We start from the raw sequence: 72,089 nt of genomic DNA, 5'->3' as shown, positions 1-72,089 counted from the left end.
CATATATAATATTACATGTCAAGTACATATTAATAAAGCTGGAAAATAAAATACAATAAAAATCTCTAGGTGGTAGCCTCTAGGTGTGCCCCCCTGGGACCTGCAGGTTGCCACTAGTCCCTCCCTGAGGTCTGAGTAGCCACGGACACAGGCCCCTTGGAGATACCTGATGCTCTTTGATGTCTGCCAGTCTGCCAACCTGAGATCACTCAATATATTTAAAAGCTCATGTCTGTTTGACACCTGCAAGCTAAGCGGACGCAGAAGAGCTAAATAATAGATCCAGCCTTAGGGATAACAAGTGTTTACCTAAAAAGTTACACCTTAGAAAGTTCTTACCATGAACCTTCTCTGGGGGTGGATGAGATCTCTTTAAGCAGTATCCCAGGGGCCACTACAACACTGGGCACTTAGTTCCTGCTTCTTGGAGGCACACAAGAGAGAACACACGAACTGCAAACCATTTCTTTGGGACTGGATTTCCAGACGCCAGGGCCAAGCTTCCCAGCAAGGCCTCTGCCAGCCATTCTCACGCTTACCAGCTTCGTTCTGATGGGACCACCAGCCGGAAGACGCAGGCTCAGAGAGTAGGGGCTCTAGACTTCCCATTTTTATTAAAGTCCATGTGTTCCCACATCCTTATGATAGTCTGAAATCGACCTTCTAAGCATTTGGACTTGCCCATTTCAAGGAATGTAGTGAAATCAGTGCCACATTCCATCCAGATGGCCTAGAAGATGGTGAGTCATGGGCATCATGGCACTGAGCCCTTCTAAATGGTTCTCTCAGCCACTGGCTTGCTGACATTTCAAACAAATTATATCCACTAAATGGATCTGAACCCAGGCCTTTCCTTCCCAGGGTCAGAGGGTTGATTGAGCAAAAGAAGCCAGGGAAGTGAATACAGAAAAGGAGGCGAGATGACACACATACACGTTTGAGTCTCAGCCTCTTGGTGGTTCACGGGACAGTCGGACCACTGGATGGACGTGCCTGGCTCCCCGGTGCGTGGCCCGGGCTCCCTCCCACTCCCTGCCCTGAGCTGTGGAGGCACCGCTTCTCTGAGTGCTGCACCCACAGACCAGCCCCCACCACCTCCCCGTCCACCCCCTTGCTTAAAATGTCCTATTCTGCACAACAGTGTGGATGTGCTTAATGTCACAGATCATTAGGCTTACACATGCTTGAGATGGTCAATTTTATGCTATGAATATTCTGCCATATATTTTTTAAATGAAAAAAGAAATGTACTTATTACCAGTTGAAGAGCAAACCTAGCAGATATAATACATTCAAGGACAAGTTAGCCTTTATCATGATAATAAGAGGTAAATGTTCACTGAGCCCTCAACTCGGCTCTCTGTTAAATACGACATAGGTGGCAGAGGCAGAAACTACCGCCATTTCATAACTGAGGAAACTGAGGCCCTGAGCGGCGCAGTCACTCGCTGGCAGCCGCGTAGCAGTAACAGATGCACCAAGAGACCCCAAAGACAGAGATAAGCGATCAGTGTAATTTAATTAAAAGGCAATTAAAAAGCTGATTTTGTCTATTAACAGTCTACAAAAATATTTGCTCCTGGTAAGGGCCCTGTAATGCGAAATGCGGGTCGGGGGAGCCGCATCAGCTGGAGGTCTAAGTCAGCATCACCCAGAAACTCTGCAGCATTTCTGGAGCAGTTGCAGCACCCCAAGAGCAGTTTCCAAGCGCCAACTCCCTCCGACCCACACATTAGAACATTTCTGTTTAAATGCCTCCTGTGGCTCACATGGTGTCTGACGGATGCTTTTAGCAGCTGACTGGCCATCCTTTCCTCCCCTCTCCCAGTTCTGTTTCCTGAAAATACCTTAGGCTGCTGTTTCTCGGCCACATGAATTGACTGTTTTCACCAACACAAAGTCCAGTGGGTTCCCCGGAATTTTAGCAAGGCAAGAATGACACCATGAGACAGAAAGATTACGAGAGATGACGGGGCAAATCCCAGAGTACTCATAAGGACAAAAAAAGTGAACTACCATTATTTCCCAAATCAGAGAGACAGCACAGGACTTGGTGCCAAGTTTAAATTCTGATTTAACAACTTACTCACCCTTACCCTCCTGTGCCTCATGTTGGCTTCTGTAAAATGGAAGCAGACCTGTATTTACTTCATAAAATTGTTATGAGAATAAAGAGAAAATGTATCTTAAGAGTGCTTGCTGAACTACCAAACAACATGTAAATAGAGCTCTAGGTATCTCTCTTACAAATCTATATTTTAAAAATCATAAATTCATAAGCATCAACACATTTCAAATATAAAAACAGATGTTGCCTTAGAAAAACATCCTACTCATGTAAATTATTTTAAAAACTGACGTGAAAGAAAGGCTCTTCCCAAATAGGATTTTTATTACTAGCCTACTTGATGCAATTTCTATTTAATGAAAGACCTCAGCTAAAATGATCAAGGGAGCTTAGGTATTTATCACAAATATCTTAGGATTAAGTCAGAAAGAATAAATGTTTACTCTTTGTTGATGTCATAGAGAATGGATGGTCCCAACAAGAGATTTTTACACTTTAAAATCTCCTCTGTAAAGTTTATCCTCCATGGGAACCTCAAATATTAAACTGTAGAAACAGTCAAGGAGTTCCAGTCCCATGGCCCCAAGTCACTGAAGGATTATACCTGAGGTGTGTGTGTGTCACTCCTTTGTCTATAGCCCTGAATTTAACTTGGCCAGAGACTCGAAATGCTCCACGCTGTGTTGATCAGGTGTACAGCGCCCCAGTCAAGGTTCAGGAGCAGAATCCCCGGCACTTTTCCAAACATGGGTGAAAGCTCAGCATCACCCCTTTCTGGTGAAGACTCCTTCCTTAGTGGTCTTCCCAGGAGGCGCCACTCTTTTCTAGCACGGGTTCTACCTCCCAGAGCAGCTACTCACATCTTCCAGTTACTAACACCTGAGGAACACAACAGTTCACACCTGCCAAGCCCCAGCAGCGCTCCCTGCTCTCTGTGGCGCAGGTAAAGGCAAAGCCCTCGCCTGGAGGGCTCATGATGTAAGTAGGACCAGAAATAATATTTAGATAAAGACATCAGATCCAAAGGCTGTTAAGATTCAAATGCGTGTTGTTCCCCTACCCTCTCCAGCCCTCTGAGGGCAGATCTTCAAAGAGGAGCTGAGACTGCAAAGATGGGTCACTCCAATGAGCTCTTCCAGGGATGGGGAGAGAGCTGTGCAGGTGGAGGCCGAGGGGTGGATTCAGGCTGAGGAGAGAGGAGTGAGAAGAGGAAGGGAGGAAATGAAGGCAGAAGCCTAAGTAGAAACCGAGGACACCGAGGAAGGATATGTCAAAGGGACTGAGAAAGCCCTTCAAAGAGCAGCCCCTGTGAGATGGTATGAAAGCATGTGCGTCTCCCTCCAGTGGGGAAAGAAGCAGAGGACCGGCCCCATCTCTTCTGTTCTCTGTATTCAGTTGTCACTGCTAATTACTTCCTTAAGAAAGCAATTTCAAAGGAGATAAAAAACATCTACACGCCAAAATGTTCCTGGCCACATCAGTAACAGAAAATCTAGACACGATTAAAACGTCCTTCAAAGAGTTTGTGAATGTGATGAATATGGGACAGACCCTGAAAACAATCATTATGAAGACAGTGTGTCAACGTGGCAAAACATGTACGATGCAATATGAGGGAATAAGCACAAAACAGACATGTTGCATGAGCTTGCCACAGTGCCAAATACTGTGTATGTAGTCAAAGACTAGAAAAAATTTAAATATAAAAAAAACTGCAATCACATTAGGATGCTAGTGTTACAGGTTTTAAAATATTTTTCAAACTTTTTTAGCATTCTTCTTACATACATCTGTTTAGTTTATAGTCTTGATTGCTACAGTGGTCTCATTAATGGAGACTCCTTCCAGCATTAATCGAGGTTCACCTAGATGGGGGGAAGGAGGTTATATGCCCACCTATGAGCAAGGCTGCTTTAGTGGGGCAGAGGGGTGCTAATTAGTAATTTCTCACATTTGCTAATGAATGAGCCACCTCCAGGGACACTGCTGAGGTGTGGAACATAGGTCGCTTGGGGGCCCCCAAATGAGTTATTGGCTTGGAATGACAGCTGTGAAACTCAAAGATGCTAAACAGCCACTTGGACCATTTGTCTCAAATTCTGATAACCCATCTCCTTGGCAGCAGCGCGGCCTCCAAGGGCCTGGTGGTTTCCCGCCGGTCCTGCTGTTCGGGGAGGCCTGGGCTTGGCATCCCCTAAGCCAAGCCAAACCATTTCACTCAGTCCTGTTTTCCTGGCTATTTTGTTTCTTTTAGCACCATGGATGAAAATAAGAAAGGGGAATTTAAGGGCTTGGCCACAACAGCACAGCCAAGTCAGGGGAGGGGGTTGGGGAGGAAGAGGGACTGGGTGGGGAGCCCCTTTAAAGAGTGGCTTTGCTTGTTTTCCACCCTGATCTCGCTTCTCCTGTGAAAGTGCTAGCTTTAAGAAAGTCTCACAAAAACAAACACACACAGGGGTAATTTTCTCCCTCAATGGCTAACAAGAGTCACCTGTTTTGCTGACCTAGTTAGTATTTAAGCTACACAAGGAAGATACTAGGGCTTAGAAGGTCAGAAATCTCAGGATGGGTGGGCAGAGTCCCAGCCCCATGGCCCATGTTGCCCACATCACCCACGTCGCCACGGGCACAGGGCTGAGGCAAGTCTCTTCACGCACTGAAATTCTGCTACTTCATTATCTGGAGGATAAGTACCTGGCCTCTCTAATACTATCATTCACCATCCATTTACCAAACACTGCCGTGACAATCAAATGAGATACAGGAATAAACAGTTTCAAAAGCTTTATACATATATTAGTAATATTATTAAATAAACCAAAAAGCCAAGCCAAACACAAACGAGGGTGTGTTTCAGGCATGTAAAGTGCCCCCAGGAATTGACTGTGAGGGCACAGCCTAGGAACTAGTCTATAAACCAAGGCCCAGGGCTGCCCAGTGCCAGCAGAGCCCTTGAAAGAGCCACCACAGGTCACAATCACCTGGTGAAGAACAAAGGGGAAAACACAGCCCACAAAACCAGAGAAGCAAAAGCCAGCACCTGGCCCTGCTGAGCAGGCAGGAGCCCGGAGCCAGCCTCCAGGCTCTCATTGCTGATCGGCAGGGCCCGCAAGAGCCCCGCCCCTCCCACCACCTCCGGACCAGGGGCTGCTCATTGTCAACGGTGTGGGCCCGAGTCACCCACACGTCAACGCCCTGGGTTTCCCTTGGATCCTCTCCCACCAGTATTGCCAGATGATGAGATCATGGCACTTGACAAAATCCTTTCTTTCAAAAGCACCTTGTATCCAAGTGGATAAAAAAAGAATTTAACAACCTTTATCTTACTGGCTATCCCATCTTTGGCAAGGCCCACGGCTTTAATTGTTGTTTTTGTTTTAATATATAATTTTAGAGCAGTTATAGGCTCACAGAAAAATTGAGTAGAAAGTACAGAGAGTTCCCATGAACCCCCTCTCCCCCACCCCCACAGCCTCCCCCACTGCGAACATCACCCCAGGGTGGCACATTGGTTACAGGCAATGAATTTCTTCTTTACCTTAGGGTTCACTTGGTGGAGTGCATTCTATGACTTACTCTGTTTTCAAGGAAGGAAACAGACAAGAGGGGACTGGAAATTCACGAGCCAGTCAGTTGGCAAGGACTCCATTCTCCACAACCAGAACATCCCTCTCTCTCACCCTTAGTGTGATGTTTTACTTCTTAACCATCAAACATGGAAACACTTGCTAGATATCAACATGTGGGACAAGTTTAAATGAATAAATAAACAAACCGGTGTTTCTCAAATTTTCATGTGAATACGTGTCCCCTGAGAGTCTTGTTAAATCTAGATTTTGCTAGAGTTAAGTTTGAGGTGGGGCCCTAGATGCTCCAACAAGCTCATAGGTGACATCAGATCACACTTTGAGAAGCAAAACTCTGACTTCAAGGTCTGTTTGCATGAGCAGGAGCTTTTAAGTGAAGTGGATTTGGGTTCAGATCATAGCTATGCCACTTGCTGCCCAGCTGCTGACAGCATCTCTGAAAATGGACTGCTCAAACTTACCATGCAAGGTGTAATGAGTGCTGGAAAGCTCACTGCAGAGCCTGCACTCAATGAGCTGAGCATCACTGTTTTTCATTGCTACTATCATTGTTTTATCTGACTTAGATCTGTTTCTCCTTTACCCATTTTTATATAAAAGTATTTAACTACTTTTAGACAAAAGCCATATGATTTTGCAAATATTTTACATTTAACCTCACAAACACCACCTCATAATTTAGATTAGCAACTAAATTAAAAGAATCATGTAACCTGGAATTTTAAATACATTCCAAATTTTTTTCTTCCACTCTGGTTTTTGTGAAAACTCAGGAGAGAGGTTTGTCTCTCTGCCCTTGATCTTCTCCCTCAAAGCCCTGGTCTTCAGCCTTTCCAACCTGGCCTCACACACATTCATCTGAGCTTTACATACAATGTAAGATTTGGACAGAGCTTTGAGAGGTCCCAGCCCAACCCTCTGATTTTAAAATGAAAATTAAGCCCAGGAAGATTAGGTGATTAGCCCAAAGTAATAGCAGCATTTTCTGGGAACCAGGAGAATTTGGATTAATTAAATTATATCTGTTAAATTAATTAAACAAGAGGGACATTAGGTTGGGGTCGTTGTAGCCTATATAAGCAAACCAAAACCTAAGCCGGTAGTGCTTCAGGGTAATGAAGGCTAAACCTACAGATAACCAATCACAGAGAGCCAACTACGATTCCCAAATAAGGCAATGGCTCAAACTATAGCCAATCAAGTAATTTCCTTGCTTTACTTCTGCCATTCTTTTTTAACAAAAATCTTATCCTAAGACTCCTCACTACTTCCAGTTTGGTGTTGCCTGATTCCAGCTGATTTTTGCTCTAATAAAGTCTTAAACATTTAATACAAGTTTTAATGCTTTAAGACAGCTTTGCACATGATAAAAGACGACCCTCACATGCAGGGACAGTTGAGGGAGAGTGATGCAATCAGCACACTCCAAAATCATGTACAAGTACAAAGGCAAGGCTCTAGATTAGTGGTTCCCAGGATATGGGACTTCACAGGGCAGGAAAAAAGAAAAAGAAAAAGAGATTTTAATTGGGTGCATCGTCAACTTTTGACTTTGTCAAGTAAGAGCTTTTTTCTGTAATTAACATTCACTGTCCCCATCAGGCCATAAAATGTTTTAATGCCAAAAAAAAACTGAAGGGAAATAATCCAGAATAAGGACATTCTTACAATTTTAGGTTTATGAACAACTCAGTATATCTCCTTACATTTCCTCATTTTCTTGCAAACCAGCAATCATGAGCCATCACTGGTTCTTAATCTACTCTGAGTCACAAGTACCCTTGAGAATCTGATGAAAGCAACAGACCTTTCCCCAGGATAAAAAAGGTACATATCTGCAGATGTACAAAATTTTGCAGATAAGCCCAGATATTTGCAGGCCTCAGGTCAGGATCACCTGCTCTTAGCTGATAATTTAACTCCACCCAACTCCCTAGTGACCTCATCCTCTGGCCATCATTCATTGGATCTGAGGTCCTCTGCAGGTTGTGGACACTCAGGGCAAGATCCTACACCCAGGCCCTGAGGCTCTCAAGACTAGCCTTCTACACAGAGGCATGAATTTAGATGAGCAGAATAAAAAGGAGCTTTCTCCTTTTGCCCAGACCCTGCCCATCAATGATACTGCCAAATCCAAAAAGATCTGAAAAACCCAAGCCCAGAATTTCATCTGGGTCTGGGACCAGAAAGTTCCATCTGATGGAGTCAGGTCGTGGAATCTGGGAAATAGACTGGCAAGAGGGAGGATGACTCCGAAACAAGATCAAGGAATCTAGACTTAGGTCCACCTGGATCTCCCATCCAGATCATTCTCAAAGCACTGTGCAGGAGGCTGCAAAAGGTAGGAGAGCTAAAGGTCAGTCCATGTTCATTCAGCCCAGTGGGCAATGGTACAGGATTGGAGTGGAGGGCACCTAAAAATCCTAGAAACAGCCTTTGGTGACACCTAAAAAGTGATGGATTGGTAGGTACCATGTACTGTGATGTGTGTGGGCGATGATATCATCACAGCCTGCTTTTGAGTGATGAGCAATAGGACACTTCTTGACCTTCGGTGGCAGATGCACACTTGGAACTGCTCAGAATGGCTTCTCAGCAGTGTGTATCTGAACGTGTTCTAATGTACCTGTGCAACCCAACCACCCGGCTTGTAGTTCCCAACGCGGCCCACACAGAACACACAAGATCATTCCACTGTATAAAAAGTCCAGACAAGGAAGAGAGATCTTTGTTGTGAGCCTTAATGTCTGCATATTAAAAAGAGGAAAATCATACTTGCAACCTTCTGTCCCCCCTCCCTGAAAGCCCTGAAAATACATAGTGTACCTTGTCTCTGCTGCAGAGGGAAGCATTTTCTGCTTCCTTAAGTCTGTAAGGATTCCTGGCTCTAAAATCCATAGAATTTGGGAAGAATCAGGTAGCTGAATGGATGTTATTCACAGGAATAGGCCTCCCTATATGTATCATCAACCTATGTTTTGCAAACAAAAGTTGGGGAAAATCCTTAATGGTGGCTGGGGTAGGGGGAGAGGCTAATGAGAAGGCTTTGGGAAGCAAGGAATCCTTCAAATCATTAAAACCAGTTCTTATCTGGTGACTGCCAAGATAGGTGATAATTTGACATATTTAAATGGAAATGTATGGTGGGTTCAGACATTTGGTTGTGGATTAAGCAGCCACAGGTAACTGAAAACTGCCCCCTCAAGTTCCACAAGGGGTTCAAAGGTACAGCTAATGCTCTGTTTCTTACCTGGGTGGTAGTACTTGAGTATTTGCATTATTATTCTTTAAACTGAATATATGTGATCTATATACCCTCTTATTTGTAGATTTCATTAAAATAAAAATATTTAATTAAAAATGGCTTCCCTGTTCCCTTTGCCATTAGAGCCAATTACTAGATCAGATTTGAGAGCATATCTTTTCTTATCTCTATCCTTTGAGTCTCTCCCTCTGCACTTCTCTCCTCCATCTGGCTTCCTGTTTCCTGACCCTGCTGGAATGTGAGCAGCAAACCTTTAAGATGAGAAGCTGAGAACAGGACTCAGGCCATGCTCAGCCTTTGTGTGGTCAGGCGTGAGGCTGGGAAGGCGGCAAGGCAGGGACAGATCAGGCGGCCGAACAGAGGACTCCCTCTGGAGGGCCCACCTACCGCCGCCTCTGCCCGGTGAGAGTCTCGCAGCTGTAGGACACACAACTGTGGCCTGCGGGAGCCCAGCCCTCCCTGGGAGGGTGCAGAGGCCACAGGCTCGCTGGAGGGCTCCAGCACTCTCTCCTTTCTCAGCCCCCCTCTCACCACACAGATGTCAGCCGATGTCATCCCTTGGTTGTGAAAGAGCTGCTTAGGCTTGGGGAGCAGGAAGCAGCCGCTGCAGGGAAAGACCCTGAGTCGGTGAAAAAGGAGCTTGCTTTCCACTTTAGAAAAGAATAGGGGGCCCCAAAACCTTGGCCCTGGTTTACATCAGTGCTGTCAGGGGCAGCTGCGTTGCTCCCAAAGAAAGTGGCATTGAGACGGTGGCTGTGTTTACCTAGTTTGCAGTGATCAACCAGAAGAGATCCGCATCTACAGGCACACATGACACAAAGTCCCAACTGCAGCCATTTCTGAAGAGATGTTTGAACTCACATTCAAAATGCACTAAAGTGACCCACAATTAAAAGGAAGAATCATGTAGAACCTATCTTCTTTGAAAAGCAGAACAGTTGAAAGAAATTGGTGAATTAACAGCAATTTAGGACTTGCATGAAACCAGGTGGAGAGAGAAAGAGAGGGTGGTTACACCCGGGTCCCTCAGTAATGATTCTGTGAAAGGGTAGTGGCCCTGGGCTCAGCCCTGTCAGCAGGCAAGGTAGGCAGCCTCAGCCCCCCAGCACACCTTTCCCCACAGGGTACCTTCTGCAGCAGAAAACAGCCTTTCTCAAGCAAGGGCAGAGGCCGATTTTTAGTTATTCAGAACACTGCTTACCATTATTCCACTGCTAAATCTCTTGATGTAAAGTAGTGTCTTACCAATGGGTTTCAGCCCCAGGCAAGTTCACTATGGATTTAATGTGACCAAAGAAAATGACAGTAAAATGTTCTTGGGGTGAAAGCATTATACCCAACTTTATTCCCATGGTGGCAGGTCAGTCACAAAAATCCCATTCACTCAGAGCAAGTCTGCACACAGCAAGCCGGTCTCTGCCTCTGGGCCCCTCTGTCCACACAGCTGTCCTCTAGGCCTCTGTCCTCGGGGCTGCCACCACTACAGCCTCTGCTCTGCTCTCCTGCAGCCTTGCAGCTGTGCCACTGTGTCACCCAGAGCACTGGGCAGGGCTCTTTTTATAGAGTCAACAACAATGTATTGCCCACCGTGTGCAGTGAGCTAGCCAGCCAGGGCCAGGTGAGAATCCTGGCCACAGGAACCTTCATTTTATCCACACTCCACCCCTCCAGGATTCTTGCCTCTCAATCTATGTGCCCTCAATCCTCTGCAATGGTCCCTGTGCAAGGAAACTGGAACATTGTAATCAAATTCAACCAAAAGGACCATGGGTGGGCCTTACAATACCCACCTTCTCCAGCAGACACACAGGCCGGTCTTGTTGCCTTCTGCTTTGTCCTCAGCAGCCGCAACTGCTGCTCTGGGCCACAGCTCTAGTTACCTTTTGTGCTTGAGCCTGAGGATAGAAGCAGAGCATGGAGCGCTCCACAACCTGAGGAGGGGGCTGCACCTCTCCTGGAAGAACCCACGGTTGCCGAGTCCTTCTGGCTCTCCTCCAGCTTTCAACCAGGTGGGGTTTCAACCGAGGAGGGGCTAATGCCTCCGGCACTGGCAGGGCCTCCACCCCCACCTGTTCGTCAGACCTCCACTCCTCCATTTCTGGGGCTGACGGTTCCACTACATCCTTCACCTGCCCCACAGCACCTGGCAGCCTGCGCTCCCATACTGCTGCTTCTCAGGCCGCTCCTTCTCATGCTGCTTCCTCTCGGGCCACAGCACTTCGTAGTGACACCATTTCAGTCAGCTTTCTCTTGGCGTGGACCCCGGTGCTCCACCCCTTCACAGTACCACATGTCCACTGGGGACCCTTGAATGTCTCCCCATTAGTAGGTGCAGCTGCTGAAACAGTCCTTCCATGACGGCAGCCTGTTCTTTCTCCTTAGTCACCAATGAACTCTGCTGACTGTCACCAATTGTCTTGCCAATGGGTTTCAGCCCCAGGCAAGTTAGCTATGGATTCACTGTGACCAAAGAAAATGACAGTAAAATGTTTTGGGGTTGAAACATTATACCCAACTTTATTTCCACAGTGGCAAGTCAATCACTAAAATCCCAATCACTCAGAGCAAGTCTGCATACAGCAAGCCGGTCTCTGCCTCTGGCCCATCTGCCTGCACAGCCGTCCTCTGGGCCTCTGTCCTCGTTGCTGCCACCACTCCAGCCCCTGCTCTGCTCTGCTCTCCTGCAGCCTTGCAGCCCTGCCACCGTGGCACTCCCAGAGTACTGGGCAGAGCTCTTTATATAGAGTCAACAACAATGCATTGCCCACACGTGTGCAGTGAGGTAGCCAGCCAGGGCCAGGTGAGAATCCTGGCCACAGGAACCTTCATTTTATCCATAGAAGCATTTTAATTTTTTTTCAATATACAAGCTTTTAGAGACCTTGGAGAGATTGTGACAGGGATTAAAACCCAGGATTTATTAACTCGGAGATGTTGCCTCCAATCCTGGGATGCCAGTCTCCATTCTGACTCCTCCCAACACTGTTCTCAACTGAAGTTTCTATTTTTAATTACTTTCATTGGTAAGGTGCTTGAGAAAAGAAAAACAATTTCCTGTAATGATTCATTCATCATTTCTTCCGAGAATAGAAGAGCTGCTGATTCCTAGAGCACAGACTTTGTTTTAAAAGTAAACCAAAGCACTACATGGCCTCATGGCCCCTTTCATATTTGACACAGATGGTAACCACACCCTGATGTGGTTTAAACAAGGAAAAAAAGGCAGGTAAGTTCCTTGACATCTATAAAAGTGAGACTCTTGCCTCAAACTTACTAGTGGCCAGAACTTCAGAAACAAATCAAAGGAAGAGAAAGGAACTCATTTTTATTTCAGGTTTACTCTGCATCAGGTGTTATGCTTGGCAGTTCACATGCAGCATTTCATTTAACTTCACAACAACCTTGTGAGATACCACATTACTACCATTTTCCAGATGAGTAAACCGAGGCTCGGGGAAGTTCAATATTGTGCTGAAGATTGCACAGCTGCTATGTGGAAAAGCCAGGATTGGAGTTGAAATCTATCTTATTCCAAAGCCTTGGTCCTTTCCAATATACTTCACAGTTCCCTAAATTTCAAGAAGGTAGTGCAGAGGCTGAGTCTACCTATTATTACCCTGGAGCTTCTGTTGTGAACATCTTTAATGAGACATACTTTTAAAAAATATTTTTTAATCCAAAAGACACCTATCACACAATCACTAGATGAATGACAGCATCACATGACAATGATAAAAAGGTATCACTTTTCTGGTCAATAAACATGTGATGTCAATTCTTAACACTCTGAAAACATGGAGCTCTTTCCAAAAAAGTGAGACAATCACAGGCTGTAAGTTTCTAACAAGTCTCTGCAAAGCTTGTAACAAAACTAGAGAAGCAGAGAAACCCAGTTGTTAGCCAGTGAGAAGGGAGCTTTAAGTCTGAATGTCCCCCTTTCCAGACAAGTAAGCCAAGGCCCAGGAGAGCCCAGTAACTACCCCGCTTCCCACTGCCAGAGCCAAACTCAGGACTGAGCAGATGGGTGTGGACAGCCCCGGTGCTTCAGGATGGCACCCCTCTACAAAACATCCCTACCCTTAAGAACTCTAAGAGAGTCTGGAAGTAATCAACACAGAATACTGATCCTGAGTGAATTCTCATAGATCCTAAGGCCACCTCCAAGCTGATCATCATAATATCCACTTCAGTTAAGCCCTTTAACATTAGACTGAGGAGCAATTTTTAAGGATCGATGGCCAAGCTTGTGGAATATGACATTTAATTTTATGTATCAAATTGGCTAGGCTATGGCACTCAGTCATTTGGTCAAATACCAGTCTAGATGTTGCTGTCAAGATATTTTTTAGACGTGATTAACATTTAAACAGTAGACTGAATAAAGCAGAATGCCCTCCATAAAGTGGGTGGGCCTCATCCAATAGTGGAAGGGCCTTTAGAGTAAAGACTGAGGTTTTCCAAAGTAAAAAACCTCCCTCAAGAACACAACATAGAAATCCTGCCTGAGTTTCTAGACTACTGGCCTGAAGCATTCAGACTCAAGACCTCAATATCAACTTTTTTTTTTTTTTTATCATTTGACCCCCTTTTACCCATTTTGCACATTCCCCACCCCAGCCTCTGGCAACCTAATCTGTTCTCTGTATCTGTGAGCTTAGTTTTTTGGGGTATGGGGGTGGGAGGATTGTTTTTGTTTTAGATTCTACATGTAAGAGAGGTCATACAGTATTTGTCTTTGTCTGATGTATTTCTTAAGCATGATGCCCTCAGGGTCCACCCATGTTGTCACAAACGGCAAGATTTCATTCTTTTTTATGGCTGAATAATATTCACACACACACACAAACACACACACATTTTCTTTATCCATCCAGTGATGGACACTCACATTGTTTCCATATCCTTGGCTTTTGTAAATAATGCTGCAATGAACATGGGGTTGCATATATCTTTTTTCTGAGTTAGTGTTTTCATTTTCTTCAGACCAATGCCTGGAAGTGGAATTACTGGATCATATGGTATTTCTATTTTTGAATTTTTGAGGAACCTCCATACTGTTCCCATACTGGCTGCATCAATTTACATTCCCATCATTAGTACACAAAGGGTCCCTTTTCTCCACATCCTCACCACCACTTGCTATTTCTTGTCTTTTTTATATTAGCCATTCTAACAGATGTGAGGTGATGTCTCACTATGCCTTTGATTTTTATTTCTCCAATGATTTGTGATGTTGAGCACCTTTTCATGTACCTGTTGGCCATCTGTATGTCTTCTTTGGAAAAATGTCTATTCAGATCTGCCTATATTTTAATTGGATTGTTTGGGTTTTCTGCTGTTTAATTGAATTGTATCAGTTATTTACATATTTTAGATATTAACCCCTAATCAGATATATAATTTTCAAATATTTTCTCCCATTTAGTAGGTTGGCTTTTCATTTTGTTGCTGTTTGCTGTACAGAAGCTTTTTAGTTTGATCTAGTCTCATATTCAGTTTTGGTATCAGATTCAAAAAATCATCATCAAAATCTATGTCAAGGAACATTACCACTATGGTTTCTTCTAGGAGATTTATGATTTCAAGTTTTTAATCCATTTTGAGTTATTTTCTGTGCATGGTGTAAGATAGTGGTCCAGTTTCATTCTTTTCATGTGACTGTCCAGTTTTCCCAACACCATTTAATGAAAGGACTGTCCTTTCCTATTGTGTATTCTTGGCTCCTTTGTCATAAATTAATTGACCATATATGTGTAGGTTTACTTCTGAGCTCTCTGTTCTGTTCCATTGATCTATGTGTCTGTTTTTATGCCAATACTACATTGTTTTAATTATTATAGCTTCATAATATAGTTTGAAATCAGGAAGTGTGACACCTCCAGCTTTGTTATTCTTTCTTAATATTGCTTTGGCTATTTATCTTTCATGGTTCCATACAAATTTTAGAATTATTTGTTCTAGTTCTGTGGAAAATGCCTTTAGAATCTGATAGGGATTGTACTGAGTCTGTAGAGTGCTTTGGGGAGTATGGACATTTTAACAATACAATTCTTCCACTCCACGAGTATGGCATATCTTTGCATTTATTTGTGACTTCTTCAATTTCTTTCATTAATGCCTTGTAGTTTTCAATATGCAGGTCTTTTAACTCCTTGATTATTCCTAGACATTTTATTATTTTTGATGCAACTGTAAATGGGATAGTTTTCTTCTTTCTGGTTTTTATTATTAGTTTGTTATTAGTATATGGAAACACACCAGATTTTTGTGTATTGATTTTATATCTGCAACTTTACTGTATTTTTTAATTATTTGTAAGTTTTTTAGTAAGAAGCTTTAGAGCTTTCTATATATAATATTGTATCATTTGCAAATAGTGACAGTTTTACCTCTTCTTTTCACAATCTGGATGACTGTTATTTCTTTTTCTTGCTTAATTATTCTGACTTGGACTTCCAGTACTATGTTGAATAAAAATGGTCAGAGTAGACATTGTTCCTGATCTTAGAGGAAAAGCTTTCAGCTTTTCACTGTTGAGGATGATATTAGCTGTAGGCTTGTCATATATGGCTTTATTGTGTTGAGGTTCCATTCCCTCTATACCTACTTGTTAAGAGTCTTTACCATAAATGGATGTTGATCCAACATCAACAGTTTACCTCAAATCCACATTCACATGACTCGGAAGTCCAGAGTCTTTCTACTTCATCACACTCCTGATTTATCTATAACATCACGAAAGTCAAAAGGGGAGTTTTCAGGAAAAATGGAGTGGGCCACAATGTCAGATGCTTCAGAGGTCAAGGAAGGAAGGTTGAACTAAGGAGCAGCTCCCTCCACTGCCCAAATCCAAGATATAAACACCAACCAAAGGCTTCCTATGGTCAGTTCCAAAATAAAAGAATCTTTCACTCATTCGTAAAAGAAAGGAAGCACCTTCTTGAATTTCTCTTGAAAGGACTCAACTGGAAATTCCACCAGTGGTATCAGAGTCAGAAATGTTTGCTGTAGCCTCAAGTAATGGACAGATGTAAAGGGAAGAAGAGAATAAACAAAAAGGAAGTCCTGGTAAGAGCACAAAGAATAATAAGTGTATAAGAAAGAGCAAACAGGATAAGAGTTATAGAGATGAGAGATATTGGGTGATCTATGCCAGTATGTCCCACACAGACCAATTGGTATTTATAAATGATAGGTGATACACAACAGGTGCTCCCAACATGATTTCCCATGAATAAGATTCCTTGTGTTCTTAAAATATCAGGTGCTCTGAATTAAGTCTAGTGTTCTTTCAACTGTTCTTTCAACTTCCTCCCAGCCAGCCCAACTACCTACCGGTCATTGCTCAGCTGATGGGAGCCAGAGATCTTCTCTCTGCCAGATTCAGCAGGAGGAGAGCAAAAATGCTGTCTCTTATTTACAAGTTGTGAGGCCTGCAAAAACTTTGCGGAGTCTATCTGTCCATTTGGTGATAACTGAGCTCCAGGGACTCAGAAAGGGAAGTGGTTTGAGTTAGCAAGCGTAGGTGTTTGTCCTGATTTTCTGCTTTCTCAATGCTTTCACTTATTCCAGCAAATGCAGCCTGATAATTCACTGGAGACCCATGGTCCTTTGTTCTATTCCCTGGAGGAAATTCAGAGCTGGGGTTTGGGGACATACGCAATCTTTGAAAAACTGTATCAGCCCAAGTCTCAGTAGCTTACTTCCGAAACTGATTAATGAAGCAATACTTGAGTAGTAAAGAAGTTACCAGCCACTGCCAAAGGCCAAGCTTTTGCTCAGTATTTGGTTGTCAAGTTTCATTCAGTGAATGGCCCAGCCCAGAGCCAAGGCTATTTCATCAGGAGTCTGGAAACCCAGGTTCCATACTGACCAGCAGGATTCAACCTCTCAAGACTGTTTCTTTAGCTGGACCTCAGCAACGTCCTGTCCATCTCTAAAGTTAGATGAATCTATGTTTAAATGAGTAAGGACATTATGAGGCATGTTATTTCCTTGATCAGGCACCACGAAGAGCATGGTTTCCCAACATCCAAGCCACCAGCAGAGTAAACAGAAACTTCACATTCTCTCAGAAAACACAAGAAAATCAACTGAAACAAAGATATGAAAATTCAGACTGATTCTAGGAAACCAAGCTTAATATACTCTTAGCATGCACAAAAAGCAATTAGAAGAGTTATACTATCATCACAACATGTGAAATTCCTGAGAATAAACTTAACTGGAAACATGCACAAGATGGACGTTAAGAAAAGTTTAAAATGCTAACAAGGGACACAGAGAAATATTTACACAAATGAAAAGACATACTTCAATCTAGGACAGGAAGATTTAAGGAGAACAATACTAATTCTCCCTGAGTTGCTTGAAAATTTTAATATTATCTTAATAAAAATTCCGATAGGGGTTTTTTTTTAAGTGAACAGATCAAATGTAAAGTTTGTATAGAAAAATAAATAAGCAGATATAGTGATCAAATTCTTATTTTTTTAAAAGATTACTGAGAAGGGGCTTAGCCCTCTAAATATATTGCAAAGTGTAATAGTCAAAGCAATTTGGCATCAAAGCATGAATAAACAGATCTTTGGTACAGAACAGAAAAATCCAGAAATAGACCCAAATATATATAAAAATTTATATTATATATATCCACATAAGAATTTATACAAGAATACATATACATATGAGAATCTACATATTTTTAATCCCATTTTGAATCCATGGTAGGTAAATGGACTACTTAGGAAATGAAACTGGGACAATTAGGCTGCCATTTGGAAAATGGCAGGTTGAATATAACTCTACATGTTACAACCAAAACCAAAAATTCCAGAGAGAATGTTGACCTCAAAAACAAAACCATAAAAGTACTGTAAGAAAACATGGGATTAAAAAATAATAATCTTAACAGTGGAGAGGCTTTCCTAAATACTATACAAAACTCCAAAGCCATAAAAGAAAAGATTGACAAACTGGACTACCAAGAAAAGAAAGGCTCACCATTATTTTTTAAGAGCATATACAAAGTCCAATGAAAAACCAGGAATAAATACTTTTTAAAGTATATTTCAGACAAAGGGCTACTTTCCTACATATGCAAAGAACTTCTCAAATCAGTGAAACCAATAACCCAATAGAAAAAAAACAGTACAAAAAGTACTGGGCGAAGAGTTCACATAAATGGAACTACACATGGCTCTTCATCATAGGAAAAGATGTTCAATGTCATTCACAATAAGGTAAATGCAAAACAAAACTCAAGAGAGGCAAAAATGACAAACATCAGAATGTTTGATAACAGACTCATTTGACTGTGTCAAACAGGCACAACTGTTTGTGTGCTGACTGCCTGTGTGAGTGCAAATTGGGACAACCTCTGTGAGAGCAATGTGGTGATATCTATCAAAATTAACAGCAGAGTGACCCCTTAATTCAGTAATGCCACATCTAGAAACTCATCTCATAGATATATTTGCATATGAGTAAAATAACACAGATACAGGATAATAATGCAGCATTGCTTGAAGAGCAAAAGATCAGAAACAAATGTTCTTCAACAGGGCACTGATTAAATAATGAACCACCCAGCTATACTAAGTGAAAAAAGCAAAATGCAAAGCAATGTGTATCATGCTACCTCATGCATAAAAAACACTGGATATACTGATATATATATCAGTATATGCCTGTATATGCATCGATAGTCAATGCATATATGAAATCAGTTACATCTGGGGAAGGAACTGAGTGGTTGAGAAACAGGGGTGAGAAGAACAATTGTTTTTGCTCTCTTCCAATTTATAACTTTTAGATTTTGTACTGTTCAAGAAATTTGACTTAATGCAAAGACCAAAAATTGCAGATTCTTCAGTCTTGCACAGAACCTGCAGAGTCAGACTCTCTGGGGAAAAGTCAGGGGTTCTGCAATCTTAACAAGAGCTGTGTGTGATTCTTGTGCACATAGAAGCTGAAGAGCCCCTGACAGCATATTAGTAATGCACAGATATCAAAATTATAATAGCAACAACGATGTAAGCAGTAATGAACGCTTATTTAAAAAGATAAAAGTCCAAGTTGCCACTGCCAAAATCTTGCCCAAGTTTTACTGAAAAAAAAAAATCCTTTGGCACAACCAAGCATAGAAAGATTTTACACCACAACGAAGTACTCCTTGTTCTCCCTGTTCAGTTGTAACCAGTGTCAGTAATTTGACCAGCTTTTACACTGTGCAAAATGCCTTATCCTAGTCTTTGGAGGTTGGTAAGAGAACAAGCCTCATTTGAAGTCACATAAAAGGGGGAGAAGTGAATTCCTCAAAGACAGCACCCTTCCGAATTCATCACTTTCTAGCCAATGACTATGCGCTATCTCTGTGATCTAAAGAAACCTGTAACTCAAGGAAACATGCACGTTTACTAGGTTTTTTCAATCTAGACCTGCCTGCGTTGCAAATCACAATGGTGTACTTCTGAGATGCTAGGGGAGAAAGGGCCTAGCCTCGAGTCTCAGGCAGTTCTGGCTTCCCCTCTGTGTTCTCCCATGTCCCATCTAAATCAAGGTGAAAGGACAATACAGCCAAGTGATTGAGAGCATGTGCTCTGGAGCCAGACTGCTGACGCTAACGACCCAGCTCTGCCGCTGGGTCACCTTGGGCAAGTCACTCAACTTCCTCGCCTCTGTAACCACATCTGTGAAACGGGGATAGCACCCCCTCATCCACTTGGCATGATGATACGATGAATTGATATATGTACAACACTTGTATAGGAACTGGCACATAGTAAGTGCTAGATAAATATGTGCTATTATTATTCCAGGCCAGCCTTGGAGAGTTAAAGGAAGAGAATTCACAAAAATAAGGGTAAAACGCAGGGAAGGCGTGGAGAGACAGAGAAGAAAACTCTGTAATGGCTTAGAAGACGCAGAAGGCAACCAACAATGAAAAACTGGTTGTTTCTGAGAAATAAAAAACCAACTACAAGATACTAAAGCAATGCGCCAAGCAAAGCAAAGCTGTTTTTTCCTTGCTCTGCGGACTGCTCCACTGCCAGACATTTCCATTTTCCGGTCTGGGTCCATATCACTGCGTAAGTTTTCTATCAGGGGCACCAGCCCAAGCAGGTTTGGTGTTAGGGGGTAGCAGCCCCTCTTACTGAGCCCCCATGTTCATGAATCTGACCAGGGCTCTCACCCTCTGTGTCCTAAGGCAGCAGAAGGACTTGGCCTCCACATATCAACTCTGAGGTTGTAAGGGACCTGGACAAGAGCTAGGAGGGCCCAATCCCACCAACTGTCTGGGTTATGCAGAACCTTACTGGGGGAACCCGGAACAAACAGACCACAGACCCTGCCGCCATCGCCCTATTGCCTGTAGCCTGCACCTGGGATGGTGGGGAGGGGGCAAAGGCAGGTGGAAGACACCTTTGCAACCACACCGCCTAGGTGCTCCATTTTATGGTTGTTGCAGAGACTGAGGCCCAGAAAGAGGAAATGACTTGCCCAAGAGCCCAGAATATTTAGATGATTATCTTACCTTGGGGAACCACAGATGGCTAAAATATGAGCCCTTCTACTAATTAAACATTTTTCACCTTTAGTTGCTATGTCTTAACCATCATTAAGATGCTCATTCTTTAAAAAAAAAAAAGCCACCAAGCAAAGTAAGTACCTCTTGAACTAAAACAGTGCTACCCCCTTGTGAAACATCACTCCCTGTGACAGCTACCGAGCAGGGAGACCAGAGAAGAACCAGCTGTCCCACTGGCTCTCCACTGCAGATTCAGGAGGCCACAGAGCACTGGCGGGGTGTCACTCACTCGAACCTGAGTCTCGGGGGCTCCACGAACGCCTGCAACACCCTAATTTCCCTTTAGACGTTCTTTGGAACAATCAACCACACTTTATTTTACCCCATGTCCCTATGAACTTAAGATTTCAGCCTACCATCTTATAGTTGAACCATCTAAAGACATCATATGATTCCTTTCCTCTACAGGTCCCACAGGTGGCTGTCACCTTGTCCCTGAGTCCCCCATCCTCCACTTCTAGGGACCATGACAAACAGACCTGCTTTAGCTGCTGCTAAAAGTTCAGCCACACAGACTCCATCTGGAGGCCTCAAGGGGCCAGAGTTTTAAGTACTGAACTTTCACCCACAGATGCTGTTTTTAAAAGATTTGGTCTACAAACTTATTAACATTTTTTTACCGTTTAAAATAAATTCATATCTGATAGCCCACTAGATTTCCCAAATAGGGGGTGACTAGTACTGCTGAAGCAATGTGCTATTTCAAACCAGAAACAAAACACATTTTAATTAGCTAGAGCTAATTCTGCCTTATTCTGAATAAATGTCTGATCCCTGCTCCCCACCTCTGGCCTGCCCCACACATATACACTGATCATTTTCTTCTCGGAGTCACAGGGATCAAAAGACCCCTTGGGCAATGCAAGTGCATAGAGATAACAATGCTCTCAAGCCAGGAAGCTACCCAAACTGAAAGCAGTCTGGAATTTGGCATAGCCACCGAAGACTTGCTGTATTGCCCTTCCAGCAGCTAATTTATCTATGATCTGAAATTACATCAAATTTCCAAGGACTGGGGAAAACATTTCCCATGAGCAAGAAGTTAATTTATTTGCAGGGGGAAATGAATGGCTCCCTTTGCTTTCCTGACCCTCCCATAGGCACCAGGAAACAACACAAAGTGACCCTGAAGGGAGACCCCAGACAGAGCCTTCAGCTGTGTAAGATGGCCTAAAATCAGCCATGGGTGACAGAGGACATAAATTCTGCAACCCGCAGTAATAGGTCTGAGGACTCTTAAAAGCTAAGGTGACATCTATTTAAATGCAGAAATGGCTTGTCTTTTCTATGCCATACTTTGGGGGAGTAGTGCAGAAATTGTGTTTGGAACAAATTATCAAACTTCTGCTGCATACAATCACAGGTGAGAAAGTCCCAGATTTAGTGGAGTTCATTGTTAGGACAGGCTGCATACAAGGAGCCCCCTCCCCCTTCCTCCTGCCCCTTGTAATTTATTCCATGACAGCTAGAATTCTTTCCCCTTTGTGTTCTACAAAAAGAGGAGCTTTAGAAACCTAATGGTATTTGAGGATTGGAAAGAGCAACATTTGAGACCATCCCCCAGAAAAAAGATCATTTGGAAGCCCCAATAAGACAATTCATTTTCCAATCAAAACATATTAACTCTAATAACTCCCACCCCACCAGAAAGCACTCAAAGTAATGAGAACCATAAAGTGGGGTGGGGGGGGGGAATGAGTCAGTCAGGATAATAATTTTCTTCTGCTGTCAGACCAGCCCTGTTCTATAAAGCCATCAGCCAAACTCAGACTGGTATCTCTCCAGTATCCTCCCGCTCTGCCACCCCAGGCTGGAGGGTCCCTCATTTCACTCTCCCAGCCTTATTCAAGTGCAGGTGAGCCAAGGGACCTCAGACACAGCCCCTAAACTTCTGACATGCCAGAGTAAGACCTTCAAAACACTTATCAGTAAGAGCCCCCTACCCTCCCGCCATCCTCCTTCAAAGTCAAGTTAACATTTAATTCTTACTATGTGCCAGGCACTGCACTAAGCCCATCACATGGATTATCTCATTTAATCCTATGAGTTATGTTCTTGGCCTTAAATTTACAGATGAGGAAAATGAGAGTTGGGTAACTTGCCCAAGGTCAGAGCTAATGCATGCAGCCCAGTGGTCTGACTCCAGACCCTGCACAGTTAACCATTGTTCTAGCCCATCACAGGGTATGAGGGTGCGTGCCAGCTTCCCCTCACACAAGCATTCTTCCAGCCATGAGCCTCACTTCCAACACCACCCACCACAGAGTTAGGCTTCCCTTCTCCCAAGAGATTCATATTCATCATGGGCCCCATAGAAGTGCTGTAATCAGTACATGAAAAAAAGTTTAAAAATGGCCCATACTTGGGGAGCCAAAATGAAATGCCACCATTTTACATTGTGTAACAGCCTCCTGATTTCCTAAAATCCACCCAACAGTGAAGAAAAAAAGAGAGACCATTCGGGTCATTTATATCTTTTTTTTTTTTTGCAATGGGGTAGTGCAGGTTAGCCATCATATCTAAGGGCTTCAACCTCACGGGTTTTCAAGCTTCATGGCACTTTGAGAAAGGAAGGAACTAGAAAGGAAACCATTCGGTTTCTGGGCCATAGAGTACATACACTTCATTCAAAGCAAAAGAAACTCTGGGCTTTTTCATTGTTTCTAAAGGATTGATCCCAAACAGAATGCTTATAATTTCAGATAACATGATACTGGGTCCTTTTCACTTAAAAAACTGTCCCCAGTGCAAATCGAAAGTGATAACTAACTCCATGTGCCAACTTCAAATAAACCAGGGTATAAAACAGCTCCAAAAGGACAGTTCATTGGAAGGAAGGCTGTAAGGCAATTTGCAAACATCACATGCACTTGTTTTATATGAATATCTACAGCCACATACAGTATCAAAATGGAACTAAAAGGGAACGAACTCACTGTACAGAAGACAAAACAATACCCTTTTTATTTTTTTAAAACTCTGGTGAAGTAGGTTTCCATATGACATCCCATTTTTGAAAAATGAATATAAACCAACCTGCCTGTGGGCTAGTCACACGATCATAGTGTGTACGGATACCTAGATTATTTACAAATGTTCTGTTAGGTAGTAAAGTTCTGTTGCAATTTTTCCAGCACATATTCCACAGTAAAATAAAGAGGTGGGGGGGTTATTGGTGTTCTTGTATAAAAATTCTTAACAAATGGATAAAGGCAATTTTCCTGAGAGAAGATTTGTTCTTGAAATATTTTTTCTTTAACCTTGGAAATAGAGAAATGGGATGTAGTTGTAAAAGAAGCATAAGAATGTCTAAGTTAACATTTTTCTTTTAAATTATTTAAGTACCATTAAGTTAAAATGTTTACATTCATTATAAAAAATGTTGTTAAATCTTATGCAAATGATTTAACACTGATTGCTGCAACGCAAATTGCACTTTTTAAAAAAATTATTGTATACATGGAAGAAAAATATCTTGTTTGCTACCCTGTTTACAAATTCCGACTGACGTCAGATCAGTCGCACAATATTAACTTTGAGAAACATCAGTCACAGTGTACGTTAACAGTTACGATGTAGTCTCGCAAAGTGAGTGATATTTTTGACAAGAAACCTCATGAACCGACTCAGCCTCCAGAGGTGTGTACCAAATGGCCTCGAATGGTCTTCTCCATGAATGCATGTGAAATTTGGTGTGGAAAAGGGATGAAGAAATTCTGGAATAACCAAAACTGATCAGAAGAAGCACATGATTTGGGGCAATACACAAAAATCTTTTAAAATATTCCTTAGCAGGCAAGGCCCCAGCCCTAGTCCCGGTTTCTGGAAGTGGCACAGCGGACATCGCATCCCTGGCTGACCCAGAGGCAGGCTGGCTGGAAGTGGCCATGGCCAGGGAGCTGGCTGGCGGGCTGTGGGCAGCTCTGGCCATTCCCTGGAAGAGCTGCGTCTCCTCTCTGGCTCCTCAGAGACTGGCCGCGTGAAGGCAGAGGGGCCTCTTGGGAAATACATCTCTTTCAAAACAAAGGCACGGAAACCACGCGTCAGAGGAATGTTCGGTCAGCATACTCGCCCGGGTGTGGACTGCTTGGCACAAGGGCGCTGGTGGCGCCCTCCCGCTGGGCTGCAGGCTCAGGCCAGGGCCAGCGCGCACCAGGAATCCTGCCGCACAGAGGACGTGACTTCGGCTGGTGAGGCCAGGCTGACACCAATGTACAGCCCATCTTGACCTGAGTACTTGAGCTCGCTGTTCTCGGGGTTGGTGCTCTCCCCCGAACCAGACATCACCGAGGCGCCCGCCTGGCCAAAAAAGGGACAGAGAGAGGGAGAGACAGTTAATCGGTCAGTGTGTCAGGCCACGGGCTCCTGCAAGGCAGCACAGGGATCAGGGAGGTAGCAGACCACCCGGGCCTACCCCTGGAGATGGCCGCTGGAGCAGCAGCCCTGGTTAACTTGGAGAAGTCCTGGCAGTAACCATCCAGCAAGATGCACAGTGGGACAGAGGTAGGACTGGGGAACTGGAGGAAGCCTATTTGTCTTAAGTGCCAAACTTTCAGATCTCTGACAGTGAAACAAACCATGCCACATAGGTAAATGGGCCTTAATGACACCACCCAAGCTAATCATTTCAAAAGAAAAAATGCAGGGCCCTGCTTGCACACCTGCATACACACAGCAGAGACATAAGGCTTGGCAGTTATGTCAAAGTCTAGAAAGGAAAGCTACACAGTTCAGCAAGGCTTGAGAAATGAAATTTTTGAGCACTGACTTCATGGAAAATTAACCCATGCATACACAGGTTTGAATATCTACCTCATTTGCCTTAATTCTTTCCATGAAGAATAGGCTATGTTTGAAGCAGACCACATTATAAAGAAAATGCTAACATCCTTTATCTGTCATGATTGTGGCAATTATTTCTTGAAGCAAGAGGTCACCTTTCTTGTTTCATTCATTCCTTCCGTCCAAATGAGATGAGCCAAATAGAAAACATAACTTGTAGATTCAAACTAAAATAACTAAAATCATTTTAAGACTATAGTTGGAGAAAACAGCTGCATCTGACTTTTTAAAACACCTAGCCATACATAATCCTATATTTTTTCCTTCTAAAAGTTAGCAGAAGCCCACAATTTCTTCTGAGGTTTCAGAGGTCCATCCCATAAATTACTGGATACTTTTTTTGACATAGGTAGAACATTTTGTACTTCTCCAAGCATTCCTTTCTTACATACACAATCCCATTAAATTCTTAGAATATCCATTGGTCTAGCTGAGTTGATGTGACACCCACTTCAGAGAAACACAGGGCACCAGACACAGGATGAACTGAATGGAAGACACACCAAGCCCCTTGGCCCCACTCAGAGGCCTGGAAATAAATGCGGTCCTGTTCTTTCCTGGGGAAAAAAATCTTGTGTTCTCTCTAATCATCACAATAACCAATAACCACAGGAGGGTGGGAAAAGGTGCTTCAGGAGACCTGACCCTGTGACCAAGTCCAGCCCCTCATAGGTAACCAATCCTTCCATTTCCTGTTAAAAAGGAGGGCTCATAAAAATCCAGCAATGGTACCCCCACACACCCAAACTTCACAAACTCAAAAGAGTCACCTGAGGGCTTTGGGTGCATAATAAAAAACAAATTTCACAAAGTCAGGAGATGTCTAAGTAAATTCTTATGGAAATTTTGAAATTGCTGAAATAATCTTATGAAATACACTAAAGTCATAGATAAATATGGTAACTACCTTATTTCCAGAACTTCCAAACCCAGCATGCATCCAGATGTAACACCCAAAGAAATAAACGAAAGAACTGATATTCAACTACAGACTCTTTGAGAGTGGAGCTATCAGGCAGGCAGTAGAAGGAGTGAGCTCCTTTATAAAGGATTTATGTCACACCCGACTTTGTACTCATCTACCTATTTCCCCTCCAAAAAAGCGCATCTAATTTATCTAACTCTGACTTCATCACATCAAGTGCTATTTTTTTTAATTAAGAGGGTGCCTGTTTTGGCCCAGGAAGCAGTCCACCTCAAATGGCCAGAAGTATAGATAGCAGTGGGGTCTGCCATCCCCACAAGTGAGCTACAAGAAACATTAGCAATGTACTATTGAGAGCCAGGCACGGGGACTGTGAACCCCAAAGAGACAGTCATTCCCTGGATGGCCTCCCAGACTACGTGAGAAGTCAGGACACAGACACCCAACAGGAAGGCTGCTCACCTGCCTATTGTGAATGACAACGAGTGGCTGAGACAAGCAGGTGGAGTAAGAGGTCAGAAAAGGCCTTGCAAAGGGGAAAGGATTCCTGGAGAAGGGCTGCAGGCAGGCTGCACAGTGGGCAGGGGGCCAGCGAGGGCTCGTAGATACTATCCTGGTTCAGCTACCCCCTGAGTGTGGTCACGTCTCTGAGCTTCCTTCTTAAACCGGCCCTCATACAAACTGCCTCAGGTATGGTTGTGACAATTAAATGGAAATTATAAGCGGCATCTAGGTCATAAGGTTGCTGCAAGAATTAAATTCATTAATATACATAAAGTCTCTATGACAGTGTCTGACAATAGTAAAGACTGCCTAAGTATATGCTACTATTAGAATGTATTATTGTTAGGATTAAGGCATGTAGGCCTAATTTAATCTCCCCAGCTCCATCCTTCACCAAGTGAGTTATGGCCATCACTGAGTGGGAGCTGCAAACTCACCCAGAGCTAAGGAAAAACCACCTCAATGATGACCTTATTCTTATTGGTACTGACAGTTCTTCACAAGGAAATAGCAACATGCTTCCACAGCCCTTCAAAAGGCTCACTGGCCCTTTTCCAAATAAGCCTCATTAGAGAAATTCTAATACCCTGAATACTATTTCTTACACCTGAGCAATAATTCCAAAAGCTCTCAGCTGAAAAACCTATTGTCTTCCTTGTTCAGACAAACATAGTAAGGCATATGGCAGGCCAAGAGTCCTACTGTCAAAGGGCAGGCAAACCCAGGTCGCCTGAGTGATGAGCGCCTGAAAAAATATCAGCTCATTTGAAGTCAAAGCAACACCCAAGTCTCAGGGGAATATATATATATATATATATATATATATATATGGAACAAGTACTTGGGTCCAACACTTGAGAACCTATTTGTAAATGGAGATATGCTATTTAAACATGAAATACTACAATATACAGCTTTTTTGTATGTCAACTGTACCTCAATAGAAGTTTTTATGTAATGATACATAATGAGATTATAATGATGAGACTATAATCTGATGCGATTGTGATAACCCCAGGCCCCCTGCCCAGGGCCGGTGGGACCATATTCTGGTCCGTGCCTTGGAAGGCGGTTAGCAGAGCCACCAAGAACTTTATCCTCTACTTGGCTCTGTTAATTTCAGTTCTGGAAACATATTGTAAGGAAAGAATTTAAAGGAAGGGAAAGGCTCCCCAATGGGAAGACATCCATCCCGGGGTTACTTACAATAGCGGAAACCATGGAAATAATCTAATATCTAATAATATGGGGATGGTTTGGAAAAGCAAGGTACATCCATTTAATGAACAATTATGCAATTATTAAAAATAAAAAGATCACGTAGCAAAATGGAAAAAAGCCTGTAATGCAAAAGTGAAAAAACAGCAGGATATAAATTATAACTATGTTATAACTACAACTTATCCAGGCACATGCAAACGTATTTCAAGGGAACCAGGAGAGTATATGGATAGGAGACTATCCTGTTAGACATTTATACACTTCTTTGAATATTTTAATTGAGTGACATAATACAGTCTGACTTTGGGGAAGAATATAACATACCAGCTCTGGAAACATGCGGTCCAAGCCCTTGAGGGATGAGTCAGCTGGGAAGGAGTCAAAAAAGTAGCATGAAAAATAGGGAGGAATCAGAGTGGAGGCACTAACAGAGAGAAGAGCGAACATGGAGGTGGCCCATGAAGTCACCTCCACGTCACCTGGTTTAGCCGTGCACATAGGAAGCATGGTTCCATGCCAGTCAAGATACTAAACACACTACTTGGGTTCCTCAGTGTCGCCTGAGTTCTTGAAACTGGCATTCTAACTAGAAGAAGTCTAGAATTAGCACAACTCTTTAAGAAACCTGGCTTTTCACATCATTGTTCATCTTAACTGCTCTTCCCTCACTAGTGATACTGAAAATCAGTATAATTTAGGGAGGAAAATTAGAGAAAACTTATTATGACCCTGGACTCTGTACATCACACAAATACAAGTATACATTTCAATTGTTATATGGTGTGGAGAGGTCACAGGGAAGACAGTGTAGCTCAGAGAAGACAAACAGGGACTCGGTGGCATCTTACTGCACTGATGGACAGTGACTGCAATGGGGTGGGGGGGGGCCCTCAATAATAAGAGTGAATATAATAACCACATTGTTCTTCTTGTGAAACCTTCATAAGAGTGGATATCAATGATACCTTAATTTTAAAAATGTTCATTTGTTAATATGTTTTCCCACATCTAGTTAAATCCTTGAGAGGACTTTAGTTCAGATCGCAGACATCTCAGCATAGCCAACACAAGCACTTCATTAACCTAAACCAATCGGCGTTCCTGAACCAAAGCAGAGGAGGCCTAGGAACACCCACAGCCCAGCCATCCTTCCTCCTCTCTGAGCGCTCAGGCAGGCTGAGGCCCTTGCTCTTTCTCTGATCAAAGTGCAACAGGAGGGTGGAGCAGAAATCTGTTCTGCGTTTCCATTCACAGCTTATCTGCCCTCCACCCTCCCACAGACAACTGAAAATGGAGGCACTTCCTGTTGAAAGAATGTGTTATCAGCGCCAGACCCAGCCTGGGCTTAGCACTGAATGCAGGCCAGGTTAGGTAGGAGACCAGCAGAGCAGCTGGTTGGAAATTTCCCTCCCAAAGGAATAAATGACCTCAGGGACAGCTCAGGCTGCTGCAGACCAGGACACGGAAAATATCCACCAGCCTGTGAAGTAGACACTGTTCATCTTTAAATGACCTGATTTTTCCTAGCTCATCTTCAGACATGTACTGAAAAATCAAGGATTTCCAGTTAATAAACTCATGCAGCCAATGCCTGCAGTGTCTGGCTCACAATGGGCTCACCAACATTATCAGTTCTTTCTTTTCCTTTACTTCACATATCCCATGACAGGCAGGCCCAGCGACGACCTCCCATAGAGATGCCAACCTTCTTGGCTCTGAGAAGCCAACACATCCAAAAGAGCAAAGGGAACCCTTGAAGGACACAGCCTTTCCAGAAGAATAACACAGTCTCTCTGGCTTGTGAATTAGAAACACAAAGTTCATTTTTGAAGAGATAAACAAAAAAGATGTTGACTGCGGTGCACTCAGTCCTGGATGCTGTGATGTCTCTCAAAGCAGCCTCGATCTGAAGAAACAAAATACTGCACACCAGGCGGGTTGAGGGTGAGAGCATAAGGCTTTGATGATGATACGTTGCCTCCCTTAGCTTGAATTCAGACTGTCGGCCTCCACTGCCTCTGATCTGTCCTTCCTACACACATGTAAGTTGGTTTGTGGTTACGACTTTTTCTTGTGTGAGGGGAAGCCAGCCTTCCCTTACTGCCAAAGCTCACTTCTCTGCTTTTGTAACCTCTAGGTTAGACTCTTGCAGTGCTTTAGAGAAGCCTTCCTCAAAAGAAAAAGTTCCATCAAAGGAGAAACACTTCCAGATAAATCTTAACTTCCACTCTAAAAGCTACACTCATTTCGGTTTGGATGGCAGTACTGGGACCAAACACAGAAGTGCCTCAGTTATAGTCTACGAGGTGACACAAGGAAGATACACAAACACACACAGCTTCTGTGTCCACCAGGATATGAAAAACCATCAATCCCAACAAGACCTTCCAGTTCTCCCTTAACAAAGCGAGGGAAATGAGCACCTTCTCTCCCAAAAAGGGGAGAATCATGGCGATGACCTCACGCAACTTAGCAGAATGGTTTATTGTTTGTAATTTAACAAGCAAATTCCTTACAGAGGATACTCATTGGCTGCCCCCTTGACCTCTCTTGCCAGGTTACATCCACACCCGGGGATGCTTCAAGGAGTTAAGAACAATTCTATGCACATAAACTACTCTGGGCAAACGAGCAAATTGTTTGAAGCTTCGGCACACACCCAAACAGGAGGCTTGTGGTGGTGAAAAAAGGCACGGCCCAATATTTATAAGTACCCTGGGATGATCAGTGAAATACTGATATACACATATAAATTGCATGGGGATGGTTTGTCCCACAACTTGACATCATTAGCATACTCAAGAAAAGTGTTATCTTCTAAAATGAATCAAAACGGACTACTCTATTCTAGTCTTCAAATTAAGTGGTAAAGGATCCTGAAACAAGATTTAAAACCTGGTGAATTACAATCTTTTAGAACAAAACTGGCTTTTCAGGAGATTGGATGAGCATCGTGACCTCACCATCTTGATGCGAGGAAGCCCATCATGGCCAAGAACCAAGCAGCATTTTTAAGAAGCATTAGGAAAGTATTCAGCATCGTTAGGAAAGAAAAACGTCAATGCCAGAGAACTATAAGTATTTAAAATACAGTTACTTTGTTAACACAATAGATCTGCATCTCTAAATTTCCCCCTTTAGGAAAGTAAGGATTTATTTCTAATGTCTTAGGATGGAAAACATACCTTACAAATAAAGTACATTACTATTAACTTCCAAGATAATATTTAAATAGCTCTATTCTTCTAGCATTTCAAAGAGGTTGCAGGCATCTCCCACTTGCGCTACACAATACTCCTTAAGAACAGATGGTCGGAATTACTTCTCTCCTTTAGCAGAAGGAGAAAAACAGCGGCTTTACAAACCCTGGCAGCTCCCTAGTCACACACAGAGTTGCAGCCTAGCACCTGGCTGCCTGAATCTGCTTCCTTCCAGCTGCTAATCCGTGAACCCCCAGAATAAACTTCAGACTGTATTCAGGCTTCACCATGAATCAAGCAACCGAACTGAATCAGAGCCTTAAATTAAAAGTGTTTGTGCTTAATAAGATAAAAATACGATCCTGGAGTGTGCGCCCCAGCACTGGTGAAAGCATGCCATGCTAACAACTGCGGAGAGAAAGGCACACGCCAAGTACACGAGCATTTAAACTTCAGATAGTGACTTGGAATTGTCCACCCACAAGACTCCAACAGGACACTGAAGTCAATACCTGTTATTTGTTCCAATCGCTCTTCAAATCTGAGGTCAATAAAATAATCTCTTTGTGCTCCATCTCACAAATTCTGAGTACAGGGCCTGGTAGAACAGGCAGCCTTTATGAATTATCACATATGCCAACACCTGTCTTTGGAGATGCTTTTTAAAATTATTAAAATTTCAGAGAAAATTAACAGGTTGGTCTAAACATGAGCAGAGCCAACAGATTGTATTGAATTCATATCCATTAGATCTTCATATTGCTAGTAACTCCTTTGGCAGACACCCATGAAATGCATAATAAATTACTTTTGTTCCAGTAAAGGAATTCATTTTCTTCGAAGATTCATTTAGCAATAACATTTCAGAGCATTCTAAGCCAGATTTCTTAAATTTGGCCATGTTTTCCCGTAACATTATTTCATGTTTTGTGACAACTTTGTACATTCTTATAGAGGCGGGGGGACAAAACCGCAAAGACTCTGTAATCTACAAAGTAAAGTCGTATTCTGAAGTGAAGCCTTCTAATCTGAAGCCAAATAAAGAGGCAAATGGCATTCTGCCTACACCTATGCTTTACCTAGTATTCTGGCTTTCAGATTGTGATAATGAGTCACTTATTAAATAAACCACAGTCCTGTGATAAATTGGGTGGACATATGTATTATAAACTATTTAAAAAGCAATGCAGTTTTACTGTTTCCTAACATACCTACAAAGCCATTGGGTATTAATAATACAATGTATTTCTAACTACTCCTTCTTACCATCCTCCCAATGACACACATGCATGTGCACAAACACACACAAGAAAGAAAAAGAGGGGGTAAGTCTAGAAAAGGCCTTGAGAGCAAAATGAAAGTATGCAAACTCCACATGCTTACACATTCCCTGCCAGGGTGACGTGTGACGTTCACCGCGAAGGCCAATGTGGTCAGACAGGAACGTGAGTTATTAGAAGGGGCTGTGAACAAAGAAAGAAAGGGAGCCTGGCACATAAGGAGCGTGAAGATAAAATGCCAACAAAATATTTACGTTCGTGGCTTGTAACAAGTGGCAAGTGGGATATTAATAACTGTGATGATTGGTCAACTCCCTGGGAGTGGTAACAGCCCAGACAGGGAGGCAGGAGACATCGGTTCCAGGCCCGGCTTCAACACGGGCTTGTTCTGTGACCTTATGGAGTCACTCTGGATCCTGGTTTATAAATGAGGCAATAATAATACCTAACCACAACTCTCTCACAGACCCTTGTGGGAGATTAATGACTTTTTAACTTTTTTTATTCATTTGGTAAAAAGTATCTTAAACTATAAAACTTGGGAAAAAATGGACACTTGCCTACTGAGAAATGCTTTTTCAATGATTTTGTAAAAATTAGTTGAAGGCAATTTGAATATTCTGAAAAGTTCCAACAAATTTAGCACTCACTGAGTATGAATTTAAATCACACCATTATAAGGAATTCATACAGCAATCCTCTACTTAACATTTTAAGAGACTTTTAATAATCACACTACACATACAGACAGTAAATTTTACTACCTATTATTTTCTCTATTCCCAATTAACAAACAGCCTGAGTAATATTATGTATTTTATTAGTAAGTATAATATAGACAAGATAATTTATACAACCTGCCTTATATATTTATTTGGTCATGAGCAAATCTGTTTTAGCAGAATGATATTTAATGCTGAAATTACTAATCGAAATTGGTCAGATTTCTCTAAGAAAATATTTCTTCTCTCTGAAGGTTTTAATACCGAATATTAATCTAGTATTCTGTACTGATGATAACATTGACTCTGCATCTGCCAGATGTGGGTACAAACCCAAGCCAAGCCTGGCCTCTTAATTTGATATGTAACCTTGGGTCTATTATTTACCTTCTGAGTCTCATTACCCCAAATAGAAAATAGGAATAAAAGAAAACTTATTTTTTTTGTAGACTGGTAATTAGGAATTAAAGAGAAAATGTACACAAAACACCTGGCACATGAAAAGTACTTGATAGAAACTTGTTTCCTGCCTTCCTATGTCCACTATCTTATAAGTAAGGAAGCAAGCTCCTCCAAATGAAAGCGACTCACTTGTATATAAGTCCTTCATGAAAATTATCTTTGAGCTATTTCACAGTTGAAATATTACAGGAGTAGTTAATACTAATAAAACTATCACTTTGTGACCAATCATAATGCCAGAGTAAATCCAAAATCATTTAACTCCTTGGGAAAAAAGACAAAGGAGTATAAATTCAATAATGAAGAAGCTACAAGACTATAGTGGTAATTTCTAATTTTCTTCATAGGATGCAAACATCAAGACACACACACACCAAAAAAACCCTATAAAAAAGAATTTTAGCTATTAACCTACAAAGTACATACACTTTCTTCAGAAGCCTTATTAAGATATTCAGGTATCCTAAAACTATCAGTCCCTAAATCACTGCCTGTCACCTTCAAGCTCTCAGGGTTGTGCACGAACTCTTTCAAACCATTTCTCTCGCAAGATTTAGCATCAACCAGCTCAGAGGAACATCTTCTGAGAAGGTTATTGAATAAAGTTATTACCAAGAAGTGACTGCAGTAGGCACACAACATTCCATAAAAATATATGGGGCCAGAATGAAGACACCAATTAAGCACAAGAGCCTGATTATTCAAAGGCCAGCACCCGCCAGGGGCCGATCTGAGATGAGGCCTTGTCTCAGTCTAAGGAGGTCCGCCTTTCTCAGGGGAATTCATCTATCACCAGGAGTGAACCACAAAGGTGAGAAAACATTCCCTCTTACTAGCACACCAGGCCTACTATGTTTCCATTTGGAAGAGCCACCAGGCAACCCCGCCCCCCAACCATCTTGCCCAGAGAAGCCCTGGGGACTGAGAAACTAAGGCACAGCCTACGCTGTAAAGCATGAGCTCAGTGTGTGTCACTGGCTCTGAGGAAATATTTTTTCTGTACTAATTGTGAGGGGAAACCCTGCTTGTAAAATGTACAAGCAAGAGCATGCTGGCACTTGTTTACATCAATTGTTAACATACTCCCAGTTAAGAATGTTTTAATTGTTGCACTCGAGCGTAGAGACAGACACGTTTGTCACAGCAGTAAGAGTCAGAGAAAGCCCATCATTCAGAAACGCACGCAGTCTGCACTCTGCCTAAGGCTGGCTTTATATTGATTTGAAACAGTTTCAAAGATCTACCTTCCACATATTTAACCCAGCTCCTCTTCTGCATTTGGCTTCTTACACCCTAGACTCCAGCTACACCTAACTCCTAAAACTATGGCCCTGAAGTACCAGATAGCCCTGCTCTTCCTGGAAGCTCTATCCCAGCATTTCCCCTACAAAAATCCAACCCAACTAATTCACATTTCCTCTACTATGGAAAGACCCTTCCAACTCTGAGATCAGAATTCACGGCTCCCTCCTTTTGACTCGTAGGGTAGTTTGTCACTCATTGAAAGCACTTTCAAATCTGACCAGAGCTAAGATCTGTCTATACCTACCACCCACCACTACCACCAGTTACAAACAATTGGACATCGGGGATCTTGTTTTACTCAATGGTAAACAGGGCCCCCCCACAGCACAATGTTTCTTAAATGGAACAATGGACCCAGACCATAGAGCAAGGGCTACTCAAGAGTTCATTCCCATTTAGTTCAATAATATATGTTTAACGATGACTTCAACATTACATTTGCAGTTTCAATTTAAACTTAAGTAGGTTTTAATTTTTTAATGGCTATTTCTAGAACTATTTTTAGGCAGGCAAAATATGTTCAGTGATTTCTTATTCTCAGACATTATCTTATGGCTTATTTCCTCCCCGTATTAATCCTTCCTGTCTTAAAGGAAATTAAGAGAAATACCATTTATCTGTAAAATTTGGGGATTGAGCTGTGAAGTTTATATAAATGATACAAACATATTATAATCATATAAATACACACAAAAATATGTAAAGTATCCTCCAGTTTTACAAGTTATAGGAGTGATAGGAACATTATAGACTACTTCTTAAATCTTATTTGGGAATTTCTGAACTATAACGTGTTACCATGTTTCCCTACTAAATAACAGTGACAACAACAGCAGATCTATAACTCAGTGTGACCCAATTAAGTCATAAATGGAATTCAGTGAAAGATCTATATAATCATACAATCCACAGACATTAGGTCAACCAAATTTTTCAGTGCATCTGAATGTCAGAAAATTTTATAGTGAAAGGACTATTTGGGGAAAATTTAACTTCAAGTTCAAAAGTCACAAAAATTCATCAACTGTCTACCAAATATTAAGTTTAACACATCTCTTAACAAAGGAACAAGACAGGGTTATTTTAGTAACAGGTGCATGGCAGCCAGTCTTGCTGATCTCACACAGGAAACAAACTGCCCTCCCTCTACCTCCAACACATACACACCAAAACTCACACAGCCTACAAAAAGAGAAACTGAGTCATTAGGTAGTCAGGTCAGTGATCAGAGGACTATCAGAGGGAATGTCTCCTTTTTCCCAGACAGAAGTCTAGTTAGAACACAAATTAGCAACAAGTACATAAAGCTACACCTGCAAATATGTCAAAGAAATGAGGCTTCAGAGCAGCACTGAAACGAATTTCATGGCACTTAGACGCTTGCCCTAGAAGAACACCCAGCGCTGTATGCTAGGAATCCTGCCCACACCTTCATTCCTGCCTGGGAGAGAGCCCTGGAGCTTCCCCTCACAGCAGCAGACAACCAGGAGTGCCTCCCTCCAGACATCCGCTCCTGCCAGGCTAGCTCGGAAACCTGGCCACGCTGGTGACACCACAGGAACATGCCCACAATGCAGGGCACGGCAGAACTTAAAAGAAGCCTGTGGGGAATGCCTGCTGGTGATCTCCTACAGCTGGTTTCTCAGCAAGGGCAATACCGGCCTCTGCAACAGTCTTCACTTCCTTGCTGTGACTCAGTCACTAATGAAAGGTGGACAAGAAGTTATGGTGCCACCCACATCTCTAAACGGAAGAATGCACAGCCAGGGTCCCTGTCTTCCTGGGAGTATTGCCCGTTGTTTTGTAGCTCGGTTGTCTCTATTAAATTGGAATAATCCTGAACTACTAATTTCCCCACATCAGTCACAGGGGCCACTGGAGATCAATGGGGTGGACCAGGCCCATCACCATAGGAGGCTTGGACCCTAGGCCAAGGATTGTGCTTTGCACTACATGCCAAATACAACCCTGCTATGTGCATATACCATTCTCCTCACCTACAGCACGTCACAAAATCCCACAACCAGTCAGTCACACCAGCTGCCCACCAACATCATAAACCATGACCAAAATGGGAAAATGACACACAGCCACCTTCCCCAAATGCTTCTGCCAGCCTGTTCGTCCCAGCTCTTCAACTGCCACACTGGCCAAGTGCAAAGACCCAGCCCCCTCAGAGAATGCTCTGAAAGGGGCTAAGGGGCCAACAGGCCCACCCTGGCACTCCTTGGTAGTAACCTGGGGAAGCCACAGTGTGTACTTCAATTATTCCTGGAGGGGGACAGTCTCCAAAAGCACCTAGCAGAATGGCTTCTGCCAACTAGGCCTGGTTCCCCACTACAGCCTCGGCAGGCAGGGGCTGATGGAGACACCTGTGATGGGCTCACCTTCCTGTTCTGGAGAAAATTTTCAAGTGCAGCTGCCAGCTGCGTGCCTGGGGAGGCCAGGCCAGGAGGAGTGGGTCCCAGCGGCAAAGACAATGCACACACACACACGCCCCTGGAAAAGCTGTCAGGAAGCATTCCTGTGGCCGCCTGAGCTCCGAGAGCTGCCCCCATGACTGCAGCTCACGCAGACGGTCCATGGAGACTGCTGGGGCTACAGGAGTGATGTGGGCTTGCAGCAGACTGTGTGGACCTGCTCTCAAACTGCCCCCAGACTTAAAACCCTTGTTGCTTTGCCTCCTGGCCTCTAGTAGGGAACTCTGTGCTCCTCGACAGGCACTAGCCAGCCAGCAGCCTTTGGCAGGCAGGTGGGGTCCCAGGTGAGACCTGCTTGGACACCAGAACAGCCGCGGACCTCCTGCAGAACTCTGGTGGTCCCCCTTCAGAAAGGCCATGGCTAGATGTGTCACTACCTTTTCAATGTTCCTCCCCTGAGGGCAACTGACTGAACTTGCAAATAAGCCAATTTTGATATTTTATATCACAAAACCACAAGAGCAAAACAGACTCCCCACTGTAGTTCCAAGCCCCCCAAATCCACTGCTGGGCAAATATCTCTATTTTTGTGCCATTTATGTTCAAATTTGGCTTTTGCCATGCTTAAACAGGACTTATCACCAACAAAAGTACTTGAAGCTGGCAGTGATAATTCTCGGAGAAACAGACACGGAGGCCAAACCCCTGGCTGCTCCCTGCTTTTCCAAAGCACTGCTTTGCCTCATGTAGCTACATAATTGTTTCAGAGGACTTAGGACAAAATAAAGAATATTCTTGAATAATTTTGATCTTTTCATTTCCACACCAGTAAGTGTTCTGTTTACCACTTTAGGGTGATCCTTAAAGTTACATCTAATCTGCCTGTAAAAACATCAGATACTGCCAGTGTTGACCTGGATAAAGACTAGAAGCATTTTATAATGTGTCTGCAACAAAACAGAAAGGATTTTTGCTAAGCAAACTTCTTGTTTCATTAAAGAAAAAGTCCCAAAACATTTGCTGCAGTGGACAAAGAGAAATATCAAATTTAATTGTAAGCAAAAGTAAAAAAAAATTTTAAGTGATTCATTTTTGCTTGCTTAAGCCAGTAAAAATATGATGGGAAAAAAAACCAGTTCTGTGGTTCCCGAACCTGGTTCGAAGACTCCTCGAGGGCAACAGTTTCAATTTCACCTGGGGCACTGTTTAAAAACACGAATTTCCAAGTCCCACTCCCAGAAACTCTGACTCAGAAAATCGAGGGTGGGGCCCAGGAATCTGCAGCATTTTAAAGTACCCCAAATAGGGCAAAACCAAATGTAGAAAACAATCACTAAGTAAATAAGGATTTTAAGGCTGGTGTTTTGTCCTAAACTCTTCTCTGCATAATCCTAAGAATCAGGATATAGTCCTGCAGCCTGGGTCCCACCCTGGATCTCACTGAGGTTTAGGGTGAGGCCCCAGTTATTTTTAAAGACCATTCCAGGTAAATTTGGGAAACACTAGGGTTGGAAAATGCTCCTCATTTGAGAAAAACTGATTTTCAATCACAGCTTTACAGAAATTAACTCTGTGATCTTCACAGAGACCCTGACATCCATCATCAGGGGCATGAATCACTCACAAACCAAATGGCTCACAGATTTGTCCAAAGGCTGAAATCAGCCAGAGTACTATTAAGGTACATTAAAGACAAGGCCTCCCAGCACAAGGACGGTCAGTGAAGTTAGATCAGTGAATGCAGCAGTTCATGACAAAGTTTTACTTTGGGTAGATGATATATTTAAAAAAGAAAAAAAAATGGAAGAAAGGAAAAGAAAAGGATAAATAAAAGCAATTGAAATGTCATGGGCACTTGGATATAGGAAACCGCTTTACAGGTAGTTTTTCCTGATCTATATTAGAAATACATATATGTTATATGCAGCAACTCAGATAAAAACCTGGAAATAAAACAATTTAAAGCACTTCAAACCAAAACTTGCTTTTACTGGTTAATTTAACCATAAAAAAAATGATATAGATCTTAATTAAGAGGTTTGTAAAGTACTTAAGTTTGTCGTTTTGTTGACATTTAAATGTAATCTCCTCTAAAAACTATTCTTACGTATCAGCTAACTAAACTGAACTGTTGGTTTAGATTATTGTACTACCAGATAAGATAAAATTTGAGATAATATACTAGAGAGCAACCCACTAGCTTAGAAAGAGTCTGTACTATTTTAACACTTACCCCTGAGGCTGTCGGTTGTGTTGTGGGGGAAGTATTTTTGCTGCAATCATCTGAGTTAGAAGAGGTGGAAGTTGGAGTCATAGGAACAGAATTATTGCTATTACCTGCAACAGTCAAAATGGACCTCATAAATACACATATACTCTATGCTAAGGTTGGCAAATACTTTACAACCAAATAACATTTTATTATATTTACCAGAGCAAGCCTTTGACTTATTTATGTTCTTAGGTTTTCGTTTCCTGGTTTGAATTCCCTCTTTTTTCATAGCAAGTGGTCGAGGCACCTAAAAAAAACATTATCACGTAGGCTGTAAGTTTAATAAACATACTGAAGAGAAACAAACTTTAACTGAAGACCCAACATCAGAACTGAAAGCCCTCATCCATGGGAACTTGGCATAAATTTCAATCCACATTTTATATACACTTAGATTCCAGCTCCACAAAGACTCTATGCTCCTCATCAAATGCAGAGAAAATGGGATAATTTGCCAGGAAGAATTTACTCCTTCACAGAAAATGGGATAATTCAGCAGGGAGAATTTATTCCTTCAACTTAATGTTGATTGTTTTTAACAACCTCAATCACAGAGTAAAGCGACCAAATTACTTATTTTTATCTCAGAGATCATGTATTCTCTTCCTCCTATAGATACGAGGTTATTTGTCTTAAGATCAATGTCTTCATAATATTTTGTGCTATCCTTACAGTGAAGTATAGAATCTTCTTATCAATAACTATCAGATATATTATTACTTCTTTGTAAAAATGTATTTGATTGCATTCAAACATTTAAAATTAGGATATAAATTAGTTATTGTGTTATAAACTGACTAGTTCTGTGCTTTCTCTGTGTGTACAGTTTTAAAAACAAAGGGTTACTGCCATCTTATCAATTCAAAAATAAATCTTAGAATTTTTCATTTTTCATTTTACTATTTCTAAGATTGGGATGTCTTAAAACAGACGTGTGACAGTTTGTCAGCACTTTCTGGTTTCTTACTGGTATGTAAGGTAAGTTTAAATTATAATTAATAGCATCCTAGATTCAATAGCGTGCATGTCGATAATCAGACTTTTCACTTTTATCCCCTCTCCTTTGCTGGTTTTCTTCTTAACTGAAACTATGTACAAACAAGATAGCAAACGCATATACGCATGAGCAGAATATGTGGCGCACCCCATGCAGTTTCATGTAGAGTCCACAAGCATTGCACACAGGTTCGCCCTCCGCGTTTCTGCGCCACAAAGTGGTAGTTGTGGTGTGACAGTTGGCACAGGACAATCCAAGCCGCCGGGAGGAAGGCTGGAAAGCAGCACAAGAAAGTAGGTATACAGATGTAAAGGATACATCAACATATAATGTCCCTGTCATCACCAAGCATGTATTTGGCTATTATAAATAAAAGGCCCCTTGAGAAAAAAAACATTTGAAGTAATTAAGTTGCCCTTCCTGGACCAAGAAACTAGAGCTTTACAGAGTGTGCTCGATTCCACACATAGATTTGGTGTGCCCCTGCATATTAGCATAGGTTATAGGATAACTGGAAAGCGGTCACAATGTTGGCCAGTAACTCCATTGATTGTTGTCAGAGGTCTGAGGTATGAGTCATTAAACGCAATTACAAAACCCCTGCCAGTGTGCTGAGTGACTGGGCAGTCTCTGCTTCACCTGAAAACCGGAGATAATCAGGTCTCAGATATGTGCAGAGGAATAAACCAGAAACTTTACGAGGGCCTATATAAATAAAAATGGATTTTGGAAACTGCACAAAATTTTTGGAAATAAATATATTTTAATACATTACATAATTATCATTATGAAGGTCTGAGGCCTGAATTTCTGTATTATCCACTTCACAAAGGATAAGCAAATTTTACGCATTGTTTTACTGTTGGCAGCATCTTATATATGGGGATACTGACTTTTTTAAATTCTCTTTTAGTACAGTACTCAGTTTTTGTTTATACAAAGGGTTAAATGGTATTATCAGAAAAGGCCAACTATCTGGCACCGTCATTCCCATTCCCAGGTTCCCTTTATGCCCGTATCATCCTTAAAGGGAACTCGTTCCCTCTAAATTATGTGTGAAGTATAAAGAATGAGATTTGAAGTTAGGGTAAGTTCCTCCTCAGAATGGCAAAATCTAAATTTGTTTCTAAATGTACCTAGACATCTAAAAACTGGCACCATGACTTCAATTTTAAAACTGTGGGGAAAATCCAGGGATGAAAGCAAGCTGAGAGTCACAGACTTTGGCAAGTGAGTTACACCAATTAATTTAAGAAAAAAAGCTGTGAAAAATGTACAACAAAAATATAAATGGAGGATGTATTGGGTATTCACAGATTAAAGATCAGAGAATTTTCAAATCCTTCAATTGGCAAACTTAAACGATAAAGTTGAATTTTGCATTTACAGTTCACATCCTGTTGTATTACTTTAGCATTACCCTTTAAAGACAAGTTATAAAAACAAAAAGAGGTAAACCTCTTACCACTACAACCTATTTAAGAAGTCAATGTTAGGGAAGAATCAAATTAGGTTTTGGTTGAAATAAATATGCTTGGCTGATAGAAGAACTGTTTGGGGAATTGCTTTGCTAAAATGATGAAAACATACAAAACTTTACACATCAGGGCTTCTTGGCTTTCTTTTTTCTTTAAAGCTAAAACAAAAAAAAATTCCTAGGAGAGTACTCCTTTCTCTTTGGAAATGTGAAATCAGTAAACCAGGGGCAGGAAGGTTCATTTTATAAACAGGTCATTTATGACAGTTTCCAGTGGAATTTGGAGCCAATGTGAAGCAAACATGTTATCAGAATTTGCCATTATAACAAAAGAACTTTATGACTGTCAACTGCAGATCATAAGTGAAGCCAGTCTCCATAAACATGTGAAATGAAGGTGAATGGGTTATAAAAGTTCCTTGTAACAAGTGATCTCAGTTATATTCATCACTGACAAGGAATTCAAGTTACACCATAAAATCTCTTATTTTGCAATGTACTGCAAGTTCAAATTCAGTGATTGGTTCTGTATTGCTGGCTAAACAAACTCGGGTTCAACATTCTACTTCTGAGAACTAAGCCAAATCCATCAAAACCATAAATAAGAAGCCCACAAGGAGAACTAATTGATAGACACACCCTTCAATTGGTATCATTTATCACCCATTTACACAGCATATTGGCTGACCTTGGTCACTGCCAAGACACCTGCTACACAGAAGGAAAACTAACAGATTCAGAGATGTTAAAAACTGTTCTTCTGTAATAGTTATTTTTACTGTTAAGTGCACAAAACAGCACTTTCTAAATATGGATGTTACTAGAACAAATTTGTAATGCAACCAGAACTAAATGGCTACTATCTACCAGTTTTTTGCTCAATCTGGAGAAACGTTAACTTCTGAGCTCAGCTAGCACTCAGCTCAATGTGCCTTTTCAAAAAAATAGAATAACCAGTCTCACTGCTCGCCGGCTATTACACGAAAAGAAGGAACTGCCTTGGAATATTTTCCGGACACTATTTCTTATTTAACATGATGCATGTAAGAAAAACAAAAACTACAGGGAGTCAGGCACTGAAGTTAGGATGCCCTTTGAAGAAAATTTTAAGCTGTGGGAGGTTGCAACAAGTTAAAGGAATATACAATCATTAAATTAACCTCAGCCACTTTATTTTAAACGCATTAAAAACAAAACAACCATAAAACTAATCGCTTCTCTTTAAGGTGTCAGACTTACATTGTGATGCAATTTCACTCTAATCTATTTAACACAAACAACATGTGTAGATTTGTTCCTGCTAATTAGAGTGTAACAATTAAATAAATTACTTGGATACTTAAGATGTCTGGCATCTAACTGTAAAATATTTTACTTTAAAAGGTATTAGAGTATGACTACTTGGCTAAACAATATTAGCCTTCCAGTGGGGCTTGAGCAGCTTTGATTTATTTTCTGTAATCATTACAGCAGTAAATACCCTCTGCTAAAAATCACACCTAAAATGACAATAGGAGATTGATTCCTGAAAAAAAAATCAAATTTCCCATACTTGAAAACACAGTGAAACGTGGCCACGTTGGCAAAAATCCCCGACTGAAGAACAACATGCATAGAGGCAGCATTTTTCTCAAGTTCTATGTAATCCTCCCAACAGACAGATTTCAAAATAACAAAGGTTAGAGTAAATAGATTTTCACCAGACTCGAGGGCAACCAAAAGACGGGTGGAATTTGGGGCTAAAACCTGTCTCACTCCGAGATGAGGTAGAAGGGAAAAAAAATCGGAGGAATCCAGAACATGGCTGTGGGGAGAAAGGGACTGCGGGTCCGCAGTTGTCCTATTCTGTTTTTGGGGGGTGGGGAAGGGATATTATAAACAAGCATGGTTTTCAATAATAAAATCCAAAGCAGACCAAACAGTACACAGCGAAAAAAATCTTCCTTTAGCTGACCTGGGTCGGTATACTCTTTTCCTCCCTGGAAGTTAACCAACATTACTAATTTCTTGGGTCTCCTTCCAGAATTATTTCAGTGCATTTTACAAATACATCCAGAGATAAATAGTTTGGTTTTGTTTTGTTTTTTTTTTAATTTAAGGACGTCTTCCCTGTGCATAAATGCAGGGAAAAGGCTGTCTTTGTTCCCCAGCCGCTGGTTTCGGGATACCCTCCATTGTGCCCCCAACCCCACCCGTGGGCGCAGATATGCCCTGAGGGCACAGCTCGGGCCAGACCCCGGCGGCCGCCCGCAGCACCTGTCCCCGCGGGGACGTCCAGGGGGCCGGGCGGGAGCTCGCGGGCCGAAGGAGGGGTGCTGCCCGGGGCCCGGCCTCAGGGGAGGGCGGCGCCCGCACTCACCACGCGCTTCTGGGGCTTGATGAGGGGCCGGCTGAGGCCGTTCATCTTGCTGTAGAGGCCGCAGGCGTTGCACAAGTAGTGGCCGGTGCCGTCCCGCCGCCAGAGCGGCGTCTGGATGGAGCCGCAGTTCACGCACTCACGACTCTCGGGCAGGTCCTCCAGCAGGTCTGCGGCGAGAGCAGGGACCGGGGGCCGGGTGAGGCCGCGCCGCGCCTGCCCCTCCTTCAATCTACCCCGACACCCGCGCAACCCCTATCCTGCTTCCCGCCCGTTCCCATCCCCACGGATATCTCGCTCAGCAGCCCAGCCGGGAACCGGTCGTCCACGTCCTCGCTATCGATCTGCTGCGCGTTTATCCAATACTTTTGCACCCCTGGGTCGCCCCGTGAAAAGCCCACGAAAGTAGGAGACCGGCGCTGGAAGCCAAGCCCAGATCATCTGCCTCGTCTCCAAGGACCTCAGAATTGAGATGAGCTGTGGCGGGATCGGTTTAGATCCTCTGACACCTCCTTTCCAGCTGTTCCCAGGCTTTTCAAAACTGAAATCCATCATAATTACAGTATGCCACTTGCCAAACCCCAGGAAGCCACACTATTAACGCTGACCACTGACCAGCGCTCAAACCCGAAAAGAGCCTGGACCACAGGGACGTTACCTTATTTTATCTCAAATAGTTTTTTTATCCCAAATAATATCTACCACCCTGCCTTTTCCCCAATAAAAAGCAGACAAGTGAAATCAGAAATACTGTTCTTGGGCATTTGTGTCAATTAATGGGAAGTGCCTCACATCTAAGGGAAAAAAAGGTACTAACATTAATAACCACAGAGATAATGTTAAGACCTTTTTTCATACCACAAGGACCAAACTAAAAAACTAAAATATCCCGATTTCGACATGGGTCTAATTGCTTCTATCTGCATACATTTCTACAAAGAGTTGATATTTTATTGTTCAGAAAATTACAAAACAGTCGCTTTGCTAAATAAACCTTTCCTATTTTCCTGCACAATTTCAGCTTATGCCATCTATCTAAATTGTGCTTATGTCATTTTCCTATTTGGTTGGTTTCAGAGCTCACAACTGAACTGAACCTGTTAATAATAATAATAATAAATCTTAAGAGTAAATTAATTACTTCCCCTCAACTAGGTTAAATATGAAGGAATAAAGAGGTAAATTCTTACCTTACTAAGTATGTTTAAAATAGACTTCTTTAAAAAGTATCTCCTGTTTAGGGTTATTTATATTATAGTAGGTTTGGATCTTCCAATTTTGCTTTCTTTAAGGAGCCATTTCTGAATTAATTTTAAAAGTCAATAAACATTACACTCGATTTTATTTGAAGAGTCTATGTGCTAGCAGCCTTTCTGTTCCTTCTCATTCCCAAGCAGTTTACAGCTTGTTTCTACCACGGACTGTTTGTTGTAAAGATATTTATGTGTCTTTGGCATAACTGCTTTTTAATTCCATTAATACTATTTACCCCACAAAACAAGTCTCCTTCCTTCTCAAGAAATAAGTTTAAAAGAAACTAGCATCCTACAGAACTCGAGTTCAAAGTTGTCATGGGGATACTGCAACTTCCAACACATCACAAAGATTTATTCTTCTCCGCCCTAAAAGCCACTATTGACTGCGGTAATCAGTAAAATGCTCAGGACTTCAAGGACACTGAAGTTAAACAAGGTATTTGTCTTTGTTGTTGACTTTAAAATGTTACCTATCAGAGCCCCTCTCGATAGAGGAGTGGAGCATTCCCTGGAGAACCAGCCCTCGGCTGGCCTCCTTCCCCCAGGCTGAGAACAATAAAGACTCCCGGGAGAGGATAGTGTGCGCTCTCCAGGTAAATCTCTTAAGTCATTCTTCTGAAAAACCAAAGACAAATCAGAAACTTCACTTGGGACAAATGAAATTTGCAGTTTGCTTATTTCTAACTAAAATCTATAGCCTCCATTCCCTCCCTACCTCTCCCAACCTTCACCTAGCAGCCACAATCCCATAACTGACCAATATAAGAAAAAACATTTTTTTAATAAAAATTACAAAATCTGATTGTGCTGGAAGCGCGCCCATCAATTTCTCCCTACTGGGAATCATCCCTCTCCTAACATGGCTGCTTTGGGTGCCGCTGGGGAACGACAGACCCGGAACAGACGGCTACAGCCAACGAATGTCATCACAGAGCCCAGAGAATGGAACACATTTCAGGAGGAGCTCAGGAGGGCGCTGGGCCCAGGACTGAAGGACTGAGAGGACCCTGAGCTCACACCAGGACTCCCGAGCAGGTACCCACCACCAGAACAGACAGCAGAGAAGTGTCGGAAGCAGGTTCCCAGGGCTCTCCATACTGTGGCAAGCTGAGAAAGCTCATGGCTCAGGTTTTAGCCCTACTGTTTGCTCAAATCAATTAAGGAGTGCCTCCAAAAATGGTTTGTTTAAGAGAAATCAAAGTGAAGACGCAAGGAATCTAGCTAGGAAGCTGGGAGGAGAGGGTCAGGGGGGTCAGGTGGAGGTCTTTCTAGCATGGGAACACCTGTGAGAGTTGGAGCAAAGTTTGGGTCATTGACCTCCCCCTTCCCCCGAACTGGCTTATTCTCAGAAGCTTCCTGCCTTCTGAAAAGAGTATGCAAAAACTGGGTGTTCCCTAACCCCTACCCATTTTTGGTTTTTGTTGTTGTTTGCTTTTTAAATATACTCTGGGTCTACAGAAGGTTTTTCTAACTTTTCAGTGTCCTATCCAGAAGGTGAAAAATAAGGTGAAAGGATAAGCTGAGTTAAAAGCTAAAAGAAACATAACTTGCCTGCAATGTACCCTAGAACCTCTAAATGGATTTTATACAGAAACAGTTACTTTAAACATCTGCAGACTCCGTTTTGGACTACTACTCTTTCTCAGTCCTGTGAAATGCTGGAGGACTAGAGGAAGGAATGTGGACACCATGCGAAGGTGTGTCATGGAACAGGCAGAGCTGCAGGAGATCTTACTCCAGTTGCAGCTGCCCCCTGCCAAAATCAAACTCCCTTTCCGATTTCCTGCTGGATTCCTGACCGACAAAAGCCTCACACCCTAACCACCAGTCCTCTTCTCATCCTTTGAACTTCCCTCATCTCTGTCTCTGCTCCTGGGAGCCAGACATAGGTCTCTATGCAGCAGGAAGAGTAACTGTCTCAGCTCTCCACTCTCCTCAGCAGGCCTCCACCCGCCATTCTACAAATAGGGTAGAGATGGTCTCCAAGGCCAGTTTGCAGGGGAAAGAGGGAATTTTTAGACCAAAATTTTAGAGTAGTGGAAGAAAAGAGGAGGAGCTCGTTACCAAAGAGCCTGTTGCCCCCTCCTAATATTTCTAGGCAAGGGCTCTTCAAACCAGATCCCTCACATTCAGGACACTAGCATTTCCAGTATGTCTTTTGAACACAAAGTTAGCAATGACCCCTCTCTATCCTAATGAATCAGGGCCCCTAAAAGACTTGCTGTCCCTAAACAGAGGGCTGAGACTCCCAGACCAGGGGTGGGAGAGCACCAGGTGGGATAACTTGGGCAGATGCACCGCCTTGTCTTTGCCACCTCTGTGACTACCACAGCTGCCAGGAAACAAATGACTGCCCAAAAAAAGGTTTTGCTCTAGGAATCTTCCAGGTTATATCAAACAGGTTAAATATAAAAAAGAGAGATCTGTGAAAGTACCAGGAAGGACCCAAAATGAGGCAGCTGGGAAAAGAAGCCACAGTCCCTTTGTCAGTCCAGACAACACAGTTCACACCCTCCCCTGCCTGAGCAGAACACTTCTCACAATGGGGTGTTTCCAGGCATTTTGACAATTGTGTTTTCCCGGTTCACCTCAAACTGCTCGGTAAGAGTGGGATTGGAAACTGAAAGTTTTTCCAATTGGTGGGCTGAACTCGGCAGGAAAAACTGATGTGGGAGCTCCAGGGTCTCTGGGTCCAAGCCTGGCAGGGGCTGGCAGGGCAGCAGGCCCCTGGGCCCAGCTGACGTCAAACAAAAAAAGGGCCAATCTGCCAGCTGTCTCTGCTGATAGTCACAAGGTGGACCAGTCTTAGCTGTCCTCTCTTCTTTCCTCTCACTGAGGAGGGGGTTGGATGCCAACAACATCCCTAAGTCCTTTTCCACTGTGAAGCTCTTTTACATACTCTCCTTGTAGAAAACACACACTTTTGGGGAGCTGAGTTAGGTGAGGCTGTGTGTGTATGTGAGAAGAGAGTGAATCAGGTGCCCAACACTCTCCGAAACTGACCTCCTCCCACCTCAAATGGAGTCTCCCTCTTGCATTCAGGCAAACTAGGGTCTGCGACAGGGTTCAGGCCCTGTCAATTCCCTCTGGGGATCATTTTCCCTAATTGCCCACGCCATTCACTACTCATGAATCTAATCAAAGTCCCTCCAGCTTCTCCAGGGGGCTGAAGTGTATATGCTCTGGGTCGCCAAGGCTCGGCAGATACGCCTGGAGACAGGCCGACCTCGGGCACCCAAACAGGAAAGCTCTAAAAACAAGGCCCAAGTCAATAAGCCCCTCCACAGCTCCTCGCGCGTCCCCACCCCCACGCTGCAGCGCGACTCTTACCTGCGCTGGGGCCCCGCGGCACCGGGAGCGGGGCTCCCGCGCGGCTCTGCAGGCTGTGGAGCACCGGGGTCTCGAAGGGTCCAGCGGGCCAGGCAGGCGTAAGCGGTCCACCCACATAAGGCGAGTAGGGATTCGGGTGGTGGTGGTGATGATGGTGATACGTCCCGTTCAGCGGCCTGGCGGCCGACAGCGAGCTATACTGGTGCTCGCGACCGCCCATGGCCGCGAGGCTGCCTCCGCCACCGCCGCCGCCCACGCCGCCCGCGCCGCCGCCGCCGGCCGCCACGTAGCCCCCCGGGTCCCGCGCTGCGCCGTTGGCCATCGGCGGGCTGGGCGGGTAAGGGAAGCGCGCGGACACATGCGCTGCGGCCGAGCTGGCGCTGCCGGGCCCGGTGGCCCCGCCGCCTGCCGCACCGCCTGCGCTGCCGTAAGGGGGGCTGTCGGCCGAGGCTTGGGGCCAGCCGGGGTGCGCGCCCGCGCCGCCCGCGTGGTTGGCGGGCCCGCTGCCCGCCCCCTGTAGGTAAGGCAGGCCGGGCAGCATGGAACCCACTCGCGTAGTGGGCACGTAGACTGGGGAGCTGGCCGCGGCCGCGGCTGCTGCAGCGGCAGCCGCCGAGTGCACGAAGCCTCCGGGCGCGCCGTCGTAAGCGGCTGGCCCCTGGCTGGAGAGGGCGGCGAGGGTCTGGTACATCTCCTCGGGTTGCTCGGGGGCGAAGGGGCTCAGCTTGGCGCCGCGGCTGGACCACAGCAGCTTGCTGGCGGTCGCGGCCTGGTCGAGGTCAGTAAAGAGCAGTAGGTCCTCCCAGCTCGACAGGGCGCTCCCGGGGCCAGCGACCCCGGGCGCCGATGGTCCGTGGGGAGCCGCGAAGGGATGCGAGGCGTAGGGGCTGAGCAGCAGCGAGCGGGCCGGGGGTCCCACCGCCGCCTCCGTGTCTAGCTGCGGCGTCCTGCAGTTGCTGGCGCCGCCGAGGCCGCGCTCCCCACCCCGAGAGCAGCAGGAGGAGGAAGAGGAGATGGGGGAAGGCGGCGTGGAGGGCTCCCGCGCTGGAAAGGCTCCGGGATCGCTGGCGTCCGCAGCCGCGGCCCCGAAGCGCTTCGGCAGGCACCAGCCGCCGTCAGTCAAGGCCATCCACGGTCCCGCGCCGCTCCAAGCTGACTTCTAGCTCCTGAGGCGAGGTGGGGGAGACCGGGGCAAGGGGAGAAATAAAAAAGCATTACCAAAAGGGGATGCTGTCATCTGACACTCCCTTTCCTAGCTACTGAGACTCTAGAAAGATCCCGATCCTGCCCTGGGCAGTGGGGCGGCGTTGGGGCAGGAGAGAGGAATGGAGCCTGCTCAGCCGACGCAGGGTCCTCCAAGGCCCCGGCTCTGAGCCCTCTCTCACCCGCGCTGCCCGAGTCCCCTCGCCTCCCCGCCCACCCTCCGCAGCATCCTTCATCCGCGCGTCAGATCTCATGGGTGACTGAGAGTCTGGCTGAGGTTTCCCTTCCCCCCAAAGTGGCTCCCTCCCGGCCAGTGATACAGAAAAGAACTTTCTAAGTAGCTGTGCGTGTCGGCGCTGCCTCATCCCGTCCCCCCGCTGCGGGTGCCCCTCTCCCGCCGTGCCTCAGGGTGAGGGATGCCCGCGTGAAAATCATGAGCGCAGAGCAGGAAACCTGTCTCCGAAAACGAAACCTCCGCGTCCTCCCATACAGACTCTCCCGGAGCTTTCCGGACTGCGCGGACGAGACGGCACGCGAGCCCCAGAGAAAAATGCAGTTCAGCCCAGGGAAGGTGGGAAGCCGGGCGGAGACGGCCGTCTTGGACCTTCCGGGCCCAGGCAGTGCTGGGTGCCCGCGGAGCGGGGATCTCACGCCCAGCCCACGGACCCGTGGCGCCGCACACCTTAGACACGGCTCGCGTCTGCAGCCATCAGCGCGCGCGGTCGTACCGGCTGGGCCACCCTCGCCCACCCCTCGGTCATCCCCAGCCCCGGAAAGGCCACACCGTTCCGGGATCGACGCAGCGGGGTGGAGCGGAGCGCAGAGAAAAGGAGGGGTAAATGTGAGGGGGGCGTGAGACCGCCCCGGAGCGAGGCCACCCCAACGGGGAGGGCAGGAAGAATGACAGGGAGACTCGGAGCGGGTGGAGGAGGGAGGCGAAATGCAGCCCAGCTGGCCTCCTCTGGGCTGCTTCTCCAAATCGCCTCGGCTCATCGGAGATAACCATACTAAAATTAATGCCCACACACAGTCCCAGGCTAGATAGCAAGAAGTCTCTGTCTGCCCGCCTGACTGCCGGCTCCCGCCCCTTTTCGCCGAGATAACTCGGAGATAAGGCTGCGCGCAGATAAGCGCTTCGGGGAGAGCGAAACACACCAGAAGTTGGTCTGCGGTGTCCCGGATGCCTGGGAGCCGCTGCAGCCGGCTGTGAGGGTAGAAGGGAGACTTCCCTGCGTCCCGGCCGACCGCGCCCGCAGAGGGCCGGGAGCCCGAGGGCCTGGGGCCCGCGACAGGCGGGGGGGAGAGGTAGAGGGAAGGAAGGGGGAGCACGAGCGAGAGAGGAAGCAGCCGAACCTCGGGTGGGTGCTGCGCATGGAAAACGGCGGCGGCGGCGGGTGCTCTTGGGTGCGGAGAGAGGCTGAGGGCGCCGGCAGGCGAGCGCGAGTCCGGGATCTGCGCCGCGCGGCTGGTGAATAAAAAGGAGAGAGGAGGCGCCTCTTACTGCTCTGCCGGAAAACTGCAGCTGCGCTCCTGATTGGACTCACCCAGCCCTAAACAAACAGCGCTCGCCGAAGGGTGCCAGGCTGTGGGTCGGAACTGCGCCGTGCGAGCAGCTGGGCACTGGAGGTGAAGAGGAGGAGGAGGAGGAGGGAGCGAGGGGAGGAGAGAAAGAGGGTGGGGAGAGGACGCGGGCGGCTGGGGGAGGGGAACGCGCAGCCCAGGCAGACAATGAGCGTCGCGCTGCCCGCGGGTGTGGGCCGAGCTGCGAGCACCGTCCTGGGAGTGGGGGCAAATCCACCGAGGGGGCGCCGAGCCCTAGGACGCCCGGGGAGGGGCGGAGGTGGCAGGACGCCTGACCTGGCTGGCGACCCACACCCATCCTGCGGCGGAGCACTTTCCTCCGCCCCCAGTTACACACGCACTCCCGGGGGCGGGGATGGTGGAGGGTGGAGGGGTTGGCACGGGAGGAGTTGGCTGTGCACAGCCCTGCGCAGCCACCATGGTAGAGGGACGCGCCAGCTCCCGGGTCAACGAGCCCCCAGAATGAGAGGGGAAAGTGCTTTGCTCCTGTGGTCTTCTCCGCCCCTCCCTCCACGTTAAATGAGCTCTTTGCTCCGCATTCGAATGTGACCGACCTTAAACTTTACTCGACCTCTTGAGACCCTGGGGCTCAGGTGGTGGTGGCTGTGGAAGGGCGAGGACCCTATCATATGGGAAAAGAAGGAACTCGAGTACCCAGCTCCCTCTCTGCCCTGCTTTTTAGAAATGTATTAAATTCCTAGGAGGTTTCGGGAAATTCACGTCGGCACTCCCCAGCTAACCTTTGGGAACTTTTAATTCGGGGTCGTGGTGTACAGAAAGGTTAGTCCCTGAGGTTCGCAGGATGAAAAAAGGGCTTCCAATCGTGCCCCGAGATGCTCTCCGAGTTTGAGTGTCCAGTTTGCTCTGAGCTTTCCCTGCAGAACTTAAGGTAAGTCCCAGATTAGTCGCTGGAAAAAGGGGGGACCCAGCAAGAAATAACGCTTCCCCACCTTCACCCTCACACACACACACACACACACACACACACACACACACACACACACACACACACCTTCTTCTCTCTCTCCAAATTGTTATCACGACTGTGTACAAACTGATACGGTCCTTAGCCGGCAAAGGGGCTGGAGATGAACGTCGCGGGGTTATCAGCGTTGATCTGTCAAGCAGCGAGTCGAGCGGCTGCAGTTTCGTCCGCGGCAGGAGCCGTGATATATGTCTCGCTCCCTTTCGCTCACAAAAAGATTTGTTCCGACAGACCTGAACCCAGAAGGCTGCAGATAGAGAGTTTTAACTAGGGCAGGAGGAGTTTTGTGGGAATGGGTTTTTACACTTTTTTTCCCCAGGGTAAATCAAAGTAAATGATTTTCTAAAGGTCAGTTTCCCTAAAAGCGTTCGCGCTCTGGTTTTTTGTTTGTTTTTAATTTTCTGTTCTTTCAGTTGGGGAAGGGGCCGAAACAGAGTTGACCCAGGGTAGATAGGGACACTGTAAAATGTAGTTTCAAGAGATTGTGAGACCTCGTCGCTCTGTGTGTTTTCTCTCAATAGAACCCTAGGGCTGTGAACCCGTGTATCCTGCAGGGAGAAGGGGATGGGGCCTGGTTACGTGGGGGTGGAGGGAGCCAAATCGTGGAAGTTGGCGATAATTCTTTTTTTTTTTTTTCATTCTTCGTTGTAAATTGCTACTTAACACTTCTGAATTTTAAATGCTACTGAGAAGGTCCATAAACCGTTCTCATACAATTTAGGCACTTTTATTGCATTCCTCTTTGCCTCCCCCGATTACTGTGGCGGCTCCCATTTTCAGTGTGGCCGCAATTGGGAAAGACTGAAGGTAGAAAACTCTGGAACGGAGACTGGCGACTGGAGCAGAATCCAGGGGCTTTAAAGTTTAACCTGAGTTCGATCGAAAGCGACTACAGAAAAGAAGGTCCGGCGTCTGCAGTCCATTCGACTCCGACCAGGGCTTCAAATGCCTTTCTTTTCGTTTTTACGTGAGTTCCGACCAAATTTTTAAATAGTCTGAGTTTTCAGAAGCTCATTTGTAAGCTTTTGTTCCAGAAATGTGGACATTACATTTCATTTCCTTTGAGTCCAACTGTTTTGAAATGTCTCTCGGTTCTGCTCTTAAAAGCAAAAAAAAAAAAAAATTATTTTAAATTCCTATCTCACTGAGGTGATTTCTATGAAGTCAAGTTAACAAATCCTCTAGCTAAGTGAGAGTCCAGGCTGTGAACGGACTCCACTCCTGAGCCTAGAGACCAGGGTGAATCTGATTCCTGCTGTGTGTTTTTCTCCATATTTGCAAGGACGGGGGTGTCCATGTGAGTAAGTTTCCTTGGACAATAGTTAACCCCCAGGGACCTGCTTTTCCCGCAGCTCTGCGGCAGCGGTGAGAGGGACTCGAGCTGGCAAGGCAGGGGCAGAGGTGAGCGGTGGGACAGGCCCTCACCGGTTCCCCAACACCCGGATTCTGAGGGCTCGCCAAGGGACCTGACATTCTACCCCCACCCCCACCCCCATTCCCAATCTTTTTTTTAACATTGCCTAAACAAAGAGGTGGGGAAAGGTAAGTGTTTGCGCCTTTGAAGGGTCACTTGTTTTCCAACTAAAGGAAGGAATGGGTAGTGAAAAGTTTTTCTTTTCAGCTAACTTAAAAATAAAACTGTTTAACCTGTAGAATTTATTCACACAGAAAGCTGCCTGACCCTTCCAGTTTACAGTGTTCCCAGTGCATCGGCTTTCGCCCTGGGGACAACACCCCCAGGGAGCAACACATTTTCAAAACCACCCCCTCGGGCCTCAGGCTCTGAGCTTTCTCTGAGTGCCCCAGAAGGCGAGCGGAATAGGAGGTGTAGATGGAAGAGTGCACCCCAAACTGGGGAGAAACTCAAGGCTGAGAAGGCGTGCACAGTTCTCCAGTAGACAGGCAGGCGCTTATAAGTTCTTTTTTCTTTGCGATTGCTTTCTTTTCCTTTTCCTTTTCCTTTCCCCTGTCTCTTTCTCTTCCCCTCCTCCACTTTTTTTTTTTTTTTTTTTTAGATATTCTGATCTCAAACGAAATCGTTTCTCTCCGGACTATTTAGACCTAAGGAGTGGCCCACCAGCCTGAGTCCTGCCTCCGTAAGCCTCCCTCCTCGCCCTCTGAGAAGGGCTGGCTCCTGGGCGCGGCCTGTCCCCAGGGCTGATTTATTTGGGCCGCGCCACACCACTAGTCAAGATTCGAATCCAGCCAGAACCCAGCAGCCAATTGGGCAGGGGGCGGGGGCTTCGCTGCCAAACGAGAAAGTGTGTTGGGGACCCGGTCGTGCGCTGCTTCCGGAGGAGCAGCGAGACCCGGGCGGGGACCGGCGTCACGACTCGCACGCCTTCACCTCCGCAAACTTGAGCCCATTACGTTGTCATTCCACAAAGCGCCCGGCTGCTTCAGCGACATTTCGGCAAGAGAATGCGACTTCTGACTTAAAACAGTTTTAAACTGAGAGATTTTTTTAAAGCCAGGTTGATTGGGCCTTCTCGCTTATCCCATATTTCTCCCTGTCCCTGGGAGGCTTTTGCCCAAGGGCATGAGGTCACCTCGGCGCCCCCTACCCCAGCCACAGTCAGGGCGCAATAGCCGTCTCCCCCCCACCTCCCAGCGGCTGTCAGTCCAACACAGGCCGTCGCCCAGAGTCCTGACAACGGTTTGGGGGAGAGGGTGGTCGTTTTGGTTTTTAATTCTCGAAAACCCCAAAATACCCTTTAGAAATGTCAGGTGGTGGCGGCGGACGCGCGAAAACGGTCGTCCCCACCCTGCTCACTCTTCTCTCCTCCCTCCGCCGGTCAGTCGGGGTGGGAGACCCGCAGCGCCGACGCCGGGCCGGACGCGCGGAATCGGTGCGGCGGCCCCTCGGCCCGCAGCCCCGCCAGCCCCGCGCGCCGCCGGCGGCCGCCAGCACGGCGCGGAGGTGGGCGAGCGGCGGCGGCGCGCGAAAGGTCACCGCGGTGGCATTCCTCTCCGCGCGCTGTTTACGTGACTTAATGTACTTCGTGCGCCGCGGGTAGGTTAGGGCCGCGATAAGGGGACGGCCGGGGGAGGGTCACCGTAAAAGCCCCTCGCTGGGCGCCTTCCAGCCCTCCCTCATCCATTAACCTTTTTACTTTCTTCTTCCCTCTCTCTTTTAAAGCTTGTTATCTAGGCCACCCAATGACCGACGAAAGATTTTCCCTCCCTGCCTCTCCCAAGGCCGCTTTAAACCAAATAAATTTAGCTATTAAGGGCCAAGATGTCTGACAAAAGATCGAAAGGTGTCTTTCCGCGATCGCTTAAAGAAACCAAGGAGCAGCTTGTGGCCCCGGGATCCCGATAAAGACATTCCACCCGGCGCCGGCCTCCCTCCCCGCGGGCTGGCTGCGCGCTGGACGCCGAGATCTCCGCCTCCGCCGCCCAGGTCCCGGGTGGGCCCGGCGGGACTGCGGCGCTGCGCGGGGAACGCGGAGGTCCGCAGCCTGCCAGGCCCGGGAATGCCAGGCTCCGTGGAATTCCAGGCGGGAGCTGGGTTCCCGAGACAGCCAGCCCCCTTTGCACTCTGCAGAAAAACTAAACCGAGCTCAAAGGAGCCTACATTACCATCCCATTTTTATTATTTTCTGACACTGAATAATACTACAATGCCCAACCATCCCTACCTTCCGGCCCGTGTCTTCCTGCAGCTCTGCTAAGGGGCAGCGCTACTCCTCACCTCGGGAATGGGGAGCAGACCTTGTTTGGAACCCCAGGCAGAACGCGGTGGGTGGAACCGGGCGGCTGTATGGGACTGGCGAATGGGGAGGGTGCGGACTTGCAGACTAACGGCCTGCAGGTGGGAGGCAGAGGTCCAGTCATCCAGTCATCCTCAGGTTGGGTTTGGTTTTGAAGTGTGGTATTTACTATCATTATTAATTGCTACTGGCATCACTACATAAAACGTAGGGCTGCCAGCTGGGCCCAGGCCCAGCACCTAGGATAATCCCTTCTTTTTCACTAGGAGTATCCAATTTCCTGATGCAGAACTGGAAAGTGGGCTTAGGGAGTCAGATGCCATGTTTTTGGGTTTCCCTCAATGAGTGGTTTCTTCTCCCCTTAAGTAGATGAAGCATTTCCCCATACTCCAGGCCCACACAAGCCATTCCCACCACTTTTAAATATGGCTGCATAAAAAGCTGAGGGAGGCAGATCAGCCCCACTTGGCTTCCTGAGAAGGGGCTTATTTGCGTGTCTTCTGCCTTCCCCCATGTGTTCTTCTGTGGTTATGCTGGAGACAGAACCCTGAACTCCAAAGGACAATTCAGCATCTTCAGTTTCTGTCACCTCATGTTGGGCCCCAGAAGTTAAGGATGCCTGTCTTTTCTCACCACCCCTTCCAAATAAGGTGAACTCCAAAATCATCCACTTTATCTGATCCTTCCCCTCACCCACCCTCCGGGGAAAGGAAAAAATCAGACCATCAGAGGAAATAGGATCATTTCTGCTCTCAAAAAGGTGAAAGAGGTGCAGAAATTTCCAACCCCCTAGACAGATGGGCCTGGGCCCTCCCTGGATTTTGCTGGTATCACTCGGTGTGCAGACAATGCCAGTTCTCCAGTCACGGTCCAGATGCCCCATGCAAGAATGGTCTCAGCTCAGAAACCCTGTGACTGCTTTTCTCTTCTTGGGAGCCCTGGGGAGAGGTGAGCTGTTGCAGAGCGGAAACAGGAAAAGAAGGTGATAGGCTTTTGGAGGTCTGCTAACTAATGCTCCTCCTTGAGTCAAATAAAGAGAAAAAAGGTGCCCAAGAAATTTTAAAATTATTGCATTTGCTGCCCATGCGTATGACCTCTCCACTCAGTTATGTGGCAGATATGCAGAGAATTAGCACCAAAAGGTTGTCTACCCATATGCAGTGCTCCAGTCTCCTGTACTTGCCCAACAGTACTGAGTACATAGGGCTCAAAGAAGAACCAGAAGAGTTAGCTCCCAGCTCTAAAGTGTTTACAGTCTAGAAGGTTGGCACCTCTGTAGAGCCGGTTAGGCAAAGTACCAGACATGACTTCCAAGAGAAAGGGAGATGCTGGAACATATTTTCTTTCTCCAGAAAAGTGCCCAGGCTCAGATTGTCCTCTAGGCTTCACAGTGAGTTTATAAAGAAGGGAGTCCCTCTACGTCACACACACAAGGAATTTCTAAGAGCCCAGACTTGGGGCTAGCCTGCCTGGGTTTGAATCCCGACCCCACCACTTTCTAGCTGTGTGACCAGGACAAGTTGCCTAACCTCTCTGTGCCTGGGCATCCTCAGCTGTAACATGGGGATGGTGAAAGTACCGCCTGTGCAATATTGTTGAGTGGATTAAAAGATTTTTTACATGTAGAGGGCTAATGGTACCTGGTAAATAGTAAGTGCTATGTAAGTGTGAACTGTTACTACCAATTTCTGTTCTAAGACTCACATACACCAACCAAATTTCAGTTTCTTGTGTGACCCAACTATCCCCTGGAGCTAAATTAATTCAGGAAAGAACTTCCTGGAACACCCATTAACTTTGAGTCCCCCAGTCACTAGAGGTCTCCAGCTTTTTCTGTGTACCAGCAGTAGAGACTTTATTTATTGCATTATGGTGGGAAAGGGGGGAGTGGGGAGTGGGTAGACAAACGTTGGTCCTTTACTTGCTTTTGATTCCTTTGAAGAGGAAATGTTCCTTGCAGTTCCTCTTGCAACGCCAGCAGCAGACTCCAATGTCTTCTCCGGGACAAAGATAGTAATCTTGAGGCTCATCCTCTGCATCAAGAAAGGTATCCTGGTCCTTAACAGCACCCTGCCAGGGAACTTCTTTCTGGCAGTAGATAGGAGCTAGATAACAGATGGGGCCATGAAGAAGGGCTACCGTGGGGACTGGCATTAACTATAAGCACAGAAAAAGAACTAACTAAATTAACCTGGTCATCTAACTACACTTCTCTCATGCTCTTTACTTTTCAGTTTGGTGTTGCTATTTATTTAGGAGACTTATTCTCCTTTAATCACATTGTGTTAAGGAATAAAAAAATAAAGGTCACTGAGAAGCTATTTAACGCATTATTAATAGAGGAAAATCTAGGCCATTCCAGACATTTTCCAGCGGATTACCTTTCTGCTTTTTTCTAATGGAACCCCCGACTTCTAAAACAAGATCTAAACCTCAATAACGAAAACTTAAAAAAAGAAATCCATGGGACATAACAAAGAATACTGTTCTGTAGATAAAATGACAGGGAAAGAAATTTGTTTTTCAGAAGGCAAAGTCTGGAGGGAACATAAAAGTCTTCCCCTCCCTGCAGGCTTCCAGCCGGGTTTGTGCCCAAAGCCTGTTTTCCTCTTGCCCCTGACAGTCCTGAGCTTCTCTCCGTTTGATTTACTGAGTGCCGTCATTTCTCCGCTCTTTACTTTCACAATCGCACATCCAAACCTGATAAAGTTCAAGACCCTGAATACTTGCAGCTTTCCCAGATTTACAGTCCTCCTGCCCCCCACCCCGGCCAGCAGTCCCGAAGCTGATTGAATCCTCATGGAAAGAAGCCTTGGGGGATCAGCAGAGAGCCAGCAGGTCCCAGAGGGTTGGGTCCACAGGGATCGTTAGCCCCCAGGTCAGCTCTGTTAGCCACCGAAAACCTCGGTAGCTTCCTTCCCCTAGAAAGTGATTGCCGACATCCGCTCATTTTAGTTTCAACCTCCAATTTGTAACCTGCCCATGGGCAGGTACAGGAACTGTAACTTGCAAAATTTTAAATTGGTGAGACTTGGATACAGAATCCTGGGCAGGCTGCATGCTTGCCTGATTTTCCTGGATCTGTTGAACTGCCTTGTGATTGAGAGCAAGCCACTTAACCTCTCAGTGCCTCAGTTGCTCCATCCATAAAATGGCAGAAATACTGCTTTGCACAAACATTAATCACAAACTAATGGCTTGGGTCCTCTTCCCTGCTCATAGCTCTGTCAGGGCCCCAGAAAGACCACTAGCATATGCCTGATCTGGCTCTTTGGATTCTGTCAGGTTAAATACAAACCTACAAGTTAATCTAAATACTATACCAATGGGCTAAACAAAAGGAATGATTCATCTCCAAAGACTGAACAGTTAACTTAGGCTCAAGTTTGCAAATCATTGAAATGTCTTTGGATGGGAGATGCTATCTAAATAACCTATTCTTTGCCTTCAAATATATAAGTGAACTAAATCACAGAACACTGACAAAAAGCAATTACTGATGATGAATACCCTTATTTCCAATACAGTTACTGTACAGGGACTTCACAATTACTAAGTAAGTAATTATTCAGATGATTTAATGTTTTCAATAATCTTGAATCATTAGGATTTTCTGAGTAGGTAAACATTTTGGATAGCTATGGTTTAAGTAGGTCTTTTCAAATAACCACTATTCCAAGTCCATGAACTAAAAAGGTGTCACTTTTTTTTCTCCCTTAAAATTCATATTCTAAAGAAAGCTAAACTGTCATAATATCTAAGGAGAACATTATATTTGCCTGTGAGAAAAGGAAACAGAATTATTCCCTACTTTCTTCACAAGGTTCTTTTTTTTTTTTCAACCTACCCAGTCAGGAGACACCCATTAGAGTATACTCCAATGTTGCTTTTTCCTGACCATCATAATATTCACCTCTACTGAGGTGAATAAAAATAGCAACTTGCCTTAATGGATATCAAATAACTTTTGCTGGCTACTCCTGAGCCGGATTACTGCTCTGTTTATAATACCACAAATTAAAGGCATGCAATTATCCAACAAAAGCAGTACAAATATTACACCATTTTGAAAGACTGACCACCACATAGCCAGTGCCCAGCAGACTGCAGCCCAAAACCACAGCATGGTTCCGCAAATAAAGCTGTCAACCTCTGCATTTCAAAAGCATCTTTTTATAAAGAGTTCAGCATGCTCTGGGCAGAAGTGAAAAAGTCTTGGTGAATTGGAAAGAGCCTTTCCAACGACTTTGCTAGTGGGCCGGCAGCGGAACCTGTCCATGCCTCAGCACTGTGGCTCTATCAATCACCCCATATGGACAGTGAGAGCATGGAGCTCTGGATTCAAATCCCAGCTCTGCAGCTTGCGCTTTCTGACTGTGTGTCCTTAATGTACGTTCCCTAACATCTCTACTTTCATTTTCCTTATCTGTAAAAACTACGTGGCAGTAAGAGTAGGCACCCCAAAGAATTTTTATGAAGATTAAATGAGCTCATATTTATAAAGTGTTTTTAAGAGTGCCCGGCTCAACATACAGGAGATTCAGATTGTTTGATAAATAAGTAAAAATACCAACTTCTAATTCAGACCACCTCTTAAGGGGAAGGGAAATGAGGGGGAAGAGAGGAGGTACCAAGGGCTCAAAAAAGTCAGGTAGGAGTGTGATCAAAGGCATAAAGAAAAGATGTAGGAAAGAGGCTTTAAATATATCAGACATTTCCTATCGGGGACTATTTGAGATCATAAACTGATCCTTTCTGTAGACAGCAGCTTCCAATGTGCTGCCTTCACAATGACAAATGTTCCAAGGATCGTGAATGGAGCCCCCAGCTTTTGCCCAGCAGAGCATGTTTATATCAGAGGTAACAGTGAAGGTTGCAAAGGCACTGAAACTCTTTCAGGGCATAAATATTTTAATATCTAACAAATGTGAAAGATCCTTCTTCCTGGCAGAGTTGGTAAACTTTCTCACTAGGGGGGGCACAGCATCCTGGCAAGAACTGGGCCGGGTGGGCCCCCCCAAGCTGTGTCACAGCGCCAACTGGTGTGACTCTAAGGATCATGAAAACCATCACAAAACCGGCAAAGGCTGTCCCAGGGTGGCTTCCTCACACTATGGCCCCGCTTCTTTCTCCACCCCCAACCGCACTCACAGGAGGGTGGAGCCCCTGCTATGCTCAGGCAGCGCGGTATTTACTGTGCCTCAGAGTGGCTCTCAGGTGGCTTATCTTTACCGCATCCCTGTGCTCCTCTAGTCCGTGAGACTGAGGGGCATGGATCACATCTCATTCATCTTGGTATCCCCACTGATGCACACAGTGTCTGACACAAAGCACTTGCTAAATGCTTGTTGAATAAACTATTCAATGTGAAAATACTGAACGTTTAAGATAAAATGCTCCAAGCCCAAAGCATAAAATCCAGCATTATCAGTTTCATACCTTTCACACTAAAAATAGTGATCTCTCTATGTAACTTTTTTAAATTCAGTTTTTTTCTTCTACATCCTCCTGAATAGAACCCTCAGCCAGAAGCTTTGAACACCAACTTTCATGGGGATTCCATATGGAAGAGAGTTGATTATCAAATGACATCACTGAAAGTCATTTTCTGCTCCAATATTCCTAATACAAACAAATCCTGACTATAGCCTGTGGACATTTGCTAATCCCAGGCCTTGTGTGATTGTCCCTTAAAAGAGTTAATTTTTTATGGGGCTGTTATTGTGCTTTTACTTCCCAGGCTTCATCTCAGTGTTGATGGACTTTGTATTTCATATTCTACTACCTCCAACTTTGTGGAGAGCATCCACATTCTTTCTCCTAATTCAGCCGCTTAAAAATCTTATATTGTCTGTATTCAGAATTCTGCATTAGCCAGTAATTGATGAGACCTAATGGAAAGAGAATTTTAAAAGAATTTAACGGCTAATAATGCAAATCAGTAAGAATTTATTAAACATCAACGGCACCCCCAGCACCATGGACATGAGGCAAAGATGTAATTTCCATTTTCCATGCTGGCCACACTCTCCCTATTGTTTCCATCATGCAATATTAAGGAACAGATTTCAGTCTCAAGAGCAACTGCCTTTTGCCTTGAAGTATAACATAAAGGAACAGATTTATGACTGGCACCCACCAAAACTAAAATAGGATACGGTCACACCAAAAAAGGGAAAAGAATACGAGAGAAACAAGGGTCCCTTCTGAAGGGCTCATTCACATACAGTGTCAAGTTCCTTTCATTTTTGCTGACCTCATTTTAAGAACACTGTCACTTACATTTTCCATTGTGTTATTCAGGGTGATCAAAATTCCGCTTCACTGGAGGGGGACATGTCTAGTGTGAGAACTGGTACCCTGCTTGAAGAAAACTAGCTATTGTCCACACCAAAGGTCCTCCCTCCCTGGCAGCCCCCAAATATTTCGGAAACAGGGCAAGACCTGCCAAGGAAATTAAGTCTGAACATTCTCTCACACAAACCACAGAAGGTGGAGCACCTTATAAGAATGCTGTAGATAAAGTTCCTGCCCTACAGAATACTTCTTTCAAGATTTGTCACCATAAAATATCTTACCTGATAAGATGCACCTCAAATAGACTCACAGCACAGTCCCAGACCTGCATTAGATGCATTAGATTAGATGCATTAGATGATGTGAGATAGGTCAGATGGCCTTTGGTACCTTGTTCACTTTCCCACCACTCTGTAAGCAGCCAGGACTCTCAGCAGGCACCCCCACATTGAGCCCTTCCCTTTTTCCAGCCAGGTAGCCAAGGGGCTGATCTGAGCTGGTGTGCTTCTGGGAGCTGATGGCTAATAACCAGCTCATCAGAGGCAGCACATGCTTGATTCAGCAAGGACTTTGTGCAGTAAGGTTTCGTCAAGGAGATGCTGGAACTCCAGACTCCTTGGGTGATTGTGCTGGAAAAGCCCTTAGTAACATTTAATTCCTACCAGGTAGTCTATTACCTGCCACACCTATAGGTAAGGCAGGTTTTATATAATCATGATTCCAAGCAGGGATGTTTTTTGTTTTAAGGCACTCTGTGCTTACTTCTTCGTGTTGAACCAAAAGTGTTATGAATGATTACATTTTTTTGTGTTGAAACCATATCAAGATGGCGAACACCTCTACTCTTAGAAAAAGTCCCTGCTTTGACTAACCCATGGCTGGAGAAGGAGGGAATTACTATTCGCTTTTGCTTAGACATGTGAGCCATTTGGATCTCTCAGGCTTCCATAAAACTGACAAATCAAAAACGGAGTTTGCTGTAGGAAATTAGGTGTTCTGTGTATAAATATTTAGAGGCAAGATGTGAGCACTGTGCTGGAATTTCAAAAATGTTTAAATGATGGCAAATCCTCAACTGCTGTGGAAACAAATAAGTTACAGCTTGTTGAGTGGGAAGTGAACAATCTGTAAATGCCATATTATTCAAGAAGGCTGCTCTATTACAGGGATTCATTTTTACTTACATAAGATGAATGGATAACAAAGAATCATAGAATATTAATGATTGAAGATACCCAAACTTCACCTAATGTTACACCTACCTGCATGAGAAAACTGAGACCCACAGGGCCCACAAAAGTTCATTCATAAGATACATATTTGGAACTTGGAGCAGATTTTTTTCATAGATATAATGTGATAATTGATGGTTAGAGCCCAAAGTGCTGCCCTTCCTCCTACTATACAGTATTGCAAACTTAAATAGTATTGTTTTCTAGTATTATTTACTACAAATGTATACCATTAATCTACATTCTAGGTTAATATGAGCAACTGACTATCATTCATAACATCGTCTCAGAGGGAAAACACAGCCCTAGAGATGGGCCATAGGATGCAAAAGACACCTTCACCCTTTTGTAAAAAGTCAGAGTATTACTGGTTCCAAGACACAGAAAATCTTCTCTAACTGGATTGAACAACGAGGGCATTCATATGTCTGTGTAACTGAAGTCAGAGAGAGGCAGCTTCAGAGTCAGTTTCACCCAGGGCTCCTGCTCCGCTTCTCTGCCACTCTCTTGTGTGTGCCTCTTCCACTCGTTCCTTTCATCCTTAGGTCCCTTCTCTCAGGTAGCAAAGGGATACTAATCATTCCTGTACACCCTGCACAGAAGAAGAGAGAGAGAATCCTGGTCCTAGGATTTTAAGAAGGAGCCTGAGATTCACCTTAGATTGGATCCTGAAAGCCATGTGCCCACCCCTGAACCGATGTCCTTAACTTGCAAATGGAATGGCTGATTTGGTTAAGCCAACCAAGGGGTAAGGTTGAGATCATCTCCTCCCAAAGTACACGGGTGATGATGTAAACTAAAATAAAAATGTGGGTCACAGAGATAGGAGAAGGGGAGAAAAAGATAGAATACCAACAATATACATGAAACCATCTTTTCCCATGGACCCCAGCCCCAGCCACTGAGGCAGGTTTTATGTGGCACTGTGGAGCTAAGGAAGCTGGATTAACAGGGGCAGGCACACAAGTGTGCGGATCAGAGGAAGGAAATGGAAATCTTCTGTTTACTCCCCTCTAGAGTACATTCTACTCCCTTCCTCTAGGAGCCCCTGACCATAGGTCCCACTCTCTGCCTCAAATCCTGGCTGCTTAGACCTTCACTCCAGCTTAGAACTTTTAGATCTACCACCACCACTAGAAAGGAAGAAGTCAATAGAAAAATTTATCTTTCCTTGCATCATTGAGAAGCTACATGTCCTCCATCTTCCTCTCCTCCCCACTTCCTTGTCAAAGGGAAACATAAGGGCCCAAGAAATACCTTATTCTTTCTCCCCTGACAAAATGGCTGTGGTACCCACTGATTCCCAGCATGCTTTGGGAGAAAACTATGGTGGCTTTGAATCCACTTTTGATGGACTGTCTTTAGTCAATCATGCACTAAGAATTACAGGGTAAACCATGACACTCTCAAAAGAAATGTGCAAAGAAAGTGGGATCAATCCTGCCTTCCCAACCACTCTCACATTAACAAGGTACAGTTACTCAACTCTCTACAGAGTATCCTCTTTTTGAGTGGTTACAGTGTTCATTCAGAAGCCAGCAAGCTGTAAAATGTAATAAATAGGCTTGTGATTGGAAAATAAGCTGGAATTGGATTCATGGCAATCAGTGAAAACACAGAAAAGTAAAATAAAAAAGGGTCAATTGCTCAAGCTTTTCAGTAAAATTATCCCACATAAAGATTGATTTCAATCTCACTTCCACCATACTCCAAAAATTCCACTTGCTAAAATGGTGTTTTCCCACTGTATGACTGGCTCAGAGCCCAGGGCTCTATCTCTAGAGCTTTCCACAGAGTTCCAAATAGTGCAGCCTTTGCTTGACTGGAAGCCTGGAAATAAATTGTCCTCCTAAGGGTTAAATTTTAAATAGTTAAGCTATTCTATTGAAATAATAATAATAGTGGACATGTTTGTAATAGCTCATAGTCACTTTAAATGCTGACTTAACAAAGGGATGACAGTTAAAGGTCACCTACAGTAGGCACTGAGCAAAGCTTCCAGTACAACGCCTGGTCCCAGTCCCTGAGGCAGAATACAGTGGCAGAAAAAGACAAGCACCAGAATGGAATTTTTTTGTAATAATGGAAAATAATTTTTGAAAATTTGGCTTTTATCATGTATTATTTTTGAAAATAAAGTTTTTGTTTCAGAGTGCAACAAATATATTCCTCAGAGTAGAAGTGAATGTTAAATTTTTTTCAAAAGTACTTTTTCCTTTTGACTGATTCCTCTCACAAATATGTTCTCCTTTCAACAAGCATAATTTTATCTTTTGTAAGGAGAAAATGGCTCTTAATTTGATCCCACTTTGCACATTTCTTTTGAGAGTGTCATGGTTTACCCTGTAATTCTCAATCAGTGTAACAATATTAGCAGTTTTACATTATTAATCATTCAATTTGGGGCATCGTTGCTCCTTCACTTTATCTTACAAGCTTTTTTAATATATTTTTTAAGGGTGAATGCTGTCTCCTCAATTTAAGTTGAGGTTTTCAGGCATGTTTTCCAAATTATCCACTCCCTTGTGCTTTACAGGGGCCCAGAGCTAAGTCTGAAGGAAAGGACTGGTTCATTCTCATCACAGTAGAAGCTGTTTAAAAGCAAAGGGGTTGTTTTGAAATCCTTGTTTCTCAACTGTCAGCATTTAAAATATACAGGACAGTTAGCGAGGATGTGGAGAAAGGGGAACCCTCCTACACTGCTGGTGGGAATGTAAACTAGTTCAACCATTGTGGAAAGCAGTATGGAGGTTCCTTAAAAAACTAAAAATAGAAATACCATTTGACCCAGGAATTCCACTCCTAGGAATTTACCCAAAGAATGCAGGAGCCCAGTTTCAAAAAAACATATGCACCCCTATGTTTATTGCAGCCCTATTTACAATAGCCAAGAAATGGAAGCAACCTAAGTGTCCATCAGTAGATGAACGGATAAAGAAGATGTGGTACATATACACAATGGAATATTATTCAGCCATAAGAAGAAAACAAATCCTACCACTTACAACAACATGGATGGAGCTAGAGGGTATTATGCTCAGTGAAATAAGCCAGGCAGAGAAAGACAAGTACCAAATGATTTCACTCATCTGTGGAGTATAAGAACAAAGAAAAAACTGAAGGAACAAAACAGCAGCAGACTCACAGAACCCAAGAATGGACTAACAGTTACCAAAGGGAAAGGGACTGGAGAGGATGGGTGGGAAGGGAGGCATAAGATGAATAAGGAGCATTACAATTAGCACACATAATGTAGTGGAGGCGGGGGCAAGGGGGAGGCAGTTTAGCACAGAGAAGACAAGTAGTGACTCTATAGCATCTTACCAAGCTGATGGACAGTGACTATAATGGGGTATGTGGTGGGGACTTGATAATGGGGGGAATCTAGTAACCACAATGTTGCTCATGTAATTGTATATTAATGATACCAATGTAAAATAAAAATAAAATAAAATATACAGGACACTAGCAAGTGAACTTAAATGGATATAATCTTTTTGGAAAGTAACTTGATAGTCAGCTTTAGTTTAGTCAGGGAGTTTATTGTATAATATTACAACATTATCTCCAGTGGCGGCAAATTGTAAAGAATTTATATGACCCCACAACAAGGAAATGATTAAATATGGCATATCCTCACAATGGATCATTTTATTGCCATTAAAAGCATTTTTTGAAGAATATTTAATAAGTGAGAAAATGTTCATCCTTATGGCATAATCATCTTTATGGCTGATAAAATAGGGAGAGCTTTATTTTCTCTTGCATGTATGTGAGCATATATTGTTTTTTGAAATGAGCAAAAAAATTCCAGGAATTCAGGAAGGACCAGGCTGGGCTCTCACCCTGACTGTCAGTGGGTCAGTGGGTCAGTCAGCAAATATTTATCCAGTGCCTACTTTGTGCCAGGTATAGGGATAAACACTGGGGACATAAATGACTTAAAATGAAACAACACCAACCAGGAGGGGCACCTGCACTGAGGTATTCAGTTCACAATGAATCTTGATTGTGTGGACAGATGGGGATGCCTCAGTCCCATTGGTAGACACTAATTACTGGCAACCTAAGGAAAAGAAGCTAGTTGAACAGCAGATCTATAAGTTAACTCTTTAAAATCCAAGATACTGACCACCAGCAAGTCCACTTAATCTAACAGTGCTTTCTCCTACATGTTATTTTTAGGACAAAAGATAAATGACCAGAAAATGACATAGAAGATGGTTTTTTTTAACTAGCTTATCTCCTACCTCCCTTTTTAATGGCACTATGCAATGAATGAGAGCTGCTGTTCATACTAATGTAAGATACTGTTGGAGTTCACAGAATACTTTTCATTCATTTTTGTGTTTGGATTCTTTGACCAAGCCATGATCCTGCTACACACAGTAACCTTCAGTTAACCAGACTTTGTAGCCATGCTAGGTAAATGGAAAATAAATGTGTATTTAGAATTTAAGTTCATCAAGAATTCAACTTGAGATACAAATAATGTTTGTAATTTAGGTCTGCAAGGAACTTCTGTTTAAATAACTATTATTGTGGTTTGTTTGCAAATGAAAGATTGGATTATAATGGGTAAAAAACATGAATAATAATTAGCCAAAAATGATAACCCTATTGGTAATGATTTTGTTCAAAAGCAATGTCTTTCCTTGAAGACCTACCATGTTATCCATACACAAACAGAAGTACTATTTTCAGAATGGTCCCATATAGGAACTAAAAACTCCAGGCACTGGAAACTCATCTCCCATGTGCCGTATCTGTCTCAAGGCAGTGTCTATACCCCTGGGTTTCATTCTTCTCATCTGTAGAATGGAAGTGGCAGTTGCTACTTCCTTATTACTTCACAGTGATGATTTAAGGATACATAGTACATTTAAAAGTGCCTGTGACTCTTTGGCAGAATGAACTACAATGAACTGAAGGAGGTTCAGAAAATCAGGAGTTAATGCAGATACATAAGCCTGCGTGGTCATCTGCATGCCTCTGTCTAGGCAGCTTTAGTGGTGCCCTGGTGCTCTGATGGCAAGAACACAAAATGTGCTGTACATAAATATTCTCTTCTTTTGCTTTAATGAAAGGATGGTCTAGGGCTGTAGGCTAAGGAAATCTATAAAGACTGTACAAGGCAAGTTACAAACAATAACCATAGAAAGAGTAAGGCAAATAGAAAATCACTGTCTGGAAAACACCACAGTAATAATGGGCTTAGGGAAGAATCAACAAAAGCTAAAATTAGACAGTGAAAGCATGGTGGGAAACAAGATTTTTACATAGCCTCAAAGTAGGTCCCTATAATATTCTTATGAAGGAAAAAGTAGTAACTTCACAGTGGAGAAACCTGACAGACACGACCTTAGCCATGTGATTACTTGTAATGCGACAGATCTACATCAGCCTCCCCGAAGAGATGCTCTGAGAGGGACCCAGGATCACTGTTGTGGTAGTAAAAATCCACAGGGACACAGGACAATCCCGACTGAAGGTCATTCTGTAAAATAATTGGCCAGTACTTTTCAAAAGCATCAAGGTTGTGAAACACAAACATTGAGGAAGTATTCTCTCTCAAAAGAGATAAGGAGACACAAGGACTAATACAACCTATGATCCCTCATTGGATCTGGGACCAGAAAAAGGACACAGTGGAGTGATTGGTGAACTCTGAATCAGGCCTGTAGATTTGGTAAGAATATTGTATCAAAGCTAATTTCCCTATTTTGATCGTTGTACTGCAGTTAGGTAAAATGTTAACTTTGGTGGCATGTCGGGTGAAAGATCCATAGGAATTCTTTATACTAATTCTGCAATTTTTCTTTTTTTTGGTACATCTGGAAAAAAACACAACTGTCCAAGATAGGTATCTAGATAAAAATTTATTAAAAATCATTTTTTGTGCAAGTGATACTCAGAGGAAATAGAGATCTGACTTACTGCTACATGTCAGGGTGTCTCAAAAAACCCCTCTGAAGAGGAATTAGAGATGGAGAAGATAATTTGAGAAACAGTTTTCATTCCCCTTTGCCAAACATAGAATCATAGAATCTCAGTCCTGGAAGAAACCCTAAAGAGAATGTTGATAAGGGAGATACCAGTCACAGCCTTAATATCCAACAATAGGGGAATCATTCATCATGCTTCACGCAGTCCAGGGACTTAGGCAAGCATTAAAGGTTATCCTTAGGAGAAATCATAGAGTAAAATGGGAACATACTTGTATAACAATTTTATTCTTTTAGAAATCAGGATGCAAATTATATGTACACTTCTAAATCCAACTACCTAAAATATGCACACATGAAGAAAGACAAAGGAAATACACAGTGAATTTGGTTAAGAGAGTGGGATTATGGAGAGTTTTTTTTCTTTTTTTGCTTTCCAATTTTCCTGTGATATTTTAAATGCCAAATGTTTTCATTAATAAAAAGTGAAAGTTCTCCTAATTTTAAGCCAATATTTATACTCCTATATGATAAATTCTCAACCTCCTTTCACACAACTGCCTTGCTTACACCCCCTCAGCCACAGGTACTAGGGGCTTCCACACACATGTCAGCCTGCCCCAGCTGCTGAGCTGCTCCCCATGGAGGCAACCTGCCTTCCTAGGCTCTTACTGCCTTGTATGTGATGTAAAATCTTTTCTGTTTGGGAGGTGAGCCCTGGGGAAGCCCCTGAGGACAGCTTTAGTTTCACTAAGTTTGCCCCAAATTCACTGTGTATTGGATGCATTTCCTTTATCATTTTCATTCCTTCCTTGAGGCTAAATTCCACTTCCCTGCTGGGCACTCCCTCTAACACCCACCTGGTCCATGCAGCACCTCCTCCAGCCTGGGAGTTGAACTCCATGCCCACTGTGTTAGTCAGCTCAGACTGCTTCACCACAGAATGAGTGGCTTAAACCACAAGGTCTCTTGTCGCATAGCTCTGGAAGTCAGAAGCCTTCAGGGTTTCAGGCTGGTTTCTCCTGAGGGTGTAAAGGAAGCCCACATCTCCCTCCCTGGCATGCACACGTGCATGTCCATCTTCTCATTATGGCTCTGCACACAGTCTCCCTGTATGTGTACTCATATCTCCATCTGCTTAAAAGGACACCGTCATTGGGTCTGGGCCCACCCTAATCCCGCATGCCCTCCTTTTACCTTGATTACATCTGCAAAGACTTCATTTCCAAATAAGGTCACATTCTGAGGTACTTACTGGGGATTAGGACTTCCGTATATGAAATTGCAGGGCGGGCATAGCTCAGCCAGTAGCACCCATGTGCCCAGGTACTCATGGAATATATGGTTCCAGGTGAGATGAGACCACCTGGGAGCATCCACATGTCTGTGGCCCTACACTCCCGCTGTTGAATTTTTCAGCAGAGCCCTCTACAGGTGGTTCTTAACCCGGCTGGAGGGCGAGCCCCATGGGTGAGGGATGACTGTATCTGCCCATCATAAAGAATCTGTGTGCTTTATATATTCCAACATGCATTAGTCAGTGAAAACAACGGAGGTGCTGTTTGATTCTCTGTAGTCGCAATTGCTGTATCTTTATAAATAGTTATAAAAGACATTTTCATTTCTTTGTCACCCACTTAAATAAAGAGATTCTTTTTCTTGATGGAGATTATTGAAAATTTCAAGAGGTTATTTTTAAAAAGTCTTTGTCAGAAATTAACAGAGAGCTATGTCAAGCATAAAAATGGACATAAAAATGTTATGTTCATGAACTCAGGGTTACATTTCCCATTAAAAATTTTGAAAGGACTTTATCTGAATGTTTTATACAGATCTGGTGTTTAATGTTTTCCCTATTACCTTCTGGCCAGTCCTATGGAGTAACTGCTTCAATGTTCCGATCCTCCCTTCCTAAATAATCATCTTATGCTCTTCAGTGGGCTTCTACTTGGTTCCTCTATGACACACATCAATCTTCTGCCCCATGTCATATGTATGCTTTTGAACAGTGCCTGGGTTTGATTTCACCACTGTATGTCAGTCTTGCATCCCAT

The 72,089-nt window shown here is 44.2% G+C and overlaps 1 protein-coding gene and 1 long non-coding RNA gene across 7 annotated transcripts; one reads left to right on the top strand and one right to left on the bottom strand.

Moving 5' to 3' along the window:
- Positions 1–23,450: 23,450 nt before the first annotated feature.
- On the bottom strand, positions 23,451–51,846 carry GATA6 (GATA binding protein 6). 5 transcript variants are annotated; one of them, XM_036905775.2, is made up of 7 exons: positions 51,636–51,846; positions 49,080–50,245; positions 44,497–44,663; positions 40,808–40,933; positions 39,823–39,910; positions 39,625–39,728; positions 23,451–24,809 (listed from the first exon to the last, which is right to left on the bottom strand). In XM_036905775.2, exons 2-7 carry the CDS (start codon positions 50,206–50,208, stop codon positions 24,642–24,644), a joined length of 1,782 nt encoding a protein of 593 aa, XP_036761670.1. In that variant the 5' UTR covers positions 50,209–50,245; positions 51,636–51,846; the 3' UTR covers positions 23,451–24,641. The 5 variants fall into 5 exon arrangements, with proteins under 5 accessions (XP_036761670.1, XP_036761674.1, XP_036761673.1 ...); XM_036905779.2 differs by lacking the exon at positions 51,636–51,846 and adding an exon at positions 51,438–51,580; XM_036905778.2 differs by lacking the exon at positions 51,636–51,846 and adding an exon at positions 50,965–51,382.
- LOC118922730 (uncharacterized) lies at positions 51,812–56,085 on the top strand. 2 transcript variants are annotated; one of them, XR_005028861.2, is made up of 4 exons: positions 52,644–52,752; positions 53,629–53,815; positions 54,201–54,249; positions 54,864–56,085. It is a non-coding gene; the product is annotated as an uncharacterized LOC118922730 (long non-coding RNA). The 2 variants fall into 2 exon arrangements; XR_008998316.1 differs by lacking the exons at positions 54,201–54,249; positions 54,864–56,085 and adding an exon at positions 51,812–51,908 and having other exon boundaries at positions 52,640–52,752; positions 53,629–53,756.
- The last annotated feature ends 16,004 nt before the right edge of the window (positions 56,086–72,089 follow it).

Source organism: Manis pentadactyla, chromosome 6, assembly GCF_030020395.1.
Source record: "Manis pentadactyla isolate mManPen7 chromosome 6, mManPen7.hap1, whole genome shotgun sequence".
Classification (NCBI taxonomy): domain Eukaryota; kingdom Metazoa; phylum Chordata; class Mammalia; order Pholidota; family Manidae; genus Manis; species Manis pentadactyla.
Note: the sequence above shows the minus strand (reverse complement) of the source record. Positions and strands in the feature narration are given on the sequence as shown.

Excerpts from the sequence above, each read along its gene's own strand:
- GATA6 (XM_036905775.2), bottom strand. The coding sequence starts at position 50,208 with ATGGCCTTGACTGACGGCGGCTGGTGCCTGCCGAAGCGCTTCGGGGCC. Across the intron at positions 40,934-44,496 it reads TCAAGCCCCAGAAGCGCGTG|CCTTCCTCCCGGCGGCTTGG; the intron begins GTGAGTGCGGGC and ends GCTGCTTTCCAG. Across the intron at positions 24,810-39,624 it reads CACAACCGACAGCCTCAGGG|GCGGGCGCCTCGGTGATGTC; the intron begins GTAAGTGTTAAA and ends TTTTTTGGCCAG.